At 39.7% G+C, this 72,089-nt stretch overlaps 1 protein-coding gene and 2 long non-coding RNA genes across 4 annotated transcripts; 1 reads left to right on the top strand and 2 right to left on the bottom strand.

Annotated features, from left to right (window-relative positions):
* Window positions 1-2,237: 2,237 nt before the first annotated feature.
* LOC139472550 (putative uncharacterized protein DDB_G0286901) lies at window positions 2,238-3,233 on the bottom strand. The gene has a single exon (XM_071255019.1). It carries the CDS (start codon window positions 3,231-3,233, stop codon window positions 2,238-2,240), a length of 996 nt encoding a protein of 331 aa, XP_071111120.1.
* A 26,358-nt stretch (window positions 3,234-29,591) lies between these two features.
* LOC139472446 (uncharacterized) lies at window positions 29,592-32,940 on the bottom strand. Of its 2 annotated transcripts, none has more exons than XR_011653885.1 (4): window positions 32,715-32,940; window positions 32,183-32,241; window positions 30,957-31,035; window positions 29,592-30,208 (listed from the first exon to the last, which is right to left on the bottom strand). It is a non-coding gene; the product is annotated as an uncharacterized lncRNA (long non-coding RNA). The 2 variants fall into 2 exon arrangements; XR_011653886.1 differs by having other exon boundaries at window positions 30,964-31,035.
* A 124-nt stretch (window positions 32,941-33,064) lies between these two features.
* LOC139472500 (uncharacterized) lies at window positions 33,065-41,860 on the top strand. Its single transcript, XR_011653890.1, has 3 exons — window positions 33,065-33,307; window positions 33,562-33,643; window positions 41,491-41,860. It is a non-coding gene; the product is annotated as an uncharacterized lncRNA (long non-coding RNA).
* Window positions 41,861-72,089: the final 30,229 nt, after the last annotated feature.

Genomic DNA, 72,089 nt, shown 5'->3' with positions numbered 1-72,089 from the left:
TTACAGTTGTACACAGGTGCAGTTGTACACACGTGTAGTTGTACATAGGTGTAGTTGTACACACGTGTAGTTGTACACAGGTGTAGTTGTACACAGGTGCAGTTGTACACACGTGTAGTTGTACACAGATGTAGTTGTACACACGTGTAGTTGTACACAGGTGTAGTTGTACACACGTGTAGTTGTACACAGATGTAGTTGTACATAGGTGCAGTTGTACATAAGTGCAGGTGTACACAGGTGCAGTTGTACACAGATGTAGTTGTACATAGGTGTAGTTGTACACAGATGTAGTTGTACATAGGTGCAGTTGTACATAAGTGCAGGTGTACACAGGTGTAGTTGTACACAGGTGTAGTTGTACATAGGTGTAGTTGTACACAGATGTAGTTGTACACAGATGTAGTTGTACATAGGTGTAGTTGTACACAGGTGCAGTTGTACACAGGTGCAGTTGTACACACGTGTAGTTGTACACAGGTGTTGTTGTACACAGGTGCAGTTGTACACAGATGTAGTTGTACACAGATGTAGTTGTACACAGGTGCAGTTGTGCACAGGTGCAGTTGTACACAGGTGTAGTTGTACACAGGCGTAGTTGTACACAGTTACAGTTGTACACAGGTGCAGTTGTACACACGTGTAGTTGTACACAGCTGTAGTTGTTGACAGGTGTAGTTGTACACAGGTGTAGTTGTACACAGGTGTAGTTGTTGACAGGTGTAGTTGTACACAGGTGTAGTTGTACACAGGTGCAGTTGTACACAGGTGTAGTTGTACATAGGTGTAGTTGTACACAGGTGCAGTTGTACATAGGTGTAGTTGTACACAGGTGTTGTTGTACATAGGTGTAGTTGTACACAGGTGTAGTTGTACATAGGTGTAGTTGTACATAGGTGCAGTTGTACACAGGTGTTGTTGTACATAGGTGTAGTTGTACATAGGTGTAGTTGTACACAGGTGCAGTTGTACACAGGTGTAGTTGTACATAGGTGTAGTTGTACACAGGTGCAGTTGTACATAGGTGTAGTTGTACACAGGTGTTGTTGTACATAGGTGTAGTTGTACACAGGTGTAGTTGTACATAGGTGTAGTTGTACATAGGTGCAGTTGTACACAGGTGTTGTTGTACATAGGTGTAGTTGTACATAGGTGTAGTTGTACACAGGTGCAGTTGTACATAGGTGCAGTTGTACACAGGTGCAGTTGTACATAGGTGTAGTTGTACACAGGTGCAGTTGTACATAGGTGTAGTTGTACACAGGTGTAGTTGTACACAGGTGCAGTTGTACACAGGTGTAGTTGTACATAGGTGCAGTTGTACACAGGTGCAGTTGTACATAGGTGTAGTTGTACACAGGTGCAGTTGTACATAGGTGTAGTTGTACACAGGTGCAGTTGTACACAGGTGCAGTTGTACACAGGTGCAGTTGTACATAGGTGTAGTTGTACACAGGTGTTGTTGTACATAGGTGTAGTTGTACGCAGGTGTAGTTGTACATAGGTGCAGTTGTACACAGGTGTAGTTGTACATAGGTGTAGTTGTACACAGGTGTAGTTGTACATAGGTGCAGTTGTACACAGGTGTAGTTGTACGTTCAATAGGTATGGTTTGGGGAAGAGCTATGTTCTCACCATTATTGATTAATATCACTGTTCCAGATCCCATCGCTTGTTTTGAACTTAGCGTTAAGTGTGAAACGGCGTTTGTTGGTTCGAATTCCGACATTAACCTAATCCCTGAGGGCCATCGTTGGACCATTATTGTACCATTGTTGTACCATTGTTAAACCATAGTTATACCATTGTAGGACTATTGTTGAACCATTGTTGGACCATTGTTATACCATTGTAGGACAATTGTTGGACCATTGTTGGACCATTGTTGTACCATTGTTGAGACCATTGTTGGACCATTGTTGGACCATTGTTGTACCATTGTTGGGCCATTGTTGTACCATTGTTGTACCATTGTTGGACTATTGTTGGACCATTGTTGTACCATTGTTAGGCCATTGTTGGACCATTGTTGGACCATTGTTGAGACCATTGTTGGACCATTGTTGAGATCATTGTTAGACCATTGTTGGACTATTGTTGGGCCATTGTTGGACCATTGTTGGACCATTGTTGAGACCATTGTTGGACCATTGTTCGACCTTTGTTGGACCTTTGCTTGACCATTGTCGAGACCATTGATGGACCATTGTTGGACCATTGTTGAGACCATTGTTGGACTATTGTTGGACCATTGTTGGACCATTGTTAAGACCATTGTTGTACCATTGTTGTACCATTGTTGGACCATTGTTGTACCATTGATGGACCATTGTTGGACCATTGTTGAGACCATTGTTGGACCATTGTTGAGACCATTGTTGTACCATTGTTGGACCATTGTTGTACCATTGTTGGACCATTGTTGAGACCATTGTTGGACCTTTGTTGGACCTTTGCTGCACCATTGTTTTACCATTGTTGGGCCATTGTTGGGCCATTGTTGGACCATTGTTGGACCATTGTTGGACCATTGTTGAGACCATTGTTGGACCATTGTTGGACCTTTGTTGGACCTTTGCTCGACCATTGTTGAGACCATTGTTGGACCATTGTTGAGACCATTGTTTGACCATTGTTGGACCATTGTTGTGCCATTGTTGTACCTTTGTTGTACCATTGTTGGACCATTGTTGTACCATTGTTGAGACCATTGTTGGACCATTGTTGAGACCATTGTTGAGACCATTGTTGGACCATTGTTGAGACCATTGTTGAGACCACTGTTGGACCATTGATGCACCATTGTTGAGACCATTGTTGGACCATTGTTGGACCATTGCTGGACCATTGTTGAGACCATTGTTGGACCATTGTTGAGACCATTGTTGGACCATTGTTGGACCTTTGTTGGACCTTTGCTCGACCATTGTTGAGACCATTGTTGGACCATTGTTGAGACCATTGTTTGACCATTGTTGGACCATTGTTGTGCCATTGTTGTACCTTTGTTGTACCATTGTTGGACCATTGTTGTACCATTGTTGAGACCATTGTTGGACCATTGTTGAGACCATTGTTGAGACCATTGTTGGACCATTGTTGAGACCATTGTTGAGACCACTGTTGGACCATTGATGCACCATTGTTGAGACCATTGTTGGACCATTGTTGGACCATTGCTGGACCATTGTTGAGACCATTGTTGGACCATTGTTGGACCATTGGTGGACCATTGTTGGACCATTGGTGGACCATTGTTGGACCACTGTTGTGTGGTATCTTCAAAACACAATGTCAGTGTACATAGAAGGGGTTTCTAGATGTCAAGATGTTGTTGCACTGTGTCCACAGAAGTCGCTTGTGCTACTTGAGCGTTTTATTCTTAAATAGTTTGATTCCACTGGAATTCTTTACCCATTATTGCGTGTGTGAGTAAGTAAGTTTTATTGCGCTTTTAGTAGTATGTCAGCAATATCACGGCGGGGACACCAGAAGTAGGCTTCAAGACTGTACCTAAGTTGAGTATCGCGTGACGCACGAACGCATTAAGCTACCACATCGTTATAGAACGTTTATTGTGCTAGCCCCTGGAGAAACCATGCGGCAGTTAAACATGAATACCCCACTCAGAAACACTTACTGGCTCCGAGCCGACCAGTCCTAGTTTTAGCCTCGAAACACATAGCGCTAGACAGGGTAATAACAAGTACCATCTATTAACGTATCTTGGCATGACGCGGCCGGGGATCAAACCCCGGAACTTCCACTCTCCAGGGTTACCACCAGACCACGGAGGCGGTCAAAGACTTGTAAATCATCTGCTACATCGAATACAATACACGTTAGGGGCGGTAGGGTAGTTTAGTTGTAAAAGTGTTTGCTAATGATGCCGAGGGCCCGTGTTCGATTCCCCAAATGGTGACAATGTGTGAATCCCATTTCTTGTGCCCCCCTGCGCGATAGTGCTAGAATATTGCTAAAAGCAGCGTAAAACCAAACTCACTCACTCTCCCAATATACCTAAAAATCTAATCCTATTCAAGTAAACAGATCACATTGTATACTCGTACAAAAAAAGATGATAAACCTTGCCGAATTGTTTTCGTTCTTCAAAATAACAAACGTTCATAAATTCGATATTAAACGACACGGCGACCAGCCTCTAATTCATATTATCTGTACTTCTTGCTGAATTAAAACAAAATCAGGACATTTTGTTCCTTTCAAACTAAAATCACAATGTGCGTGCCATGAATGAGTCAATATTCAATCGAATTGCCTGGCACGTCTCCATCAGATTAAGGCGTTTTTAGGGAAGGGGAAGAGTGGACGTGGATACGGATGTTCACGAAGTTCAATGCCTGGGGTGACTAGCAGGTGGTCTTGTGGGCGGGCGTATGTAGCTGCTTACAATGTTTCATCTTATGGTGACTCTGTTTACGGATGTGTCTCTAGGGTTGGGTCGGTGGTCGAATATATTCATAAACATAAACGACCAATGGAAGTTGTTTCGGCGGGTAGCGGAGACTTACGGTGGCCAATAAGGGACATGGAGTCTGTTTTTCCATATTTTGATATTTCACTTACATTTATCGTAACCTTTTGCAAATTAACACGATTTGTCTTACAAATATGTGATAAATCATGTGTAAAGAAGATATTGAATCGCTGAAAAACGAAACGAAAATGTCAAAAACTAAAATGAAATGTCAAAAACACAAAACGAAAATGTCAAAAACTAAAATGAAAATACAGAAAACTATTTCAACCGCGGTGTAAATATTATCAGCGCGGTGGAAATAGTTTTCTGTGTATTCATTTTAGTTTTTGACATTTTCGTTTTGTGTTTTTGACATTTTCATTTTAGTTTTTGACATTTTCACGTCACATTTCAGCGAGTCAAAAGCTACTTAAAAGTACATTTTCTATGTTTTCGGATGTTTTTATACGTGATTTATCACATGTTTGTATGGTAGATTGTGTTAATTTGCAAAAGGTTAAGATAAAATTAAGTTAAACATCAAAATATTGAAAAACAGACTCCATGTCCCTTATGGGCCACCGTAGAGACTTGTCATTCTATGGCGGAGACGTTTGATACTTATAATGTTAATACTTCTGACAATATTAGATCAAAGAGCAAATACAGAAGACACAATATAACTTACAATATCCTCTTTGTGGAAGTGTAAAATCTCTATCCAATCTGAAACCAGAATTTCCAGAACCGACGGTTGCAAAACACGATATAAGTACAGCTATTGGGACAAGTGTCATCTACGATTGATTGTTTAGTTTGTTTGTTTCTTGAACAATCAAGTGATTGACATCATGAGCATCATCTACACGGACAGGACACGATGACAAGCATCAACCAAGTCAGCGAGCCTGACCACCCGACCAATTCTAATCCGGATCTTATCAGGTATCAACTACGGTTGAGTGTATTACACTAGGTTTCAGTGTTAACGAATTAGTTATATTACCCCGTTTTTCCTTAACAATTCATGTGTGACAAAACAATTTCCATATTCAAAAGAAATCTCTGATAAAAGCAGTGTACGATTCGGACAATATCATGAATGGGAACAAGCTGACACATCGCAAATATATTCTGATATAACATTCAAGTAGAAGTCTAACAGTGTTGCAATTGTCAAATATTGTCTCAATGCACTGTCCGTAGACAGCAGGCTAATTCAGGATGTTCTGGGCCACCAGTAACAATTAAAGGTCCAGGGTAAAGGGTTTCATATTTCAGTCTGATGCATATTGTATACTACTGTATATAATGCTGTTTGGAAATGTAGGTCAACTATTTGATAAATCCGGGAATACGAAACACCTCCGTAAAATAATGATGACAAGAGTCAGTCATGTCAAGATGGTTCAGATATCGTGGATAAAAAGGGGAAAATATGAAACCCACTTTTTACATTTATAATAAGTCTGATTATAGGCACAGACCCTGATCTGTGCTGCTCTTTTGGTATTGACTTGTCGCTACGCAGATCCATGTTCTCTCCCATGGTGTTTTCCTGATGGATTTGGAACATACCCACTTTGCCGTAATTTACAAGAATCGTATTCCCACGAAAACTACAAAGCGATACGGATCATGTCTGATTTTACTGTCAGAACATTTTGAAAGCCTTTATGAGAGTAAATCTGAATAAAACTGAAAATACATAATTCTTTTCATGAAGACTAATCATGTGTTATCAAGGGTAATTAGTGCATGTTCACGGCCGCATGCATTGAAACCCACGTGTCTGTCACGTCCACATACAGAAGAATGTTAGAGGTGGTAACAGATATTTAAATTTTGTCCAATCCCAAAAAGCCGCTCCTCCAGCTCTCATTTGGTTGAAACATAAACCAGGATAAGGGAAGCGTACCTTCTCTAAATAGAGGCTTGTGTGGGGGACAATATTTGTTTTCTGTGCAGAACCAAGCAATGAGTAGTGTTTTGGTGTGGCATTGACGCTCTTTCGTCACTCACTCACACACTCACACACTCACACACTCACACACGCAGGCACGACATAACATGATCAAGTGTCGTGTAGGTGATAAAGGCGTGTTTTTAACCAACGTAGTACATGATAAAGAGGCAGTGGTTGAGACTTATGTTGATCTTTCGCGTTCTGTCTAATAACAAGACTACACACATGTTATATGCCGTGTAATGCTTTTCTTGATGTGAGTTTCTACATGATGTGTTGGCGTGGAATGAAGTGTGGTGTTGTTACAGCGTGTGCATCGCCTCATCGGACATGATCAAGTGTCGGGGCAGGGGCGTGTTTATGACCATCGCAGTCGCTGATAAAAAGGCGGGTTAAGCGACGGAAGTTAGACTAATGTTTATTTGTCGGGTACTGTCTGTCTGTATCCTATTGTCTGCAATTTTTACGGAAATGTTTTAGACATATGACATATGGAGATTTTTGAACAGAAGATCTAGGTTTTTGTATCTAACCCTTGAATCAGGGATACGGTATTGTAGAATGCCATCTCTCACCGAACAACACTAGTTTGTGAGGTATCTAGGTCATGCGTTACTTTAAGGCATTCATCATTTCAGACACAAACAAATACTGACAACAGTTGCCCAGTGAGATAAGCGAACAGATCCTTGTTCAGTCTGTCAGCAGTGGGACGGAAATATTCCTGTCCAAACAAGATAAATACGCCTTTGCTTTGACTGGAACACAACTATCAGTGAATCATCAAATTTAATGACAATCAAGCAAACAGATAATTTGATGTCGAAAAGTAATTTAGGTCACAAATAAATATCATACTGAGAATATTCCTGTCACAATACAAGCTACTACGTGAACATTGAAAACACACATATATATGCATTCTTACTGATTATCAGTCTGGATTCAGGAGTAAATGTTGATGCAAAGAATTTAACCATCGTAAATATATACTGCTAAAACAGTCAAGAAGGAAAAAGTCTAACATTGTAGGGACAATTTACAATTGTCAGTGTTGCTGTTGCCAAATATTGGCTTACGTCACAGATTGCAGACAGCAAATGTTTCAGAGTGACTTCATATATAGAATATTCATCTTCATCTTCAACCACTTGAGGTTCGAGGTGCAGCACATGTGCACCCAACTGCTACTTCTTTGTCCTCAGGTTGATAGGTGAAGTTACCATTTTCACAGCTGTATTTTAAAACACGGAAGCTAGCTTTCACTTGTTCACACTGGTTCTGGGTATTGTTGATACAGTCTCTACAATTACAGCTGGCACTCCGAAGCTGTTGTGGATAAATGTTGTCTCCAAGTCTGAGCGAGACGAAGCTCCAGGGGCAAATGGAACGTTCTCGAGTTGAGTCTTGCATGTTGTTTGGTGACACAGGTGAGTTCGAAGTATCAGGAATGTTGTTCAAGCTGTTGAAGATCTGTTGTATATGTGATGGTATCTGGCATTGTGTGGCATCCCTTCGTGCTCTCATCATGTTTCCCATATCGTCAGTCACTGGTGTGGCATTAGCTTTCATGATGACGACAAGTACGACAGATAACTGTGACAGCTGCATGTTCGTTGACAAAACCTTTGTAATCAACTTGAAATAGAAACTGCACTCAGTCGAGAATATCTGGTTTGACTGTTCATCGTGAAAGACCTCATTTTATAGCATGTCTTCACCTACACAGCCACGTAGAAACCCATGGGGGCAGAAACAGGTATTCAAATGATATCCAGTCCCAAAACTATAATGTTGAATTGGAGAATGACTGGGGGCAGAAATAACTATTCCGGGTGTGAATTGTTCGTCATATCCATCCCAGAAACCCTTCTGTACTCCCTACCCTTCCTACACCTTTACATTAGACAGGATGGTTCATATTAGGGGTATTAGTCTAGTTGCTCCCTAGCTTTTTCCGGTTGTAAGAGGAGATTGTTTTCGTGTTTTTCTTCTTGACTACCTCCGCGAACAGGACACATTTATTGTTTGAGAGACTTCGAGGAAGCCCACACTGGTTTGATATGATGATATGGAATTGTTCAATAGCAGAATTCTTTAAATACTACACAATTTCGAAAATATGTTCCATCGAAAGACAAAAAAGGAAGAAAAAAATATTTACTGTTGCTTACTTGAGATACTTATGCACTGTTGTTAATCTTTAACTCAGGAAATATCTTCTTTTGTGTGTGACATAATTCGTAATTTGACTTTAGTGAAGCATATGAAAATCTTTCGTTCGAATTTATAGTCTGCAGTAGTGAGTTAAATTCTTGGTAGTTGAAAATGACATGTGCACAAACAATATAAGGTTGCTCTCTCCTGTTATCCTCAATGTTCAACACCTGTACAAGTTTGTGGATGTGTTAATTTCAAAACCGGATGTTTTTACACACATCATATCATAGGCTCCTAAATCACTATTCCCATTTCGGCTGACGATATAACATCGAGTTCCCGATTACAGATCTTGCTTTAAAACATATGAGTAGATTAGTTCTCGGTAATTTCCACATTTTGCTAAGTATTTTCTCATCTTGGCAGAGATCCTTCGTTGTTGATTTTGTCAGAAAATCTATTTGTTTCTTATCACAGCTATATTGCCCTTTGTGCACCCGGTGTCAAGAAGTAATGTTGTTGCACTTGAAATGGAATCCTCACCTAGGAATGGGATTTCCAAATATTAAAATTCATTGAACACGAAACAGTGTACATTCTAAAGTTGATTATGTGTAGGATATACAATAAAGATAATGTCAAGCGATTGACAGACACAACAGTTAGGCTGGTTTGAAATAGAATGAAGCATCGTGAGTGAGTAGTGTTTTACGCCGCTTTAGATATATTCCAGCAATATCACCGCAGGGGACAGCGGAAAATGGTGGGGAATCGAACCCAGACTTTCGACATGAGGAGCCAACGCTTTAACTGCTAGCCTAACTTGCGTCGTGTCGCAAATCAGCGCAAGATACTGATATATAACATGGGATGACACAGTGTCCACAAACGTCCAGTTTGTAAAGTCCCATACACCCAGCTACTGAAACCTCAAAGGTAATCATCATCACATGTTCACAAGTACAGAGGCGTATTTTCAGAGTTGTTTGTTAGTGCAACCATCGGATCTGCCCTACGAAGTCAGTGGGTTCGGTGTGGCAAGTCCAAGTGTGAATAGGGTCATTGTGAGGTGAGAAACAAATGGTATCGATCCACGATTGCCCAAACAGATAGATGATTTTATTACTCTAAATGAGTGAGTGAGTATGTTTTTACGCCACTTTTATCAATATTCCAGTAAAAGAAATGGGCTTCACACATTGTTTCCAGGCAGGGAATCGAACCCGCGTCTTCGGCGTGACGAGGACGCTTTAACCACTAGGCTACCCCACCGCCAATTACTTTTAATAAGTATCTGTACAGATACATTTTTTGGTTTGGTTTGGGTTTTTTAACGCCGCACTCAGCAATATTCCAGCTATATGACGGCGGTCTGTAAATAATCGAGTCTGGAGCAGACAATCCAGTCATTTACATCATGAGCATCGATCACGCATCAACCAAGTCAGCGAGCCTGACCACCCGATCCCGTTAGTCGCCTTTTACGACAAGCAAAGGTACCTTTTACCACAAGCATGGGTTGCTGAAGACCTATTCTACCCCGGTTCTTCAAGGGCCGGACAGATACATAGTATTATGTAACCAACACACGCCTCACCTACCGAATAAGAACAGTGACGTCATTATTTGTGGTAGATGTGTGTTACGCGAATAGTACCCGCATGAGCCAAGGGTCCTGTCAGTGGTGGGTCCTGTCAGATAAAGAGGCTGGGGTAAACGTCGGAGGTGTGGATTAATGTGAACGTGACATACATTGTTATAGAGGTGTTTTAACATGTAACTGAAACAAGCTGTCAAACTCATTTGAATGTTATGACGGTATTCTATCTTTAAAGCCCTTGACATCAACAAATGATAGATTCTTCAACATCTTAACGTATTATACTATCTTCAGTAGCAGAACATGACACGCAATACCTTGCATGTGTCAACATTGAACGAATTATGTCAAGTTTACGGATATGTTTTGAACTTGTAACGGCTATATGAACTCCCGATAACTGTGACAGATGCACGATCGTTGACAAAACCCCTGTAATCAACTTGAAATAGGAACTTCTGAGCACCTCTCAGTCGAGATTTCCTGGTTTGGCTGTTCATTTTAAAATACCTCATTTAACCTACACTGCCACGTAGAACGCTGGGGGCTGAAATTGGTATTCACATTTTGTCCAATCCCAAAACTATTGTGTGGATATGAACAATGACTCTTACAAATGTCTGGGGGCAGAAATAACTTTTTTGGGAGTGGAATGTTCGTCATCTCCATCTCAAAAACCCATCTCTGCCTCCTACAATTTCACATTTGTCAGGATCTGTCATGTGATCTTCAAATGTATCGGGGGTATTGATCTATTTGCTATCTGGCTTGTTCCGGTTATAAGAGGACACTCGCTTGCCACGTTTTCTTTCTTGACTCTCTGCTTGAACAGGACACATATATTGCTGAAGTAAGTATGAGGAAGAACACAGAATGGTTTAATATCATGAGCACATAACGTTACGGTTCAGCGTTCAAACTATTGCTCAGTGTATTTTATTTTTCTGTTTCTGCAATTCTTGGTGGTGGTAAATGACACCTGTTGCACCCTACTGCAAATCCTCAATGTTCAACACCTGTATATGTTTTGTTGATTACTCACATAGGATCAATATAACCTCTTCATAACAGAATATTGTTAAAGTCGATTTCATTCTCGTCCGGAGATTCTCATTATAAAGAGTTTATCAGTCTCAACTATTGGAATGTGGTCATGTGAGCATAACGTTACGGTTCAGCGTTCAAACTATTGTTCAGCGTATTTTATTTTTCTGTTTAAGACAGCGTGGCTTCGTTTAGGAGATGACATGTGAGTCCGTTCAAAACAGGATGTTTACACACAACATGTCGTGGGCTGCTGAAAGTCCTTGTTTTTTTCCCTTTGATATGATATCGCCCAGCTCTCGTGTACAGATCCTGTTTTGAAAATATAAAATTAGATTTACAGTCCTGGACATTTCAAACCGAATCACAACACATCGCGATTATTAATAAATGAAGATAGCTGCATGTGTGTTAATACTTAGAAAGTGAAAACAAGCCATTCCGACAACAAGGAATATTTTATACAGTAATGATAAAAAAAAATCAAAAGTGTGCTTTTTCAAGAAATGTCCATTTTGCTAGTAACAAACATCACTGAGTCTTGATCACGTGGTTACTGTCCGGGCTATGATCAGCTAGTAACAATCAGTTATATTTAGAATTTAGTCTCATAGGACTTATATTCGTACCTGGAATCCACACAGGTTACATGATGACAACACGATATTCGAGGGTTCCGTATCGTAACGCAGTCTCCCGTACTTCAACACTGAGTGAGTGGCAGCGCTGCAGTCGCTTTGTGTCACAGATGGCAGGTGATTGTGTGGACAACGAAAATGTGACGTCTTTGCTTCAGTGTTTGTTGTTTGACGACGCATTCAGCAATATTCCAGCTATATGACGGCGGACTGTAAGTCGTCGAGTCTCTGCCAGACAACATAGTGATTGATGATGTGAATCACGATCCATGCTGTCAGGGTACGATGCCACGCTATCATGCAAGTCACCAAGTCCAAGACCACCCGATCCATAGCTTGCTGTGGACTATTCTGACCAGGAATCCATACCAGGGACACCTTTTACAACAGGTATAGCTTGCTGTGGACTATTCCGACCAGGAATCCATACCAGGGACACCTTTTACAACAGGTATAGCTTGCTGTGGACTATTCCGACCAGGAATCCATACCAGGGACACCTTTTACAACAGGTATAGCTTGCTGTGGACTATTCCGACCAGGAATCCATACCAGGGACATCTCTTACGACTGGTATAGGTTGCTGGGGGCTATTCTAACCAAGAATCCGCACAGGATCAATAAATAAATTATACAATACATTAATATAAGACAGAATATGCAGACAGTTAGAAAGTTATACCAATGTGTTGTAAGGGAGTGACCATTTCATTTTCGTGGTTATTTTCTGTATTTTAAAAAAAACCTAGGAACAAGAATATATATATATATACTTATTAGTGTGTTTTGAAGCAGTGACTGATAAAGTATGATCATGTCTCTAACAAAAAGTGGCTGACCCCTCTAGGTCTCTACCATATTCACAAACAATATCAGAACAAGGTGCCAAAGACCCGGGTTCGATTCCCGACATGGGTACATTGTGTGAAGCCCATTTCTGATGTCCCCCGCCGTGATATTGCTGGAATATTGCTAAAAGCGGCGTAAAACCATACTCACTCACTCACTCAGAACAAGGTGGTGCCACATGGATCTAATTCCAATAGCACACGATTTGATAATTAATTGTCAAATATAGCTGACACAAGATGGTAAATGTCTAAACAACTTAATAGTTGTCACTGTTCACCAAGCAGCCAGCTGAGTTGTATTCTCCCCAGGGAGCTGGGAATGCAATGTCCATACATACTGATCCATTGACAGGGCAAGTTCTGTGTAGCTAGAATGTATGGATACGATACACAATATGTGCGCTATTATTTCTATTGTTGAATATCGACTTGGTAAGATCCAACGTTTTGTGATTGTGCAACCTACTGCTAATGGTAAGTCCTTGGGTTGACATATGAAGATACTATTTTCACATCTGGTTTCCAAAATAATCATATAAACTAACAACTGTTAGTTAAACTTTGAAGGTGAAGGTTTGGTGAATATTTGAAGGTGGTTGACACTGTGTAAGATCACGTTGCCAATGTCGTCATCTACAGGCACAAGACGGTCATTTTCTGGCATAGCGTCGACATCAAGTCGTTCAACACCGTCATCTATAGGCACAACGCTGTCATCTACTGGCACAAACGTCGTCCTCTATGTAACAGCTCCGTCATCTACAGGTACAACGTTGCCATCTGATGATACAAAGCCTTCATCTACATGCACAACATCGTCCTCTACAGGCACAAAGGTATAATCTACTGGTACTATATATATAACTACCACGTCATCTACTGGTACTATATATATAACTACCACGTCATCTACTGGTACTATATATATAACTACCACGTCATCTACTGGAACAACGCTGTCATATACCAAGACAACACCTTCTGTCATCTACTGGCACAGCGTCGTCCTCTACAGTAACAGCGCCGTCATCTACAGGCACAACGCTGTCATCTGAACGTACAACACCTTCGTCTACAGGCACAACACTGTCATCTACTGGTACTACCCCATCATCTACTGTAACAACGCTGTCATATACCAGGACAACGCCTACTGTCATCTACTGGCACAACGTCGTCCTCTACAGTAACAGCACCGTCATCTACAGGTACAACGCTGTCATCTGAACGTACAACACCTTCGTCTACAGGCACAACGTCGTCATCTGAACGTACAAAACCTTCGTCTACAGGCACAACGTCGTCATCTACAGGTACACAGTCGTCATCAACAGGCACAACATCGTCCTCTGCATGACCAACGCTGTCTTCTACTGGTACTACCAACTCATCTACTAGAACAACGAACGAACATCAACACTACCGATAATCGCACACCTGCATGTTCCTCAATAGAACAAAGACATCTAACGCTGCATTATGTATTTTATAATCTTTCAGTGATAAATAATGTTGGGGAATTATAATTGCGTTAAACGTTTCGTTTTACTTGATAAATGAATTCATGATTGCATGACACTCATAGAAATATTTTATTGCAATATGCATTTGTACAACTCTGCTTTACATTATCGAATTCTCCACTATCAGATGTGATGGTAATTCTTAATGATAGAGTACCAGTGATAATGGCATTTCTATAACAGTTACATTGTACGTCCTTATGGAGGAGAAATTAGCCTGTGAATGTGTGGGTTTTATTCGGTATAACGCCTATTTGAACACTGTTAGAGAATTATTTGATCACTGATAGTCCGTGCACAAAGTGCCTTGCATCATTTCCACAGTAACTATTTCCTCTTGACAAAGAGTGAAATATCTTCGATAACAAATTATGTTTAAAAGAAGATAAATCATATGGTATATATGAACAGGCGCATTTGTGTGGTTATACACATGTGTAGTTGTACACAGGTGCAGTTGTACACAGGTGCAGTTGTACACAGGTGCAGTTGTACACAGGTGTAGTTGTACACAGGTGTAGTTGTACACACGTGTAGTTGTACACAGATGTAGTTGTACATAGGTGCAGTTGTACATAGGTGCAGTTGTACACAGGTGTAGTTGTACATAGGTGCAGTTGTACATAGGTGTAGTTGTACACAGGTGCAGTTGTACACAGGTGTAGTTGTACATAGGTGCAGTTGTACATAGGTGCAGTTGTACATAGGTGTAGTTGTACATAGGTGCAGTTGTACATAGGTGCAGTTGTACACACGTGTAGTTGTACACAGATGTAGTTGTACATAGATGTAGTTGTATACAGGTGCAGTTGTACATAGGTGCAGTTGTACATAGGTGTAGTTGTACATAGGTGTAGTTGTATACAGGTGCAGTTGTACATAGGTGCAGTTGTACATAGGTGCAGTTGTACATAGGTGCAGTTGTACATAGGTGTAGTTGTACACAGGTGTAGTTGTACACAGGTGTAGTTGTACATAGGTGTAGTTGTACACAGGTGTAGTTGTATACAGGTGCAGTTGTACACAGGTGTTGTTGTACATAGGTGTAGTTGTACATAGGTGTAGTTGTACATAGATGTAGTTGTACACAGGTGTAGTTGTACACAGATGTAGTTGTATACAGGTGCAGTTGTACACAGATGTAGTTGTACATAGGTGCAGTTGTACATAGGTGCAGTTGTACACAGATGTAGTTGTACACAGATGTAGTTGTACACAGGTGTAGTTGTACATAGATGTAGTTGTATACAGGTGCAGTTGTACACAGATGTAGTTGTACATAGGTGCAGTTGTACATAGGTGCAGTTGTACACAGATGTAGTTGTACACAGATGTAGTTGAACATAGGTGTAGTTGTACACAGGTGCAGTTGTACACAGGTGCAGTTGTACACACGTGTAGTTGTACACAGATGTAGTTGTACACAGGTGCAGTTGTACATAGGTGTAGTTGTACATAGATGTAGTTGTATACAGGTGCAGTTGTACATAGGTGTAGTTGTACACAGGTGCAGTTGTACACAGGTGCAGTTGTACATAGGTGTAGTTGTACACAGGTGTTGTTGTACATAGGTGTAGTTGTACACAGGTGCAGTTGTACACAGGTGCAGTTGTACACAGGTGCAGTTGTACACAGGTGCAGTTGTACACAGGTGCAGTTGTACATAGGTGTAGTTGTACACAGGTGCAGTTGTACATAGGTGTAGTTGTACACAGGTGTAGTTGTACATAGGTGCAGTTGTACACAGGTGTAGTTGTACACAGATGTAGTTGTACACAGGTGCAGTTGTACATAGGTGTAGTTGTACACAGGTGTTGTTGTACACAGGTGCAGTTGTACACAGGTGCAGTTGTACACAGGTGCAGTTGTACACAGATGTAGTTGTACACAGGTGTAGTTGTACACAGGTGTAGTTGTACATAGGTGCAGTTGTACACAGGTGTAGTTGTACGTTCAATAGGTATGGTTTGGGGAAGAGCTATGTTCTCACCATTATTGATTAATATCACTGTTCCAGATCCTATCGCTTGTTTTGAACTGAGCGTTAAGTGTGAAACGGCGTTTGTTGGTTCGAATTCCGACATTAACCTAATCCCTGAGGGCCATCGTTGGACCATTATTGTACCATTGTTGTACCATTGTTAAACCATAGTTATACCATTGTAGGACTATTGTTGAACCATTGTTGGACCATTGTTATACCATTGTAGGACAATTGTTGGACCATTGTTGGACCATTGTTGTACCATTGTTGAGACCATTGTTGGACCATTGTTGGACCATTGTTGTACCATTGTTGGGCCATTGTTGTACCATTGTTGTACCATTGTTGGACTATTGTTGGACCATTGTTGTACCATTGTTAGGCCATTGTTGGACCATTGTTGGACCATTGTTGAGACCATTGTTGGACCATTGTTGAGATCATTGTTAGACCATTGTTGGACTATTGTTGGGCCATTGTTGGACCATTGTTGGACCATTGTTGAGACCATTGTTGGACCATTGTTCGACCTTTGTTGGACCTTTGCTTGATCATTGTCGAGACCATTGATGGACCATTGTTGGACCATTGTTGAGACCATTGTTGGACTATTGTTGGACCATTGTTGGACCATTGTTAAGACCATTGTTGTACCATTGTTGTACCATTGTTGGACCATTGTTGTACCATTGATGGACCATTTTTGGACCATTGTTGAGACCATTGTTGGACCATTGTTGAGACCATTGTTGGACCATTGTTGGACCATTGTTGTACCATTGTTGGACCACTGTTGGACCATTGTTGAGACCATTGTTGGACCATTGTTGGACCATTGTTGAGACCATTGTTGGACCTTTGTTGGACCTTTGCTGGACCATTGTTTTACCATTGTTGGGCCATTGTTGGGCCATTGTTGGACCATTGTTGGACCATTGTTGGACCATTGTTGAGACCATTGTTTGACCATTGTTGGACCATTGTTGTGCCATTGTTGTACCTTTGTTGTACCATTGTTGGACCATTGTTGTACCATTGTTGAGACCATTGTTGGACCATTGTTGAGACCATTGTTGAGACCATTGTTGGACCATTGTTGAGACCATTGTTGAGACCATTGTTGGACCATTGATGCACCATTGTTGAGACCATTGTTGGACCATTGTTGGACCATTGCTGGACCATTGTTGAGACCATTGTTGGACCATTGTTGGACCATTGGTGGACCATTGTTGGACCATTGGTGGACCATTGTTGGACCACTGTTGTGTGGTATCTTCAAAACACAATGTCAGTTTACATAGAAGGGGTTTCTAGATGTCAAGATGTTGTTGCACTGTGTCCACAGAAGTCGCTTGTGCTACTTGAGCGTTTTATTCTTAAATAGTTTGATTCCACTGGAATTCTTTACCCATTATTGCGTGTGTGAGTAAGTAAGTTTTATTGCGCTTTTAGTAGTATGTCAGCAATATCACGGCGGGGACACCAGAAGTAGGCTTCAAGACTGTACCTAAGTTGAGTATCGCGTGACGCACGAACGCATTAAGCTACCACATCGTTATAGAACGTTTATTGTGCTAGCCCCTGGAGAAACCATGCGGCTGTTAAACATGAATACCCCACTCAGAAACACTTACTGGCTCCGAGCCGACCAGTCCTAGTTTTAGCCTCGAAACACATAGCGCTAGACAGGGTAATAACAAGTACCATCTATTAACGTATCTTGGCATGACGCGGCCGGGGATCAAACCCCGGAACTTCCACTCTCCAGGGTTACCACCAGACCACGGAGGCGGTCAAAGACTTGTAAATCATCTGCTACATCGAATACAATACACGTTAGGGGCGGTAGGGTAGTTTAGTTGTAAAAGTGTTTGCTAATGATGCCGAGGGCCCGTGTTCGATTCCCCAAATGGTGACAATGTGTGAATCCCATTTCTTGTGCCCCCCTGCGCGATAGTGCTAGAATATTGCTAAAAGCAGCGTAAAACCAAACTCACTCACTCTCCCAATATACCTAAAAATCTAATCCTATTCAAGTAAACAGATCACATTGTATACTCGTACAAAAAAAGATGATAAACCTTGCCGAATTGTTTTCGTTCTTCAAAATAACAAACGTTCATAAATTCGATATTAAACGACACGGCGACCAGCCTCTAATTCATATTATCTGTAATTCTTGCTGAATTAAAACAAAATCAGGACATTTTGTTCCTTTCAAACTAAAATCACAATGTGCGTGCCATGAATGAGTCAATATTCAATCGAATTGCCTGGCACGTCTCCATCAGATTAAGGCGTTTTTAGGGAAGGGGAAGAGTGGACGTGGATACGGATGTTCACGAAGTTCAATGCCTGGGGTGACTAGCAGGTGGTCTTGTGGGCGGGCGTATGTAGCTGCTTACAATGTTTCATCTTATGGTGACTCTGTTTACGGATGTGTCTCTAGGGTTGGGTCGGTGGTCGAATATATTCATAAACATAAACGACCAATGGAAGTTGTTTCGGCGGGTAGCGGAGACTTACGGTGGCCAATAAGGGACATGGAGTCTGTTTTTCCATATTTTGATATTTCACTTACATTTATCGTAACCTTTTGCAAATTAACACGATTTGTCTTACAAATATGTGATAAATCATGTGTAAAGAAGATATTGAATCGCTGAAAAACGAAACGAAAATGTCAAAAACTAAAATGAAATGTCAAAAACACAAAACGAAAATGTCAAAAACTAAAATGAAAATACAGAAAACTATTTCAACCGCGGTGTAAATATTATCAGCGCGGTGGAAATAGTTTTCTGTGTATTCATTTTAGTTTTTGACATTTTCGTTTTGTGTTTTTGACATTTTCATTTTAGTTTTTGACATTTTCACGTCACATTTCAGCGACTCAAAAGCTACTTAAAAGTACATTTTCTATGTTTTCGGATGTTTTTATACATGATTTATCACATATTTATATGGCAGATTGTGTTAATTTGCAAAAGGTTAAGATAAAATTAAGTTAAACATCAAAATATTGAAAAACAGACTCCATGTCCCTTATGGGCCACCGTAGAGACTTGTCATTCTATGGTGGAGACGTTTGATATTTATAATGTTAATACTTCTGACAATATTAGATCAAAGAGCAAATACAGAAGACACAATATAACTTACAATATCCTCTTTGTGGAAGTGTAAAATCTCTATCCAATCTGAAACCAGAATTTCCAGAACCGACGGTTGCAAAACACGATATAAGTACAGCTATTGGGACAAGTGTCATCTACGATTGATTGTTTAGTTTGTTTGTTTCTTGAACAATCAAGTGATTGACATCATGAGCATCATCTACACGGACAGGACACGATGACAAGCATCAACCAAGTCAGCGAGCCTGACCACCCGACCAATTCTAATCCGGATCTTATCAGGTATCAACTACGGTTGAGTGTATTACACTAGGTTTCAGTGTTAACGAATTAGTTATATTACCCCGTTTTTCCTTAACAATTCATGTGTGACAAAACAATTTCCATATTCAAAAGAAATCTCTGATAAAAGCAGTGTACGATTCGGACAATATCATGAATGGGAACAAGCTGACACATCGCAAATATATTCTGATATAACATTCAAGTAGAAGTCTAACAGTGTTGCAATTGTCAAATATTGTCTCAATGCACTGTCCGTAGACAGCAGGCTAATTCAGGATGTTCTGGGCCACCAGTAACAATTAAAGGTCCAGGGTAAAGGGTTTCATATTTCAGTCTGATGCATATTGTATACTACTGTATATAATGCTGTTTGGAAATGTAGGTCAACTATTTGATAAATCCGGGAATACGAAACACCTCCGTAAAATAATGATGACAAGAGTCAGTCATGTCAAGATGGTTCAGATATCGTGGATAAAAAGGGGAAAATATGAAACCCACTTTTTACATTTATAATAAGTCTGATTATAGGCACAGACCCTGATCTGTGCTGCTCTTTTGGTATTGACTTGTCGCTACGCAGATCCATGTTCTCTCCCATGGTGTTTTCCTGATGGATTTGGAACATACCCACTTTGCCGTAATTTACAAGAATCGTATTCCCACGAAAACTACAAAGCGATACGGATCATGTCTGATTTTACTGTCAGAACATTTTGAAAGCCTTTATGAGAGTAAATCTGAATAAAACTGAAAATACATAATTTTTTCATGAAGACTAATCATGTGTTGTCAAGGGTAATTAGTGCATGTTCACGGCCGCATGCATTGAAACCCACGTGTCTGTCACGTCCACATACAGAAGAATGTTAGAGGTGGTAACAGATATTTAAATTTTGTCCAATCCCAAAAAGCCGCTCCTCCAGCTCTCATTTGGTTGAAACATAAACCAGGATCAGGGAAGCGTACCTTCTGTAAATAGAGGCTTGTGTGGGGGACAATATTTGTTTTCTGTGCAGAACCAAGCAATGAGTAGTGTTTTGGTGTGGCATTGACGCTCTTTCGTCACTCACTCACACACTCACACACTCACACACTCACACACGCAGGCACGACATAACATGATCAAGTGTCGTGTAGGTGATAAAGGCGTGTTTTTAACCAACGTAGTACATGATAAAGAGGCAGTGGTTGAGACTTATGTTGATCTTTCGCGTTCTGTCTAATAACAAGACTACACACATGTTATATGCCGTGTAATGCTTTTCTTGATGTGAGTTTCTACATGATGTGTTGGCGTGGAATGAAGTGTGGTGTTGTTACAGCGTGTGCATCGCCTCATCGGACATGATCAAGTGTCGGGGCAGTGGCGTGTTTATGACCATCGCAGTCGCTGATAAAAAGGCGGGTTAAGCGACGGAAGTTAGACTAATGTTTATTTGTCGGGTACTGTCTGTCTGTATCCTATTGTCTGCAATTTTTACGGAAATGTTTTAGACATATGACATATGGAGATTTTTGAACAGAAGATCTAGGTTTTTGTATCTAACCCTTGAATCAGGGATACGGTATTGTAGAATGCCATCTCTCACCGAACAACACTAGTTTGTGAGGTATCTAGGTCATGCGTTACTTTAAGGCATTCATCATTTAATACACAAACAAATACTGACAACAGTTGCCCAGTGAGATAAGCGAACAGATCCTTGTTCAGTCTGTCAGCAGTGGGACGGAAATATTCCTGTCCGATCAAGATAAATACGCCTTTGCTTTGACTGGAACACAACTATCAGTGAATCATCAAATTTAATGACAATCAAGCAAACAGATAATTTGATGTCGAAAAGTAATTTAGGTCACAAATAAATATCATACTGAGAATATTCCTGTCACAATACAAGCTACTACGTGAACATTGAAAACACACATATATATGCATTCTTACTGATTATCAGTCTGGATTCAGGAGTAAATGTTGATGCAAAGAATTTAACCATCGTAAATATATACTGCTAAAACAGTCAAGAAGGAAAAAGTCTAACATTGTAGGGACAATTTACAATTGTCAGTGTTGCTGTTGCCAAATATTGGCTTACGTCACAGATTGCAGACAGCAAATGTTTCAGAGTGACTTCATATGTAGAATATTCATCTTCATCTTCAACCACTTGAGATTCGAGGTGCAGCACATGTGCACCCAACTGCTACTTCTTTGTCCTCAGGTTGATAGGTGAAGGTACCATTTTCACAGCTGTATTTTAAAACACGGAAGCTAGCTTTCACTTGTTCACACTGGTTCTGGGTATTGTTGATACAGTCTCTACAATTACAGCTGGCACTCCGAAGCTGTTGTGGATAAATGTTGTCTCCAAGTCTGAGCGAGACGAAGCTCCAAGGGCAAATGGAACGTTCTCGAGTGGAGTCTTGCATGTTGTTTGGTGACACAGGTGAGTTCGACGTTTCAGGAATGTTGTTCAAGCTGTTGAAGATCTGTTGTATATGTGATGGTATCTTGCATTGTGTGGCATCCCTTCGTGCTCTCATCATGTTTCCCATATCATCAGTCACTGGTGTGGCATTAGCATTCATGATGACGACAAGTACGACAGATAACTGTGACAGCTGCATGTTCGTTGACAAAACCTGTGTAATCAACTTGAAATGAGAAGCTGCACTCAGTCGAGAATATCTGGTTTGACTGTTCATCGTGAAAGACCTCATTTTATAGCATGTCTTCACCTACACAGCCACGTAGAAACACATGGGGGCAGAAACAGGTATTCAAATGATATCCAGTCCCAAAACTATAATGTTGAATTGGAGAATGACTGGGGGCAGAAATAACTATTTCGGGTGTGATTGCAGACAGCAAATGTTTCAGAGTGACTTCATATGTAGAATATTCATCTTCATCTTCAACCACTTGAGATTCGAGGTGCAGCACATGTGCACCCAACTGCTACTTCTTTGTCCTCAGGTTGATAGGTGAAGGTACCATTTTCACAGCTGTATTTTAAAACACGGAAGCTAGCTTTCACTTGTTCACACTGGTTCTGGGTATTGTTGATACAGTCTCTACAATTACAGCTGGCACTCCGAAGCTGTTGTGGATAAATGTTGTCTCCAAGTCTGAGCGAGACGAAGCTCCAAGGGCAAATGGAACGTTCTCGAGTGGAGTCTTGCATGTTGTTTGGTGACACAGGTGAGTTCGACGTTTCAGGAATGTTGTTCAAGCTGTTGAAGATCTGTTGTATATGTGATGGTATCTTGCATTGTGTGGCATCCCTTCGTGCTCTCATCATGTTTCCCATATCATCAGTCACTGGTGTGGCATTAGCATTCATGATGACGACAAGTACGACAGATAACTGTGACAGCTGCATGTTCGTTGACAAAACCTGTGTAATCAACTTGAAATGAGAAGCTGCACTCAGTCGAGAATATCTGGTTTGACTGTTCATCGTGAAAGACCTCATTTTATAGCATGTCTTCACCTACACAGCCACGTAGAAACACATGGGAGCAGAAACAGGTATTCAAATGATATCCAGTCCCAAAACTATAATGTTGAATTGGAGAATGACTGGGGGCAGAAATAACTATTTCGGGTGTGATTGCGGACAGCAAATGTTTCAGAGTGACTTCATATGTAGAATATTCATCTTCATCTTCAACCACTTGAGATTCGAGGTGCAGCACATGTGCACCCAACTGCTACTTCTTTGTCCTCAGGTTGATAGGTGAAGGTACCATTTTCACAGCTGTATTTTAAAACACGGAAGCTAGCTTTCACTTGTTCACACTGGTTCTGGGTATTGTTGATACAGTCTCTACAATTACAGCTGGCACTCCGAAGCTGTTGTGGATAAATGTTGTCTCCAAGTCTGAGCGAGACGAAGCTCCAAGGGCAAATGGAACGTTCTCAAGTGGAGTCTTGCATGTTGTTTGGTGACACAGGTGAGTTCGACGTTTCAGGAATGTTGTTCAAGCTGTTGAAGATCTGTTGTATATGTGATGGTATCTTGCATTGTGTGGCATCCCTTCGTGCTCTCATCATGTTTCCCATATCATCAGTCACTGGTGTGGCATTAGCATTCATGATGACGACAAGTACGACAGATAACTGTGACAGCTGCATGTTCGTTGACAAAACCTTTGTAATCAACTTAGATTAGTGACTTCTGAGCATCTGTCAGTCGAGATTTTCTGGTTTGACTGCTCATCACAAACGACCTCATTTTATAGCAAGCCGGGGGTACAGAGTACAGAGTACAGAGTACATGTCTGTCAGACAATTGTGGTCATGAGTGCATGTCGATACGGTGCAGGATTCCAACTATTGTTCAGCTATTGTTCAGCTATTGTTCAGCTAACTCTATTTTGGTGTTGACTGACAGCCTGGGTTCTTTCAAAACGTAGGTGACATTTGAGTCCTTTCAAAACCGACATGTGCACACACCAAATCATGGACTGCCGAAAATCATACCCACCCCCGCCCCCTTTGTCTCATGAGATAATTTCCACATTCTTTAAGTATCTTCTCAAAGCCATCTGGCAGAGTTAATCTTGTCAGAAAATCTTTTTATCGCTCAGTGCAACTAAATTGCCTGCGTGTGTCTGCTGTCTAAACATAAAGTTGAAATTAAATGTTTCTTAACCAAGAATGGGATTACACAATATCACAATTCACTAAACGCTGATCCTTCCGATGAGTGTACATCATAAAGTTGATTATTTGTGGAATAACGGGAATGTCAAGCGATCGAAAAACACAACAGTTAGGCTGGTCATAGATATCCTAGCCTCTAGAATCAGATTTCTGTGGGACGCCACGATATCAGGATGTCATGACGTAAATCAGCACAAGATACTGGCATTTAACACGTTGCTCAGCTCGTAACACCACGTACACGCGGCAACTGACACTTGTTAGGAATTTATCATTACACGTTCACAAGTACAGATACTTATTTTTAGCGTTAAATGTTGCAACAATATCAGATCCACCTTACGATTGCCAGTGGGTTCGGCAAATCAAAGTTTGAGCAGAGTCATTTATGACGTGATATGACGTATATGTTTTTGTAAAGAACGATAGTCTTTATAATCAAGATGAACGAATTTAGATCATATTTGCATTTCGGGTCAGAATAAGGGCAGCCATGAAAATTCAGACTCGGTATTTGGGGTTATAGTCTGTCTGACTAAAACGGACATGCGCAGTTGAACACTGCTCAGTAAGGGTTTTAGCATGTGGGTACATGGTCGATGAATACTTTTAAGATGACTTTTATCAAGGAAATATATAAGGTAGACATAATTTTATGGATAACAACTTCTTAAATATTGTAAAAAGCGACGTTTCGGTATAGATCCTTACACTTTTGTCACCCGTCCACTTCTCAGTAATGTCTATCAAACACGAAAATATATAGATTTGTAATTATTTATGAATGATATATGTCAGTGTTGCCACGTCTAAAAATTATTTGTACTGGTTACACGATCATTGGAAAATGGCAAATGTTCAAATTTGTGTTCGGGTTGTTCCTAACTCACAGGATGGACAGAAATTCGTTCATAATTGTCATAGATTTAGAATCGAGAACAGAAGAAAACCCACTGTACATTGCTGTAGAAACGACTGCCACCAAAGAGACGAAAATGTCGTACCCTCGACACAAATATCCTCAGTAAAAAAACATGAAACTGGCTAAGAAAAACTCTAATTGAGTTTGCCGATGCCATATCCCACTTTGTTGACCTGTAAACGTGTTTGGAGATGTTTGTGCATGTCTGTCATTAATATTCTTACTAGATCAATGTCATGTATATTTCAAACCATTTCGTATAATTGATTTCCTGAATGTAGGAAGATATACATCTAAGTAGACGTTAAATATGTTAATTTAATCAATAACCATATTCAAATAATTCATTTAATAGAGTATGTATCTTAATATGTTTCTTGCAATGTATCTTATCGTGTATTGTATCTGTATGTGAGGAATGGTATAAATGAATAAACGTATACTGATTTTCTGCAACAGACTATAGTTAATCCCCCTATTTTCTCCCCATTTACCGCCGCCTCCGTCGTCTAGTGGTAGAGCGTCCGCCCGGAGAGCGGAAGGTCCGGGGTTCGATCCCCGGCTGCGTCATACCAAAAGACGTTAAAAGATGGTACTTGTTGTTACCCTGTCTGGCGTTCGACATTAAGGGGCTAAAACAAGGACTGGTCGGCTTGGAGTCAGTATACTGTGTCTGAGTGGGGTATTCATGTTAAACTGCGGCATGGTATCTCAGTGAGCTAGCACTATAAATCGGCATCAGTCCAGACTAGTACAAGCAGCCACACACACACACGTGCATGCACGTCGCTATATAAGTGCAATAATCTTGGACGCGACGTTAAACCCAATTTCACCTCACCTCACCTCCCCATTTACCATGGCTGACTGCACTTTAACCCCATTATACAAACAATAACCTGACATGTCTGTGCGTGTACAATAGCATATTTTTTATTATCCTGCAGACGGAAGGGTAACGTGTGGTTAAAGCGCCGACCGTCACGCTGAAGGCCTGGGTTCGTTTCCATAAACGAGTTTAATTTGTGAAATCCTTTTCTGGTGTTCCTCACGCGAGGAATGTTGCTCAAAGTGGAGAAAGCAATACGCACTCTCTCTTCTTGTATCTTATTCCTAAAATAAGGACAGCTGAAAATGTAATGTAACCTGCTTCATTATGTTAAAAACGGGATCCCATTGTCTTAATATTACTATCCCGGTACCTCTGAAACATGTAATGCAATACACTAAATCGTATTTTACGAACACGAAGAATTAGCTCATTGTGCCAAGTTTCCCGACATCCCACTGTGTCAAACGGCCATTGCCTACCACAACACTTCCGTGACTTCAGTGAACTGTCTGCTCTCCGCTCACAACTCAAATCCTATCTCTTCAGACTTACTGTTTCCAAATGACTTCTTATTGAGATGTCCCTTGAGCATGCACTATGCATGGTCATGCGTCATACAAATAGACTATTACCATTATTATTATTTATGATGATTATAACCGGAATCTTTTATTGACCCTTTAGAATTGACACCTTTGACGCGTTATCACACACGAAACAGAAACATTCACAGGTGCCCGACAATAACGTTGCCATAACAGCGGGGTAAAGTTCCAATTAAGCTTTTGACAAGTTATCCCTTGCTAAGTTAAACAGGTGCTTTGACCACCTGTCTGCAGAAGTTCTTCCTTGGAAGTAGGCACAAAACCATCAGATTCAGCTGTAGCTTAGGAGATGTTTTCTTGTCCTTCAAGGGGGCACGGGTGGCCAAGTCGTCTAAGGCGCCGCGATTCGCTGTGCAGAGTTGCGTCCCTTGGGCACGCAAGAAACCTAGGATTGTGGGTTCGAATCCCGGTTCGCCACGATTATGTTTCTAGGTTTGTCAGCACCATACCCGTGCTCGTGGGTTTCACCGAAGTGGTAAACGTCTGAGACCTGCATCACTTCGGGCTTTCCTCCCACATTAAGCTGACACGCCGTGATATAACTGGAATAATGTTAAAAGCGGCGTTAAACCCAACTCACTCACTGACTTGTCCTTCAATAAAAAGGATTTACAATTCCATGGCTGAGGAAAGGTCTTCACGTGTTTAGTTCGACACGACATTACTAGGTCACAGCCACAGAGACATGATGATGTAGTTCGGGCACAGAATGGACAAATCTAGGTAGGTAATACAGCTGACAAATGAGCGTCCTGGACGAATGTTTTGAATCGTTAAGTTCAAGTGTCCAAGAAGATTGAAAAGCTTTTCTTGTGGTGATTTTCTCTTTGTCGTCAATTCCTTTCTGTGCAGAAACTCTGCATTGTTTCTGCTCCAGTGTTAATGGAATCATGTATTGTTTGAAAATCGTCTATCAGGTGAAATATATGCTTCACAATCCAGCATATTGATTCACACGGTTGGTCAAACAGTTTGGGGCTGGATCGGGATCCAGACATCAACCATGTGTAGTAAAAGAAGTGTCATTCCCAGTGACTTCCGTGAAGATGCCACATAGGGGATTGCATGGGAATTAGTTTGAAAGTGTCTGCGATGTCCAGTTCTCGTGATGATCTCGGTAGCATCATCTACATGTACCTTCACATACTCGTATGTAAGTGAATGGTCTTCCTTGCTGATTAACGAGTTAAGACTAGGATGTTGGTCATCGCTGTGTGGTGATGATAGGTTCACGATCAACCACTTCTTTCCTGAATAGCTTCCGGGCTTCCTTCTACCATGTCAATATTATTAATTGGGTTGACTCTGTGAGACGGAAATGGCGTCGTGTTCTTTCTGCAAAAGCGTATTTTTCACCTCTGAATTGTTTCGAGCTGACAGTAAATTCCGGCAAATCTTCGTGTGTGTTGATGGATTTACAATACTGGTTAGAAAACGATGTGTCAGTCCATGAATGAGAGTGTTAACTGATTGAAAGGTGTCACATATACAAAGTTCCTCAGGTAATCACAGCAAAAAAAGTGTAGGTTTCCGTCTTCCGGAAACCTTCCGGAAACCTTCCGGATACCTTCCCATTTTGGATCCGGCCCGGATACCTTCCGGAAACCTTCCCAAAAAAATGTCAAAATTTGGGGGGCGCATTTTGTTCACTTAAGTGTGAAACACATAAAAAAATTAACTTGAAAATACCAAGCAATTTGAAGGTTGTTGAAGGCATCTGGAAGGTTTCCGGAAGGTTTCCGGAAGGTTTCCGGCAGGTATCCGGATGCAAATTTTCTTCATGGCTTGCTTCTGGTAAATAATGCTAGCCTGTGCATTACAGGTACCTGTTGTAATATTCTGTGTTATTTTAATGGTAAATATCCTCCTAAAACATTTTTGGAGAAGAAAATTGTTCAATTTCATATTTTGTCCTTTTCGGATGTTAATGGTATTTAATGAACAAACATCAGTTCTTGTATAATGATATCCTTAAATTTCATGTCCAGACTTCCAGTTTGTACTGAGAAAAAGAAAAAGTCATTGACAATGTGCTCACTTGGGCCTTTGGTCCTAGTGAGATGATAATAAGACTATTTGTAACGGTACATGTACTTGTTATATCCAAAATACTAACTTCATTGACATTTGCCTCACCCTAGTTTTATGGTACTGCAGTAAGCTCTTCCTCAGTTACTGTGAATTATTTTATTAAAAGGGATTGACAGTTAATTTGACACTGGAGTTGTAACCACTGCACATGTATGTGTATTCAAATAATATAACAACGATGTGCTTAATACTTCACAAATATCTCCAGAAATAGGCATTTTAGTTATAATTGCAGAAATACTTTATGAATGACCCCTTCACTGTTGCCTTGATCTTACACTTCAACCCCTCATGAGTTATCACTTTTGAGTGTGAATTTGACCTTCAATATCAGTGATAAATATTTCAAAAACATTTCAAAGAGCTATCCAGCACATAAACCAAATATGCAGTCCTTTGGTAGAATTCAACATATCATTGACCAAAATATGGAAGTAATGTAACCAGTATATGTATAAGAGTTACTAAGACTTCTGTAGAAAAGGCAATTTAAGGGAAAATGTAGTATATATAGATCACACACGACCTTTTTCCAACTTCGACCCCTGCCCAAAGGAAGAGTTAGACCACAAACAAACTTTTTGTCTGGTTGTGACTTTAACCTTTGACATAACAGATCAATGTGTCATCAGACGTTTTCAGAGCAAAGGAAACATGTGTTATTTAACTTGAGATGCCCAAGCAATGCATGGTTTCATAAGATAAGTGTGGCTATTAAACTGAGGCATAATCATGAAACATCCCCATTTACACAGCTGACAAATGAAACATAAGCAACAATCAAATTATCAATTTCTTTTATTCATATGCCTATAGTATATCGCACATTGAACAGTGTTCACATGATGGTTCCTCATGCAGTATGCAATTTCATCCTATTCTTCAATACTCATAACAGAGTGTGATAACTGTTCGCTTGACAGTACCTACGGATTATGTTCACCAGTTCAGATAACTTACTTTCCCTCAATCCTCCTTTTCTTTCTATATTGCCATGGATGAACAGGAACCAGGATGAGGGGATACCAGTTAGACTCTATCTCTGCTGCATTATGTTAGTAGAATTATGAACTTTCCATTTGGTGTTTGGGTCCACATTTAAAGACAATAAGTCCCATTTATCATTCCTTTCAAGTGTTTACAAGAATTTCCTGAATGTCCTGGAAGAATTCCACTCCAGCTTGGCATTGGTTGGTCTTCTCACATTAGCCAGACCAGCCTTTGTGTGTCCCAGTACCATTTGGCATACAATTTCTCGGTCGGCCTCCATTGAAATAACAGGACCCTCATCATCGATGTCTGCAAATCACCTCTGATATCTGAAGGGGTGCAGCCTCTGTTTAGGACTCCCTTGTCTGGTCCTTCCAGACTGTCAACCTGGAGTACTCATCCAGGGATCTCAAGCAGGACTTCAGTTTCTGCAGCATTATGTAAAAAGATTTTAGCAATCAAAAAGAATTGTTGCCACATGTACTTACAGATAGAAGGCAGCAAAATCACTTAAGTTGTCATATGTGAGTCTTGTTATATGCTAAACATTTAAGATAATCACATCTCAAATCTCAACCAGACAAACCAGTGACTAATGTTATGAACTCGATCCAGACAAACCGATGATAACTATTATGGACACTATCCCACATCACTGTGGTATGATTACATGTGATCAATGAGCCTACTCAATCACAACCTTATCTATTAATTAGGCTTGGAATGCTGGGAACCTTTTTAAGAGATGTCATTTAGTGATTGTTTCAACTCATCAACATGGAAAAATATATATTCACAATCCTTGTCATATAGCCAAACTATTGCTGGATGCAGTGTTAAATAAATGATTTGGCTTTAACACTGCTTTGAACAGTATTCCAGATATATCACCGCATGTTAGTTTGATGTGGGAAGAAAGTCCTAAGTGATGCAGGTCTTTGATGAATCCCACGAGTATGTGTATAATGCTGACAAACCTAGCAACATAATCGGGGAGAACCAGGATTTGAACCCATGACCATATGTTTCTGCTAAGCCCAAGAGATGCAACTCTGCACAGAAAATTGTAGTGCCTTAGATAATAGGACATCCGTGCCTACAGCGATAAGGAACAAACTGAAGACATATTTGCAAAATAACCATATGAACCAAACAGAATAATTTCAAAATATTTACCACTCACTGTTGCTCTTCTATGGTCTTTCTTTGCATTGATGCTGCACGGATGACTGTCTCTTTTATTCATCCGGATATTCTACAAACATAAGTAGCATTCACATCACAGAAATGTCCAAACTGTACATGTTGTACATTTGATTCAAATGAAGAGACCCCGGTTGTGATTCCGACTTAGAACTACCCTAATCATAATAATTCATGTCAAACATTCAGAGATGACATTTATCCCCATATTTAACAAATGTTAAAACAATATTTTGACAACAAAGTCAGGGTCATTCAACACATACATTACATAGGAAATAACTTGTTCGACAATGCAGAGAGATCCTCACCGAGGTGAATATCATTCCATGAATTATTGCCACATTTTCTTGAAATGCAGATTAATGCAATGCAGTATTTACTTTTATTTCTAGGCTATTTGTTTGGCTTTTCCATGGCACTGTTTTGACAGAGATCTAGTCTTGATATGACACTTTGTTCAGAAATGATACAAATAAGAGAATACTTTATTATTCCAGAGAAAATTTGGGTTACATTGTAAAAGCACAGAGAAACAAGTATAAGATTCATGATTTAAGTTAAATACACTCGACCCGTGAAGATTCCGGGGTAGACTAGGTCTTCAGCAACCCATGCTTGCCGTAAAAGGTCATTATGCTTGTCGTAAAAGGCGACTAACAGGATCGGGTGGTCAGACTCTCTGACTTGGTTGATGCATGTCATTGATCTAAATTCCGTGGCTCGATGCTCATGATATGAATCACTGGGTTGTCTGGTCCAGACTCGAATATTTACAGACCGCCGTCATATAGCTGAGTGCGGCGTTAAACAACAAACCAACCTAAATACACTCACACATACACACACAAACACAACATCCAAACACCAGGGTTAGAAATTGGCACTAGTCATTTTGACATTTTAAAGGTTTTGCTATATGCTATCATTTTAGGACTAGTGGACTGAAAGTGTTAGTTTCTACCGCTGCAAACACTAATCAACTAATGAATTGAGTGGTCAGACTAGGTTGTCATCATACTCTGAGGGCATGGATCTTTGCTGAAAATAACAATCACTAGATTGCCTGGTCCATGTTCAATTATTTACAGGCTGCCATCACAGAGCTGGACTATTGTGAGTGTGATGTTTCACATTACATTGAAATATACCATGATGAATACATGTAGTTTGTATTTATCACAAACAAAAATACTCACTCAATACTTGGTATCCTCCCTGAGGATGTCTGTGAACCTGCCCACAAACCCTGAACATGCTGAAACAGAAAACAACTAACTTGTCTTTATCCTTTCAATGTTTCAGTGTGAATTTGTTAAAGATTGATAAGCTGTCATTATTCATTGTAATCCATATCTCACTTTCAGGTGGTTCAGGTGGCAACACATGATTGGAATTGAATGCCACGCTTTGTTTGACATGCACTTTGCCAGATTGATACCCTTGGTAACTAACCCTCATCATCAAATCCCAGCGTTATGTTGAGAATAAGGACACGACCCTTAAAAGTCCTGCACCTGTAGCTCTTATGCAATCCCAAATAGAAATACCATGTCACAACAAACACTTGATCATAATAATAACAAAGGGTTTCCGAAAACAACAAAACTAAAAGGCCCTTGACGTTTACAGTAGTAACATGGAGATCAGGAAAATATCTAAATCAATCCATTCCATAAGATCTCTGTATAGAAATCATGGAACATTATGTCTCGAAGCCCTGCTACGTACCTGGCATCTGCAAGCTGCTCTTCCTTCCTTCGGCTGTCAATCGCGTTTTCGAAATACTTGACGTCCTCGTTGTGGATGGCTCAGGTGGATTTCGACCGGGATTTCCGAGTTAGAGGTGATTGAGAACAATGTATCGATACACGAGGTAAGCATATCGCAATCAAGCATCACGGTGTACATCGATTACACGAGGTTTGAGTGTTTGTTTACATTTGTGTTCCAAAATGGCGCCCTCGGCCATACAGGGAATTATGGGTAGACTTGCTTGTCCCGGAATAACACGAGTTGGTCACGAATGACGAGCGGTCATTTCTGCAGCAGTTACGGAAAGAGACGAGGTTGGCCGATTACAGTTCATACAGGCCATATTGGGAGCCGCGGGGATTTCGACAGTGTGTATTAGGAAGTATACCTATGTGGTGTATGGAATATGCGTTTGCCTACCACGCCAGGCAGTGTGACAAGGGATATTCCAGCGGATGTAATATTCCTACAGCAGAAATGTTTCACAACCTCGATTGCAGGGAGCTGAAGATGTGACTTATTCAGACAGAGACCATAATACATAGACTGTTATATGGTCTCTGATTCAGGTAAGGAATATGTTAATAATATTGATCACGTATTAAAGTTATTTATCTTCTGTAAGCCACTTATTCTGTTTTATATATGTTAGTAAATGTGTGATTTAATTTTTGTAGGATAAGCAATCTACGTAACTTATGTTAATCCTTGCTAATGTATATGATGTAGAAATATGTTTGCTTGCTTATATTCCTTTATCTAGATACTCTATAGTGACTCATTTTTTTAGTTCATACCGTACCGACTAAACTTACTTTTGCAGGTGTGAATAATCAAGAACAAATTAAATGACAGGAGTTTTGCAACAGTGAACATTATGAAGTTGAAGATAAGACATTTGAAAGGTATGGATATTTTCACTTGAACTTGTTGAAGAATACCGTGATGACAACTTTATCATGTTGGGAATTTTGGCGGTGGGGTAGCCTAGTGTTTGAAGTGCTGAAGACCAAGGTTCGATTCTTGTCATGGGTACAATGTGTGAAGTCTATGTCAGGTGTCCCTTGCTGTGGTATTGCTAAAAACAGCGTAAAACCATACCCACTCATTTGGGGATTCCGGGTTGGAATTGGTCCCCATCAACCTATGCTAGTTGTAAGAGAGGGTTATACTATAAAGGGAAATAGCAACTTGCCTACTATTGCCTGGTGAAAACAGCACCTTGTTATTTTTTTTACCTTGGGTCTGAATATGCCCGAATACATGAAATTAAACTTGCATGGTCACTTGTAAACACAAATAACTGAGAAATGTTCAAAAAGGTTTACATTAAAAACTAGCATCTACTTGCCGACTCTGATTTGGAGATGCAACTAAACTTATTGTGAAAATATAATATGCTTTGATTTCTTTGAAGTAAAATAAATGCAATTAAACGTGCAAACACAAATAATTGTTAAATGTTAGTCACCTAAAAATAGTCTACATTAGAAATTAGCCTCTGCTCAAATTTACTCATGATTCTGATTGGGAGGTGCAACTAAACTTATCATTGAAAGATCACATGCTTTGAAGTTTTAAGTAGCTTTACTCAGATTAGCTCAATGTCAAGCTGAACCTGAGTCTGGCGAAAATGTCAAGAAACTGGACAACAGGTATACTATATATGTCATATTTATTTTAGTAAGTAGGAAATAAATAGTAATTTTATAGAAATTTCATTTATATATATTTCGGCCAGGAATCAACATGTCTCTCCAGATAACAGACAACAATTAGTAGCCCTTTTTGCCAAAACAAGGTGCTGTTTTCGTCCGAGAAATCAGTGACATTTTGCTGAGGTGCCGTTTTAGCCTCACCCATAAGAGATAACCTAATAGATCAGGTGATCAGGCTCGGTGACATGGTTCATGGCATCTGACAGTGACCATCTAACAGTGTGGATTGATGTTCACAATATCAATCACTGGATTGTCTAGAATTTTGGGCCTACCTTTAGAATACAGTACCTAACTTGCGATGTCTGGGGTCATTGGATGTGCATATATATGCTCTTTTCAGTGGTCTATCGTCTCCACACGCTATGTTGTTGCATGAGTTTAAATTATTTGTTTACTAAATATTGTTTTAAACATTTATATGTGAACTGGATGGGTAAACAAGCAAAAACTTATTTGAATACCGCTTCAGAATTAGAATACAATATGATATGACAAAAGTACAGTCAAGGAATACAATTATATACATGTTCTTATTATAGAAACTATGTTGTCGGCGCTGTCAGGTCGCATTTTTAGTAGTAATAGTGTACTGCAATATACGGCAAGGAATAGTATTATAAATTTAAGATGCTATGTACAATCACAAAACCTATTGGATAGCTGAATGTAGTCTTCTACTGATTTAAGAATTTCTAAGTTTATTTTTGACGTCCTTTCAGGATTACCTAATAGAATTGAATTTAGATCATATCCCTTAACATAATAGTACATATTCTGTCTTAAATCATTGTAATTTGGACATATGAGAAAGAAGTGAAGTGCATCTTCAGTGTGATGGCCACAGCTACATTCAGGATTATCATATAAATATTGCCTGCGGATGCACATTTTATAACAAGTGCTTGTTTATTTTCTATATACTTTTATTTCATTTTTTACTTATTACAGTGGTTAAAATGATTATAAATATAAACTGAAACTAATAATGTGCAATAAGCGGGTTATAGCTGAAATGACACCTTAGCAAAACAGCACTGACTGGCGAAATACTCGCCGAAAGCGAAAACGGTGATTATTACTTGACGAAAATGACACCTTATTTTTTTTTTTACCTTGGTAAAATAAATGAAATTAAACTAGGATTGATAACTTGCAAAGACCAATAATTGTGAAATGTTAAAACAAGTTTACAATAGAAATTAGCCTCTACTCCAACTTATCCTATACCCGACTCAATTTATTGTGATAACATGCTTTGAAGTAAAATATATGGAATGAAACACACATCGTCTCACACAAACACAAATGCATGTAGTTGTTAAACGTTGAAACAAGTTTACCTTCGAAATTAGTCCCCTACTCCAATTTACTCACCGACTCTGATTGGCAGACACAGCTCACTTGTTGTGAATGTATTTTTCACTTTAAAGTTTAATGTACTCAATGTCAAGCTGAAACTGTATTTAAGAATCCTAACATGGTGCAATTTTTCACAATGGCCTTTCGATGTGTCATTTGAACATGTTGAAAGGTTTTACAAGGGATATTTGTAACCCAATACTTTCCGTAACGGGCGACAATGCTCGTCTAAAGAGTTGACTAACGCCATCAGGTGGCGATCAGGCTCGGTGACTTGGTTGATGCATGTCATTGATCCCAATTGTGTGGGTCGATGCTCATGATGTCAATCACTGGACTGTCTGGTCCAGACTCGATTATTTACATATAGCCGGAATATTGCTTGAGTGCGGCATAAAACAGCAAACCAAATCATAAGTGTGGGATGGATGATTTGAAATTAGCAAGTTTAATGTGACCTTCAATCACTACAACCTGATCTGAGTCTTGAAAAGATATGACTTTGATTCAGTGAAAATTTGCCTCATGATAGTTTCAACTGTAGATACAGTTAATCTGTTTGTTGTACAGTTTCTGTATATCAATATATATGTTGTTCAAATAAGCTTTGCCTCTTCACCAACCCTATTCCTCTTTTGGAATAAATAGTGTCTAATAATTCAAACACCATCACCATCATCCTAGTGAACACAACAAAGAAATGCACATCAAAAACGTCATTATTATTAATTCTGATCTCTGATTAATTAGAAAAAATCTGTTATCCAGCAAGATACATTTCCTTGGTCCCAAGAAGCATGTTACATAGTAAACTGACTCGATAAGTTGAATAGCAGTTGTAAAGGCACAACTGACTAAGCCGTCACTACTCAATTAAGTAATTAACATACTTACTTACTTACTTACTAGGTAAGTAAGTAAGTAAGTAATTAACAGACAATTGCAAGTACTAATACCCACCCGACACTAATTGCCCTGTTAATCCCTAGTCCACAATGAGTTGACATTGAGTTCATTTTGCTAATTAGCTGTTTTTAGAGTAGCAAGGTAATAAACATCAAAGGTGGGGCAGGCTTTGATCATGTGTTCTGTAGAAGAGATGATGTCACTTGTTTTATGTTTAGGCAGCCCTTGAGATTATCAGACAGTTTGGCTTGACACAAACTGATGTCTCCCTTGTAGCACACTATGTGTCAGACACAGACTTTGACCACTCTGTGCAGATGCATATCAATGCATAAAGAACATTGGGTAGATGATTCAACAATGCCACACAAGTCAAAGTTGGGTTTCACTGTATTTAGAAACAGACGATGGATCCAAAACTTTATAACAGTAATTATGATTAATTTAAACTTTGCCAGGCCAATATTTTGGCAGATTTGCATGTTATTGTTAATCTTCATTTAGTTAATTTTCAAAAAAGATAGGATGAATGATACAGGTTACACACAACCAAATGTTTTCCCATAGACTTCTATAGTAACGTTATGATTTTTTTTTAAATAACTAAGCATTCAACAGCTATTACCTGTACGTGTGTGCACAGTTTGGCCTTAGAGCAGCAATAAAAAAAATAAAAATGACTAGCTTAGCCAGCTCCTTTTCCGAGTACCGGAAGCTAAACACACCACCCCCAGTTTCGCACCAAATGTCACCTACTTGAAAATAGCTGTGGTCACATTCAGCATAAGTCATCATGTTGAAAAAGACAGTACTAAATATAGAAAAACATGGTCAGTTTTAATAACTGGATGGATGTACATTTGAAAGACATAAAAATCTTACAGAATATCCTCCAATCACAGCCTGCAGATATCTCTCGATCTGCACTGAAGGCTCCCTACGAAAACCGCACTCTCCAAACTGGTACTGATTTGGTGTAGTAGAACCTGTAGACAAATCAGAATATATTTGCACTTGTCAAATCTGTGATTTATATGTTGTATATATATGTAGCTTCTCAGAAAAAAAATGGAAATTGGATTAAGCTTCACTACTTGTTCCTATCCAGCATGTCTATATGGCACCAGAATACATAGTTTTGATGCACAGAAAGAGTTGTGAGAGTTTAATGATGTACACTTCATCAATGTTTTACAAAAGGCATTTCTGTATTAATAAAGAAGATTTTACCTTCATGCACTGACCATGGAAGTTCATTTATATTTCATAAAAGATGGTGGTCAGGGGTCAATTCTATAAATGATTGAGGCTGCATAGATCATATCCCCCTCAAATATTTTTTCGACTAAAAAAATTGAACAAATCTTTAAACCTCAAAACCAGTTACAATACATATTTAAAATTGAGTAGTGGTCTGTTGTTTGCCTTCCTTTGCTGACATCATCAGAACATAGCAGAGTCTGCTACATTCATGGAATATGGTTTTGACACTCATGACATGATGCGATTGATATTGTTTGAGATTGCTCGAACTTACACCATCCATTGTTTATATAATTAAACACTCAAATGGCTGTCAGCATTTGGTAAATCATCTATGGAGGGGCTATCACAAATGTTTGTGCTTTCATATACTCCAAAAATCAAAAGTATAATCCTCTATGATATAGGCTGATGACATAAGTACACATGGAAAGGAATCAGAAAAAAAAATCTCAAAATTGGACAGAGAGCATGGAATTCAGGCCAACAATAAGCAAGGGACACATTAAGCAGCTTTAAAGTCATCATATATGTAAGGCTGGATAATGAACTTTACCAGAAAATAGGAAATAAAGGGGTGCATTGTTAACAGCAATCTCACACACTGACCAGTGAACCATACCGCCTATTAAAGCCGAGAAATTGAAATGGACCCTCAAGTAGTAAAAAGCTTTTTGAAACCACAACATGGAAGGAAATTACACTTAACTCTATTGATTTATTTAGTTAAGACTTTAAAATACTCACAGGACATCAAACATTCTTACTGTTTAATGTTTCAAGGTGGCTAAACTTGCTTATTTCAGTTATTTGCCAGTTTCAATGAAACAAAGTTAAAATTCCATATAATTTTGAAAATGTACAGCTTATTCTGACATAAATGTAATTCTTTTTATTCACAATTAACAGTGTCATGCAATACCAGCTTAAAATAGTGTTTCTCTCCAATAATTTATGGGTTTATAGGGGAATGAAAGATACAATGCATTTTACAAAACAGGGGAGATAATTTAGTTTTGTCGAACACTATCACATTCTTTACAGATGATTTCAGAACCATAATGTTACATTCCAAAAGAGCCAGTGGGTATTATTTTCATCTAAGCAGGTTCTGGGACTGGTGTATAGCCCTTACTTCATGTTTGCAAACTAAAAAACTGCACAGTGAGGCATTAAGGGAGCACTGTCAGAAATGTCTAGTGCATGAGGGTCATCTTATTATGGCACTTGATAGTGAGCAACAGAGGGGCCTCAAGTGGACTGGGGTTCTTAAATGTACTTACTGTACCTACATGTCCAAGTTCCACAACTTCTACACGGTAATAAAGCGCAGCGAGGCAAAACAAGGGTTGTCGATCACACACTGCCAACACCGGACTTCGGATCAGCTTCTCCAAATGCCAAATTCGATGTCGAAACTCCTACTTCCTCTACATGAGTGCACATATACCTCCCCAGTCAACATCAGGCATGTGAAAAGCTGAAAAAAGTGTTCAGACAATATCAAATGGCAAACCAGTTTGGATATAACAGCCAGGAGTCAGTTCTTGAGGGGACAAAATAATTATTTGAAAGTTATATGAGTGAAAAATAAGTCTGTTTTAAGAAACTTAATACAAAAAATAGCATCATTCATTCACACAAGAGCACCTAACAGAAAGACATATTGGTATGCTACATTGTTTACTATAAATAAGGGGATGTTTGACATATTCTGCTGTCAGCAGTGTACATGCTTCATATTCAAGATAACGGCATCGCGTAACTTGACTGGCAAGCGATTGACACAAGGCAGAAATTGTTGTGACAGTGGTGACTTTATCCTAATTTGTTGTCAAATTCATCAGTTTCAACAAATTCAGAAGGCAGGAGGAGGGTTTGTTGGACAGAGGTACCCTGGGGGGTTCATGCTGAGATCGACCACAATGCGAAGCAACATTCATTTCCAGCCCATCCAAATGCTCCATTCAACCCAAAATGTCCCCAACTTCACTGTCATTATTTTTAAATTTGCCTCCATGGTGTATCCATGGTGAAATATAAACAGAAAAGCATGTAAAGTATGAATTACTGAAATGTGCACTCACCCTACAGGTTACACACAACCAAATGTTTTCCCATAGACTTCTATAGTAACGTTATGATTTTTTTTTAAATAACTAAGCATTCAACAGCTATTACCTGTACGTGTGTGCACAGTTTGGCCTTAGAGCAGCAATAAAAAAAATAAAAATGACTAGCTTAGCCAGCTCCTTTTCCGAGTACCGGAAGCTAAACACACCACCCCCAGTTTCGCACCAAATGTCACCTACTTGAAAATAGCTGTGGTCACATTCAGCATAAGTCATCATGTTGAAAAAGACAGTACTAAATATAGAAAAACATGGTCAGTTTTAATAACTGGATGGATGTACATTTGAAAGACATAAAAATCTCCAATCACAGCCTGCAGATATCTCTCGATCTGCACTGAAGGCTCCCTACGAAAACCGCACTCTCCAAACTGGTACTGATTTGGTGTAGTAGAACCTAAAATATGATAATGAGTCATGAATATTTGAATTCAGATCAGAACAAACAGGGAGGGTCACCCCAAAATGTGAGAGTCTCTAAGGGGAGACTTTTGACAAAATGGACAATAAAATATAAAGTGCTTTGCATTTTCTTTCAGGGAGGGTTGTGTCAAAAATGAATGAGAACAAACCGGTAATACATGACCGGCCCCTTTAATGTAATATACATAGTTTTTAGTTGATGGTTCAGGTTGTACTTTTCAGTTGAATTTCTTATCACTGTCTATGATGGACTACCAATTAACGGTAGATATTTAATATCCATAATAACTTAGATAAATACTTCCACAGTCTCATCCTAATTTGTCAAAATTTGAATTTCAATATAGCTTCCATTAATGGATTAATGAATTTGGTGAGAATATCTATTGTCTGAATTCCTAATATACTTTCTTTTGTATTTGGTGTGCAAGGGTAGCCTAGTGGGTGAAACAGTCTCTGAAACCCGGGTTCAATTCACCACATGGGTACAATGTGTGAAGCCCATAGCTGGAATATTGCTAACAAGCTGCATGAAACTATACCAACTCACTCGCTCATTATGTTGTATTTTGAGATCACTTACATGACATGTGTTTTGATAATTATGAATAGTTGCATTTATGTATTTATGTATAAGAACCTATGTAACTTAGTTTTGCATAGTCTTGTTTACCCTTCCTTACATTTTGATGTAATGCAAACATTCAAGCAAAATTCAGGTGAACCTTGTGGTATTGTTTTAGAAGACCGGATACATTTTTGTATTTTCTGAACACTTTTCTGTTTGCAATGGCTTATTTACATGTTCAAAGATTGGTTAAATATCAGTTGCAAGATAAATTGTCAATACCTCACTGTTTGAGAAAACAACTTTAAACATTTGTAAATATGTGTGTGTTTCATAACTTTTGACTAACAAGTTTCTAAAGATGTTATGAAATGTTTCAGGTACCTGGATTTCACAATCTGACACCAGCTACATTTAAGAAGATCTTGCTCACACAATTCAGACAAGGGACTCGCCGGAAGATGAACAGTACTCCTGATAACAACCAACAGATTCACCTCAGAAAGTGATGATTCTGAATGAATAATGCCACATCAGTGTGACTGTAGGTGGTTTTATTATGACACTAATCAAGTCTGAATGAATTTATGCCAAAGCACTGTGACTATGTCCAGGTTGTGTACACCGATGCTGACCATACAAATCTGAATGACTTTTGTGGTTTACTGCAGAAACATAATTGACTTTAGATATTCTTCTTCAATAAAATTCTTCTGAGATTTGACTAATTTGTTTATTTAGAAAATGGCATTGAAGCGTCTGTTCTGTAAGGCCTTGCAAACACCACTGGTTACTTTATGCTAGTTCCTCTTCTTGCTTGATCAAATTTCAATTTGTGATATGTACCAATGAAATGCCATATAATCAATAAATAAGTTTTTTTTCCAAAAACATGATTTGTTTTGCTTCATTAGCATAAAGATATATAATACTGATCAGCCATAACATAGGTGCTGAACAAATATGAAATGTACTAATGCCCTGAATGTTTTCCTACTATAAATACTTAACAAAAGTTATAGTTCCACCTTAGTAGACAAATGACAATGATATTTTTTCTGTACTTTATTTAGGTGTTTTCTATGGATGCCATTAGTCTTATGCACCAATTTGGGACAATTGTATTCTGTTTTATATTCCCATGAAACTACACTGTCCCGATATAACAAGTACTGATACCGTTCGAAACTAATCTGTTAATCTCACCAGGGCCAAATGCCAAAGCACATAGCCAATGACTTTCCATTTTTTTCTGAGTGAGAATGCTGTTTTGCCACTTTTAGCAATATTGCAACAATATCATGGTGGCGGACACCAGCAATAAGCTTCACACATTGGAACCATGTCGCAAAACAACTTGAGAACAATGCATGCCCACATATCTCAGTTTGAGGAGGATATTTACCATTAAAATAACACAGAATATTACAACAGGTACCTGTAACTTTTTCTTTTTCTCAGTACAAACTGGAAGTCTGGACATGAAATTTAAGGATATCATTATACAAGAACTGATGTTTGTTCATTAAATACCATTAACATCCGAAAAGGACAAAATATGAAATTGAACAATTTTCTTCTCCAAAAATGTTTTAGGAGGATATTTACCATTAAAATAACACAGAATATTACAACAGGTACCTGTAATGCACAGGCTAGCATTATTTACCAGAAGCAAGCCATGAAGAAAATTTGCATCCGGATACCTGCCGGAAACCTTCCGGAAACCTTCCAGATGCCTTCAACAACCTTCAAATTGCTTGGTATTTTCAAGTTAATTTTTTTATGTGTTTCACACTTAAGTGAACAAAATGCACCCCCCAAATTTTGACATTTTTTTTTGAGGGTTTCCGGAAGGTTTCCGGAAGGTATCCGGGCCGGATCCAAAATGGGAAGGTATCCGGAAGGTTTCCGGAAGACGGAAACCTACACTTTTTTTGCTGTGAATACCCCTACGTTGATTGGGAATGGAGTGCATCGCAGTCAATTCTCACGCTTGGATCACGATGTTCTTGACTTCCTTTTTTATCTGAAATGCTTCCAAATGGAAATTTAATATGTAAACTATAGATGGGTTGGATATGCTAAGGTATAAGATCTATATACAAAAAAATTATTAACAGGTTTCATAAAATCAAATATCATTCCATGTATAACACAAAGAAATAATGAATATGCACAAATGCAGTTGACATCAGATTTACGATGTATTATTCTGTTCTGCAAGTGTATACGCTGTGTGAGTGTAGCATGAAGTGTAGTGTTGGTGTAGCGTGTGTATCATCCGCTTTGGAAATGACTGAGGGTCGGGTAAGTGGTGATGGCGTGTTTGTGTTCCACCTAGGAAATGATAAAGAGGCTGGAGTAAGCGTCCGAAATGTGGATTAAATGGTGAACATGGCATACATTATTTACAGAGAATGTTTATTTAAAAAAAATATGCCCTAGTCATCAACAAATAAAAGCATTCTGGAAACATCTTCATGTGTTATTATATCTGCTGTATCAGGACGTGAAGTACAATGCGTAGCATGTGTAAACATTGAACGATTCATGTTATGTTTACGGAAATGTCCTTAACGTACAACGGAGAGAGGCTATATCAAGCTAACTCTCGAGGTTAAGGGATCCATGTTCGTACAGAAAAATGTCAAGCTTGGTTGTTCAAAATATTATCTTCCTAGCTTATGATCGATCTGACATAAGCAACAATGCCCACGGTTGTTTTCAGATATTGGAAACCGGTTTTTAAGAGGGAAGCCAGGCGTCCCACGTCCTCGACAAATGTCCAAATATACTCGTCACTACTATTATCATAATGATCCGCGAATGCATTAAGTTCATTATTTACAGATCAGCTATCTCTAAAGCCTTGTGTCTCGTGAAGATTCGGGAAGGATATTAAGTCTTCAGCAACCCATGCTTGCTCTAAAAGACGACTATATATGCTTGTCGTAAGAGGCGACTAACGGGAACGGATGGTCAGGTGATGCATGTCATCGTATCCAAGTTGCGTGGATCGATGCTCACGATGTCAATCACTGGATTGTCTGGTCAAGACTCATTCACTGGACAGTTCCATGTTAGCATACAAATCAAAGTTTCAAGTGACGCTGACCATCGGAATGTGTAAGAAGTCGGGTGAGGTGGTGTCGGCGAGTTGGGTTATATGTCTCTTCGAACATTATTGTCGCTGGATCACAATGGGTCATCTTGTTATGGGTGGAAGGCCCAATGCGTTGCGGGTCTTAGATTTTCCCCTAAAATGGTGAAACTCACGAGTACCGTGCTGACAATCCTCGAAACTAATCAGAGCCAATCTAAGATTCGAAGCCACAATAATTGGTTTCTGGCACGCCTGAAGGACCCAACTCAACAACGAATCGTGGCACCCTCGACGCCTGGGCCATCCGTGACCGCTACCAGGACGTTGAAAACATACAGGCGGGCCTTCCAGGCATTATCATTTGAAACTTATCGAACCTCACAGTCGTATAGAATGTATTGATGTTGTAACGGATAAACCATCCCGTCATATGTCCCAGAGTTCATGACAATATTAAAATCTGGTTTACTCACTCCTTCCGCACTCCCCACCACCATTGGAGCCAAGCTACAACATCAGCTACAGCCCAAATACCGACAATAAAGAGCTGGTTTAACCTGAAGTAGGAATGGACTGAAATTCATGTATTCATTTCAATTGGTATGTTGGTATATGGTGCACAGCTTTCTTTTGTGTTTTAAATATAAACGGAACGAACGTTGACAGTCCACTAAATAAATAGAGGTAATCACGCGAGTGTGTTTTGGGATGGTAAATATCCTGTAATTGGAATAAACGTTGTATTTAGTAAGCCTTGGCAAGTCGGACATTGACAACACAGGCGTGATAGTTCAAACAGAAAGTCGTTTTTAGACACTGATTTTCAGTATCTTAGACTATTATTTTTCATAATGATAACAAACAAGTGTTTATGACTTAATAAAATGCTTCAACAAACGTTTGACAAATATCTACAAAGGTCTGTTTTGGTTCAAATTTGCATGTATGTAGTATATTCAACGGGTCGTCAGTTCAGCAGGGAAACGATATCATGTCTCTGGCTACAGTCTGAGTCAGTTGCCAGACGCCAGTATTTATGGGGTAGTGAGGTTTCTTCGCAGGAACAACATTCACAGTGATATTTCCTCCCATGACACGACCCGCGAACAAAGTGTTGACATCGCCTGTCACATTCGCAGACATTTCATTTTGTGACCTGCTTGTAGCAGTGGCAAGTGGCGAGGCCAACCGAAGGTGCCAGTCGCCGGCGCAGGGTAGCGCAAGGCAGGGTTGAAGAAACTGAAGCTGGGTCTAGTTGTATCTGACAGAACTCAGGGGATGTCACGATGTTGCTGTTCATTTAGTTTACTGTAATTGTTTATTGATTGTATGTTTTTTGTTCCCTTAGAGCTGCATTATTGAATTGGGAGGAACGTTACGATCTGACAGTTTCTAACAACACACCTGTCAGTATTGTCAACATTTTCCCACATTTTGACATTCCGGATATTCAGTGGATTTGTACCTGGACGTGTTTTACTTTGTTTTAATTGAAAGAGAGAAACTCCTACCCGTTTGAAACATTTATTAGCAACACATCTCCCCAAGATTTGGATCGATGTTTGTCTCAACCCCGAAGGCCAAATTGTACAGTGTTGTAAAATCACAGTGTGTTAAAAACTGTACGGGAAGAGTGTGCGCCAAACTGACCCGTTTCCCCAAATATACTCACACGCAGAAGAAACGCAAGTGGTTTTAAGCAAATAGTTAACAAACACGGAACCATAACTTGATACGAGTTTTAGCATGTAGTGAAGCCTGATGGTGTCAATATTTTGGTTGCATTTTGGAAGCCCCGACTAAAAACGCAACATAAAAAACGAATCGCCAAAACGCACCATTTCAATGAATATATGGTAATCATGCACCTATTTCTCGCGAAATCGAAAATGCACGAACTGTAGTGAGTATAAAACTGTGGCCGATTCTTAGACCTACCACTCCTTGGTCAACAATGCCACGCCTAACTTAAATTCAGAGAAACCAGGTTATCGGACGTTTGGAAGCTGGAGAGTCTGTCCAAGATGTTGCCCGTCATTTCAACGTTAACATCATTCGTCACCACTCGCCCCTTTCCGTAACCTGTAAGAAGACTCGTCCCCCTATCGATGAATGTTATGTGCGAAAATACGACAAACCAATCAGAATGCGCGTTTGATTTAAGTTCTTCGTCAAAGAATCCCTCAGAAATAATTTTTGATTTTACATATGTCTTGCATCTTAAAATATACCCAAGACACAGTTAAATGTGTTCAATCATACTCTATAAGTCCGCACGTCCCAATGTGCTTTAAATTGCATCTGAAATATATATAATACATGGGGAAATAATATGTGAACAATTACGCAACGAATTGGCAATTGTTTTAGGTATGCCCGTTTGCGCTAAGACGGAACCCGGTCGCAAAAATTGCCATGAGAGGGGCACGAGTCGCTATTCGGCTTGTCCTGGAATAACACGAGTTGGTCACGAATGCGTTAACATAACCACAATTTACCGTCTCCTACATCGATAAAATGCTATACAGACCACAGATGACCTTCCTCGGAGCGGTCGTCCTAGGGTCACCACACCTCTACAAGATCGACAGATTACCCGTCAACACCAGCGACATCCATTCCTAACTGCAAGTGTAAGTGCTCGACAGACCACAGGAACACATAATCGACACATTAGCCGGGACACTGTGATCAGACGTCTCCGTTCCAACAACCTCAGATGTCGCCGACTTCAGTTGGCACAGGGTCATCACAACTGGCGTCATCGTGAGAGGAGGCGTGTCATCTCTGATGAAAGTCGCTTTTGTGTCTCCCATGCAGACGGAAGAGTCAGAATTAGGCGGCGTCGAGGTGATCGTTTAGCTGACAGAAACGTCGTTGTGGAAAGGGATCCATGAGGTGGACCTAGCGTCATGATATGGGCAGGGATTGGACTCAATGCACATGCGAGACCATGTGCTTTCTGAATGTTGGTCAAGGTCGGGGACACGGCGTCACTGCTCAGCGGTATACCGACCAAGCGATCAGACCCACTGTTGTTCCATTTTTTGCAGAACATTAACAACATATTTCCAGGAGGACAACGCTCGTCCCCAGGTTGCCAGAACTACCATGGCCTTTCTGCAACAAAACAACATCCGTGTTCTACCGTGGCCAGCCCTCAGCCCTGATCTGAACCCCATCGAACACTTGTGGTATGAGGTTCAAAGGCGTCTGCACAATGTGCGCCCAGTCCCTACAACTGCCGATGAACTACGCACAACTGCTCTGGATGTGTGCAGGACGATCCCTAGATCCCTTCACAAATCTTCTGATCCACTCAATGTACAGGAGATGTGTGGCAGTGATCAATGCTAATGGTGGTGGCACCAGGTATTGACTGACAAAATGGGTATTTACCCGAAACTGTGTATGCCCTTAACATTTGAAAAAAACAATTATGTCATCTGCCTTTTAATCCAGTCAATTTTTTGTCAATCTTGCCCTATTAGTATTTCTTGTCTTTACTGTTGAAAATAAATAACATGTATACTGCATACTCGACTTGCATTTCTTTTGCGTGTGGGTATATATTGACATCGTCGAAGGTTAACTGGTCTGATCTGTTGGGTAACTTGCCTTTTCCTTTTGAGATCAATCTGTCGAGATTCTAGAGCTTTTCACACTCGTATTCTTTCTTTTAAGGAACCTGTCAGTGCCTAATATGTGAGATGAAGGGTCAAAGCCTCGTGGTCAGAACCGTATTTCTTTGTGATGCCAACGAGAAATTTGCATACACCTGCCAATGTTTTTTGTATTGACCCCGTCGGGACTCCTGGTTAGAATGGCCCCAGCAACCTTGGCTGGTCATAAGGTGCCACAACATGGACCCGGTGGTCAGACTTAGTTGATAGGTGTCATCGAACCCTGACAGCGTGGATCATGGTTCACAATATCAATCACTAGATTGTCTGGGCCAGACGCGACTGTTTACAGTGCCCCGTCATATAGCTGGAATATTGCTGAGTGCGACGTCAACAACAAACATTGAAACAAAGACGTCACATATTCGTCTTTCACACAATCACCTGCCATCTGTGACACAAAGCGACTGCAGCGCTGCCACTAACTCAGTGTGAAAGTACGGGAGACTGCGTTACGATACGGAACCCTCGAATATCTTGTTGTCATCATGTAACCTGTGTGGATTCCAGGTATGAATATAAGTCCTATGAGACTAAATTCTAATGTACCCGCTTGCAGTAACCTGACTGCCAAACATAGCCCGGATTGTAACCTCGAGCTCAGAACACAGTTATGTTTATCAAAATGGATATTTATTTAAAGGCGCACTTTATATTTTTTATCATTACTGTATAAAATATTCCTTGTGGTCGGAATGGCTTGTTTTCACTTTCTAAGTATTAACACACATGCAGCTATCTTCATTTATTAATAATAGTGATGTATCGTGATTCCGTTTCAAATGTCCAGGACTGTAAATCTAATATATATTTTCAAAACAGGATCTCCACAGAGCGCCGGATGATAGCATATTAAAGGAAGAAAATATAATGACTTTCAGCAGCCCACGACCTGATGCTTGTGAACATCCTGTTTTGAACAGACTCAAAGAAGCCACGCTGTCTCAAACAGAAAATACACTGAACAATAGTTTGAACGCTGAACCGTAACGTTATGCTCACATGACCACACTCCAATAGTTGAGACTGATAAACTCTTTATAATGAGAATCTCCGGACGAGAATGAAATCGACTTTAACAATATTCTGTTATGAAGAGGTTATATTGATCCTATGTGAGTAATCAACAAAACATATACAGGTGTTGAACATTGAGGATTTGCAGTAGGGTGCAATAGGTGTCATTTACCACCACCAAGAATTGCAGAAACAGGAGAATAAAATACACTGAGCAATAGTTTGAACGCAGAACCGTAACTTTATGCTCACGTGATAGCAAGTAGATAAATAACGCCGATACATTTGAAGATCACCTGACAAATCTTAACAAATGTAGAATTGTAGGAGGAGAGATGGGTTTTTGAGATGGAGATGACGAACATTCCACTCCCCAAATAGTTATTTCTGCCCCCAGACATTTGTAAGAGTCATTGTTCATATACACACAATAGTTTTTGGATTGGACAAAATGTGAATACCCATTTCAGCCCCCGAGCTTTCCACGTGGCAGTGTAAGGTGAAACATACTATAAAACCAGGAAATCTCGAGTGAGCGCTGCTAAGAACTTCCTATTTCAAGTTGATTACAGAGGCTTTTCTGTGTACTTCCTCAAAGTTACTTCAGCAATATATGTGTCCTGTTCAAGCAGAGAGTCAAGAAAAAAACGCGGCAAGCGAGTGTCCTCTTACAACCGGAACAAGCTAGATAGAAAAGAAATAACTACCCATGAATATTTAAAGATCACCCGACGAAGGTGTAGGAAGGGTAGGAGGAAGGGAAGGGTTTCTGAGATGGAGATGACGAACATTTCACACCCTGAAATGTATTTATGCCCCCAGACAGTTTTAGTCATTCTCAAACTCAACATAATAGTTTTTGGATTGGACAAAATGTGAATACCCATTTAAGCCCCCGACCGTTCGTCGTGGCAGTGTAGGTTCACACTTGCTATAAAATGAGGTGGTTTGTGATGAGCAGTCAAACCAGAAATTCTCGACTTATTACAGAGGTTTTGTCAACGAACATGCAGCTTTTACAGGTATCCGTCCTGCTCGTCGTCATCATGAAAGCGAATGCCACACCAGTGACTGACGATATGGGAAACATGATGAGAGCACGAAGGGATGCCACACAATGCCAGATACCATCACATATACAACAGATCTTCAACAGCTTGAACAACATTCCTGAAACGTCGAACTCACCCGTGTCACAAAACAACATGCAAGACTCCACTCGAGAACGTTCCATTTGCCCCTGGAGCTTCGTCTCGCTCAGACTTGGAGACATCATTTATCCACAACAGCTTCAGAGCGCCAGCTGTAATTGTAGAGACTGTATCAACAATACCCAGAACCAGTGTGAACAAGTGAAAGCTAGCTTCCGTGTTTTAAAATACAGCTGTGAAAATGGTACCTTCACCTATCAACCTGAGGACAAAGAAGTAGCAGTTGGGTGCACATGTGCTGCACCTCGAATCTCAAGTGGTTGAAGATGAATATTCTACATATGAAGTCACTCTGAAACATTTGTTGTCTGCAAACTGTGACGTAAGCCAATATTTGGCAACAGCAACACTGACAATTGTAAATAGTCCTTACAATAATAGACTTTGTCCTTCTTGACTGTTTTAGCAGTATATATTTACGATGGTTAAATTCTTTGCATCAACATTTACTCCTGAATCAAGACTGATAATCAGTAGGAATGCCTATATATGTGTGTTTTTAATGTTCACGTAGTAGCTTGTGTTATGACAGCAATATTCCCAGTGTAATATTTATTTGTGACCTAAATTACTTTTCAGCTTCGAATTATTTGTTTGCTTGATTGTCATTAAATTTGATGATTCACAAATAGTTGTGTTCTCTTTTGTGTTCCATTCAAAGCAAAGGCGTATTTTTTTGATCGGCCAGGAATATCTCCGTCCCAATGCTGACAGACTGAACAAGGATCTGTTCGCTTATCTCACTGGACAACTGTTGTAAGTATTTGTTTGTGTATTAAATGATGAATGCCTTAAAGTAACGCATGACCTAGATACCTCACAAACTAGTGTTGTTCGGTGAGAGATGGCATTCTACAATACCGTATCCCTGATTCAAGGGTTAGATACATTAACCTAGATCTTCTGTTCAAAAGTATCCACGATAACATTCATGTCATTTTGACAGCTAGTCAGTGTCATATTTCCGTAATAATTGCAGGCATTGGATAAAGACAGTACCCGACAAATAAACATTAGTCTAACTTCCGTCGCTTAACCCCGCCTTTTTATCATCGACTGCGATGGTCATAAACACGCCCCTGCCCCGACACTAGATCATGTCCGATGAGGCGATGTACACGCTGTACCCACACCGCCCTTCATTCCACGCCACTCTTCATTCCACGCCTCTCTTCATTCCACGCCACTCTTCATTCCACGCCACACTTCATTCCACGCCACACTTCATTCCACGCCACTCTTCATTCCACGCCACTCTTCATTCCACGCCACTCTTCATTCCACGCCACACTTCATTCCACGCCACTCTTCATTCCACGCCACTCTTGATTCCACGCCACACTTCATTCCACGCCACACTTCATTCCACGCCACACTTCATTCCACGCCTCTCTTGATTCCACGCCGCTCTTCATTCCACGCCACACTTCATTCCACGCCACTTTTCATTCCACGCCACTCTTCATTCCACGCCACTCTTCATTCCACGCCGCTCTTCATTCCACGCCACTCTTCATTCCACGCCAAACTTCATTCCACGCCACACTTCATTCCACGCCACTCTTCATTCCACGCCACTCTTCATTCCACGCCTCTCCTCATTCCACACCACTCTTCATTCCACGCCTCTCCTCATTCCACGCCACACTTCATTCCACGCCACTCTTGATTCCACGCCCCTCTTCATTCCACGCCACACTTCATTCCACGCCCCTCTTCATTCCACGCCACTCTTCATTCCACGCCACTTTTCATTCCACGCCACACTTCATTCCACGCCACTCTTCATTCCACGCCAAACTTCATTCCACGCCACACTTCATTCCACGCCAACACGTCATGTAGAATCTCACATCAATAAAATCATTACACGGCATAAAACATGTTTGTAGTCTTGTTATTATTTATATTTTGTCATTTCAGGATGTCATATATGTTAAATGATACATACCTTATTACAAAGCTTGTTTTCAACAGTAGTTTTGAGAGAAAAATCAATGTTATACATATTCTGCTAATAGCTTATGAATAGTGTTGAGATGTTTTTTATGCAAATTGTGTGAGTGTTGGGTGCCGGTTGAGCCGGACACCTGGTGGCATCACTAAGTTTTTCAATCATAAAATGTTCACCACTATATTGCCTTTTACACCCATGTAAGCCGTTTAGGTAGATACTCGCGACTGGTCATTCCTGCTGTTGAGGCAATTTATTTGAAGTCTTGCATGACAATGTCACACTATCAATTCAATTCTATATTTTTCTACTTGAGGCTAGTGGCCTATACTATACTATACTATACTATACTATACTATACTATACTATACTATACTATACTATACTATACTATACTATACTATACTATACTATACTATACTATACTATACTAAACTATACTATACTATACTAGCAATGGTTGTTGTTGCCTCATATTTAGGGCGTTATGGACAAATAATTGGGACTTAAACTTAAAAGACGAATATAAACCATACCATGAGATAACAGATTGGTCCACGTGTAGGATATTAATAGTCCTAATATACTGATTGCTTTAACGGAGGAAAGGCCATTGTTTATACAAATGACCTATTGGGACAGGTGTTGTTACCTTAAGGGTTTTACGGACAAATATCGGAACGTTTCAATGATAGACTTCTTTTGTGAAGACATTGAATTTACATTGACATTGAATGGACTGTAAAGAACGTTGATCGAAATACTTTACAAAAAGATCTGTTCTCTCAGACGTGTAGAAACTGGACAAATCATGACTAAATGAAACCCATCCTCTGGTGAATGTATATCACACAGGACACACAACAGCTGTCTTTTAATTACACCGAAATATCGTCCTTGTTCCATCCAACTTGAAAATGCATGTATGGAATATTGACGACATAAAGCAAACGGATGATCCATAATCTATAACTCAGGCTCTAACTTCAACTTAAATGCCAAGTGTAAATCATATTTACTACTAGGTTGTGGGGGCGGTCGGGTAGCCTAGTGGTTAAAGCGTTAGCTCGTCACGCCGAAGACCCGGTTTCGATTCCCGACATGGGTACAATGTGTGAAGCCTATTTCTGGTGTTCCCCGCCGTGATATTGCTGGAATATTGCTTAAAGCGGCGTAAAACCTTACTCACTCACTCACTTCTAGGTTGTGGACTGCTTACCACTCTTGAGTTGACATGTCTCTTCCTCTTTCTTTGAAACCCATCAGAAATATTTGAAGCACACTTCCGGGCAGGTCCAAGCAAAACCAAAACCAATTTGGTGTAGTCTTACTTAAAACCATTGCAAGCAATATAATGTACCCTCTCTATGCACTCCTGTGTTTGGTAGCCCCCGTATTTCTGAAGAGTAGAGTAAAACTGACTATATTTGCGAATAAAATCACTTAATGTGAACATTGTATGGAAACTGGTCATAACAATGCACTGTCCTTATCACTTGAAGTAATGTTCTCTGGGAGTGTATTGTAACAGTCCTATATGCAACTTTGATATAAACTTTATTAACATGTGAGTACTATACCAAAATATTAATATTGGTTAACAACTTCCACATCACTGTCACCATAAAACCATTTTTCTGTTTCTGACATATTAACTGTCAATGACCAAGATTTGCAATAGCTGTGTAATACATTAAGCCGTTTCTGTAGTCCTTATACACTATCTAATAATTGGACCACTTCGTCGTAAATAGTTATTGAACTAACTTCAATAAATCTTGTGATAACTGAACACCCTTGTCACATGTGTTATGTGGCAGTGTATTTTATTCTTGAACAACGATTTTAAGTTCATAACGTTGTTTCTGTTGAAGTTCGGTACAAGGTCATTGCATTGTATTTGGACAGTGATTAGTTGTCAGGAATGTAGTAGTGTTTAATATAAGTAGTTTTGATGAGCTCACTATATTTAGGTGCTCGTGTCATGTATAAACTTCCGGAATACCGTTGACTCTGACAGGGTGTTATTGAAACATGTGGAATATTCTATGTGCTGATGGCACTGTTTAGAAATTAGAAAGGGGATAAGAGTGAGCCTCTCGTATCTCTTACACATTTCATTGTATCAAGACCAGCTTTCCTGTGAGGATCAATAATCACCCCGGATTCCCTGCCTAGACCCATCTCGGAAGCTTGACCACTATCACCGCTGGGTGAATATATTATTATCACTGACTTTTGCTGTCACCAGTGTATTTTTGTATTTGATTCTGACCACTGTTATCATATTATCTATTGCCAAGGAATATTGTACTGCTACTCGGTTGTGCACTGCCATTGTACTTGCTGTGCAACAATTTGTATTGATTCGTAAACCTAGTGAATTTTGTAATACATTTGTTGATTGTATACTGCCTTTTGGTTGTTTGTTTGTTATTTTACTTACAGATTTCTGTGTTAACATATTGTTTCAATTTGGAAATCGACAAGCAATATATGAACCAACAATATCTGTAGCTAATTCGTTTATAAAAACAAAATTTAAGTGAGTGAGTATTGTTTTATGCCCTTTTAACAATATTCGAGCAACATCACGGCGAGGAACATCAGAAATGAACTACACACATTGTATCAAGGTGGGGAATCGAACCCAGGTCTTCGGAGTGACGAGCGAACCCTTAATCACAAGGCTACCCCACCGGCCGATATGTTCTTTAGACACCCCCTTGTCTCAATCCAAGATAGACACAATTTTATGGATAACAACTTCTTTAATACTGTAAAAGGCGACGTTTCGGTATAGATCCTTATACCGTTGTCAAGCAAGACTGAAAAATTGTGTCTATCTTGCCATCCGTCAACTTCTAAGTAATGCCTATCAAACAATTTGTCTCAATCCCACAGGAAAATCATAGAACCGGGTCGTCAGGCTCGGTGAATTAGTTAATTGCATGTCACCGCATCCCAAAGGCGTGGGTCGTTGCTTCCACAAACACGGGTTTATCTGGTCTGACTCGAGTATTTACAGACCGCTGTCATCCAGCTTTATTAACGTGTGGCGTTAAGCAACAAACGTACAAACAAACAAACAAACAAACAAACATAGAGACGAACAAGGTGTCATGTTAATAAACCACAGGCTATGGGTTGTGAGGTATATACCACTACAAGCGACGCAAAACAATATTCACTCACTCACTAAATAACAGATAAAGAATTCCAATGGAAAACCATATTTAAGAGTAAATCGCTCCAGTGGCACAATTGACTTCTGTACACCCAGTGCAACAACATCGTAATACTAGTCAGGCGATTTCTGAAATCTATTCTCTGTAAACTGACTTTGTGTCTTGTAGAGACCACACAACAGTCATCCAGCTTTATTAACGTGTGGCGTTAAGCAACAAACGTACAAACAAACTAACAAACAAACATAGAGACGAACAAATGTTGCAGTCATGAGATAGTGGAGTTGGGTGTCATGTTTATAAACCACAGGCTATGGGTTGTGAGGTGATATCGGTTTATTCCATGGTAGTGGAAGAAGACACTCTGCAATAATAATAAATAAACATATATATACATAAAATAAAATAACAAGAAGTGAACATGTCATCACGATGAACTAAGTACATAAATGTGCCTGTCTTTAATCATATACAGGTATAGCACAATAATAAATTACACAAGTGACTTTATATGATCACATGCTCACACGTGATGAACTAAAGGTTTGTTGACATAAAGACTAAAAACATAGCAGTGATAGTGTAACTAGTTAGTAACATTGTGGATGACATGTATGTTTGAAACAGGACCAATCAAGTGAGAAGCTAGGCCTTGGCTATTTTGACGACACCAAAGACAAAGACATGGAAATAGAACAACCCAAATGCCCTTATACCTAAAATGAACCAGCCCTGTGACACGTACAGAACTGTGAAGAAAACATAAAAGCAAGAGACAGACGGACTGACAACTAATTGCAACCATCAACGAAATCAACACCGACATTGAGATTATGTCCCACATCCTTGGCTCGTTTTAGAAAACTGTGGAATGCCTTGTTTTCATCATGTATCTTGACATGCTTCTCAAGAGGATCATCAGACAAATAAATGTGTGCAAAAGTACACAAAAAAATTCTATCATGAAGAGCCTCAACGTTAATAATGATTGGTAAATATAAGCGATTGAGGGAAGAGCGACGAGGGTGGGATCTATATTGTCTGACATGATTCTTCGTTTGAGGGTGTCAATATCCTGAATTGTTTCTTCTTCTTCTTCTTCTTCTTCTTCTTCTTCTTCTTCTTCTTCTGTATGTATTATGTATTCAGGTGCGTGCATCCAAGTCGAACATGAGTAAAAGATTGAGCGAATTATCACAGTTGTGTCATTTCGTATGAACCAATGAGTGTAACGACATGTCCTGCTTCAACCCTGTGTTGACTTCCCCACACAAAGTCAACACAGCATCCTGTTTGTTAATTTCAGCAATATGAAATATCGAGGAAATATTATTTCGTTATCTACCTAGTGAAAAGAATTCTACTGATAGGTTATACAACAGGCTACGCCAGGGAATTCTACTTCACAACGATGTCACGAAATTTGTGCCTGAGCTTTCCAACATAATGCTTCGCAGTTATTCTTCATCTGATTAGTGAGTGTCGGCGTTTGGACATCCTACGCCCCATGATATCAATACATCCTCAGACACTTCCTCGTTACTGTAGTAACGGCAATGCATGCGATTCACAATGGACACTATGCCGCCTAATAGTGTTTCTTGAGGACGTAATTTAATAAGTAAAATCAATCTTCGTTATGATGCGCCACGTTGATAACAGGCTTGCTAGTTCATTTACGGCTGATGACCGATCGCTCTGTAAGCTTAAGTGTTTTGACAAGATATTCATTTCAGTTATAAAATTCATTATCCAATTTAAGTGCAATGAGACATTTATAATCCTTGTAACCACAGACTGATGTTTTTGTGTGGAATGTTTCCACTTCAGTACAAAAGGCAAGTATGAAACAATGGCCAAATTAGGGGATGACATGCCTGAAACACAATAATGATTTAGGCGGGGTATCATATTTTCACAGCAGACGCACTCTTTCAAAAGTGTTTGTCTCGTCGTAAAAACACTACATACAGCTTTTGTTTGTGAAAGTAAAGCGTCCAGCAGAGAATATATCTAAGTAACCATTTGCACTTTGACGTCTGTGTGGGTTATGTCGATGTACTCAATATTAGACAATGAATACGTCATGTCGATTTACCTCGATATTAACCCATGTATACGTTATGTCTACGTACTTCAATATTGACCTATGTACTAGTATACGTTATCTACTCCAATATTAACTGATGTATACGTTATGTACTCCAATATTAACTGATGTATACGTTATGTACTCCAATATTAACTGATGTATACGTTATGTACTCCAATATTAACTGATGTATACTTTATCTACTCCAATATTAACTCATGTATACGCTATGTAACAAATGTATGCGTCATGTACTCCAATATTGACCCGTGTATACGTTATCTACTCCAGTATTACTCATGTATACGTTATACACTCCAATATTGACCCATGTATACATTATGTATTTTTATGTAAAGTTTGGTTTTCAATATTGTAGTGCATGTATGGAATCAAGTCACAAAAAGCATGCATTCCATGCAAAAGGTGACTTTTATGCAAGCCCCATGCATTTCACTACCCAAGAATGGGTAAAAAACATGTGCGTTAACGGGATTCCATATGCATTGTTTAGCATCGTGCTGACAACAACTACTCAGAAAAACAACAAACTTACGCAACTATTCAACATTACGATATGCCACGCCTGTCCGAAAATGAGCGTCTGCGAGCCATTGGTATGCTTGAAGCAGGATCGAGTCAACGTGGTGTTTATGGTTACGTTGGCAACAGACCATCCTCGGAGTGGCAGGCCATGCGTAACAAATAATCGACAAGACAACTGGATTCAAACAATACAGTGACTGCAAGAAGAATGCCTCGCCTTCGACGAATATCTTCCCAAACTGTACGTCGTCGCCTCAGATGTGCAGAGATTGTCGCCAGAAGACCCACCAGACGTCCCATTTAGACAGGAAACCACCGTCAAGCACGTCTACAGTGGTGCAGACAGCGTCTACCGCCATGCAGTGGGGACAAGTTCTATTCACTGACGAGTCTCGTTTTCACCTCAGCCACAGCGATGGACGAATTCGAGTGTACCGACGTCGAGGTGAACGTTACGTCAATCATTGTGTCATGGAAGAAGATCGGTTCGGGCTCGGCAGCGTTATGGTATAGGTTGGGATTACAGCAAGACAGAGGACCCGTTTGATAGTGGTAGAGGGAAGGAAATCTCAATGGACAGCGCTACCGCGACGAGATCATCGGCCCTGTTGTTCTACCGTTTTGCGTCGTCATGGCCCAGACATAACCTTTCAACATGACAACGCCCGGCCTCATGTTGCTCGACTTGTTCAGGATTCTCGTCAACAAAACAACGTGAAAGTCACCCCTGGCCGGCTCACTCACTCTCACCAATCGAGCACAAGTAGAATGAGATGGATCGGCGCCTTCGACATCAACCACGTGTTCCACAGACACTCCAGGAACTTCGAAACATGCTCCAGCAGATATGGACAGATATCCCACAGGACTTTGTGCGATGCCTGGTCCATTCCATAAGACGAAGATGTGTTGCTTGCATCGCAACCAGAGGTGGACACACACGCTATTGATTTGTAAATTGACATTTTGGCATGTTCATGTTTTTTTTATTTGAAATCACGCATATTCTGAAGTCAGTATGGCAAATTAAACCATTTGAACACTTACAGGAGTCTTTTACCTGTTGCAAACCGAAATTGTTTCAGATTAGGTAAAAAGCATAACTTTGCATTAAATCTTATTCAATGTCACAGGAACCTTTGTTGTTCAGTATACCATTACAAGCGACGCAAAACAATATTCACTCACTCACTAAATAACGGGTAAAGAAGTCCAATATGGAAACCCATATTTAAGAGTAAATCGCTCCAGTGGCACAATTGACTTCTGTACACCCAGTGCAACAACATCGTAATACTAGTCAGGCGATTTCTGAAATCTATTCTCTGTAAACTGACATTGTGTCTTGAAGAGACCACGCAACAGTGGTCATACAATGGTTCAACAATAGCTCTAAGGCATTGTGTTAATGTTGGAATTCGAACCAGGAAACGCCTCGCAAAACTTAACTCTAAGTTCAACACAAGCGGTGGGTCCTGGAATAGTGATATTAATCCTTAATGACGATTCTTACCCAAGCCATACGTATTGAAAATACCACACTACCTCGACTGTTGAAGCATGGGTCCTCTAAAATCATTGTCCCGATGGCTATATATCGCATTATAGCATAATGTAGAATGATAATTTTTAAATTGTTTCGTCAATAATGATCCAATATCAACGATAATATCACATGGGAGTGCATCATTAACACGAATCAGACAGGGCTGTGCATTAACTTCGGATCGGATCGTTCAACGCCTCCAGATCAATCACCGTGATCCGGGATCTGAAATTACGCGTACCGTCACTCCCTGGTAACCAGTGTAACAAGTAATATTTCTGAATGAACTACAACATGTCAAGGTGAAGAAACAAGAGCCAGATTTTATTCATACATTCCGACGCTCCAAGGACACGTGACGTGAGGTGGTTTAAAATGTTCAACATTCAAACAAATGGCAAATACTAAAGAACATTGACCTTTCTCCCGACAAAGGAGATTAATATATGCTGTGAAAACACAGCTAGAGGCATGGAAATAGAACACGGCTATATCTATTTCCATGACGGATAGCTGTACCCCGCTAAGGGACTCCTGTAGACAACAACTTCTGTTTATGTATACTTATAGCTGTACCCCGCTAGGGACCCCTGTAGACAAAAACGTCTGTTCATTTATACCTATAGCTGTACCCCACTAGGGACTCCTGTAGACAACAACGTCTCTTCATATATACTTATAGCTGTACCCCGCTAGGGACCCCTGTAGACAACAATGTCTGTTCGTGTATACCTATAGCTGTACCCCGCTAGGGACTCCTGTAGACAACAACGTCTCTTTATATAAACTTATAGCTGTACCCCGCTAGGGACCCCTGCAGTCAACAACGTCTGTTCATATAAACTTATAGCTGTACCCCGCTAGGGACCCCTGCAGACAACAACGTCTCTTCATATAATCTGATAGCTGTACCCGGCTAGGGACCCCTGTAGACAACAACGTCTGTTCATATAAACTTATAGCTGTACCCCGCTAGAGACCCCTGTAGACAACAACGTCTGTTCATATAAACTTATAGCTGTATCCCGCTAGGGACCCCTGTAGACAACAACGTCTGTTCATATAAACTTATAGCTGTACCCCGCTAGGGACCCCTGTAGACAACAACGTCTGTTCATATAAACTTATAGCTGTATCCCGCTAGGGACCCCTGTAGACAACAACGTCTGTTCATATAAACTTATAGCTGTACCCCGCTAGGGACCCCTGTAGACAACAACGTCTGTTTATATAAACTTATAGCTGTACCCCGCTAGGGACCCCTGTAGACAACAACGTCTGTTCATATAATCTTATAGCTGTAACCCGCTAGGGACCCCTGTAGACAACAACGTCTCTTTATATATACTTATAGCTGTACCCCGCTAGGGACCCCTGTAGACAACAACGTCTGTTCATATAAACTTATAGCTGTATCCCGCTAGGGACCCCTGTAGACAAAAACGTCTGTTCATATAAACTTATAGCTGTATCCCGCTAGGGACTCCTGTAGACAACAACATCTGTTCATATAATCTTATAGCTGTATCCCGCTAGGGACTCCTGTAGACAACAACGTCTGTTCATATAAACTTATAGCTGTATCCCGCTAGGGACTCCTGTAGACAAAAACGTCTGTTCATTTATACCTATAGCTGTACCCAGCTAGGGACCCCTGTAGACAACAACGTCTGTTCATATAATCTTATAGCTGTATCCCGCTAGGGACTCCTGTAGACAACAACGTCTGTTCATATAATCTTATAGCTGTATCCCGCTAGGGACTCCTGTAGACAACAACGTCTGTTCATATAAACTTATGGCTGTACCCCACTAGGGACTCCTGTAGACAACAACGTCTGTTCATATAAACTTATAGCTGTACCCGGCTAGGGACCCCTGTAGACAACAACGTCTCTTCATATAAACTTATAGCTGTACCCCGCTAGGGACCCCTGCAGACAACAACGTCTCTTCATATATACTTATAGCTGTACCCCGCTAGGGACCCCTGTAGACAACAATGTCTGTTCGTGTATACCTATAGCTGTACCCCGCTAGGGACTCCTGTAGACAACAACGTCTCTTTATATAAACTTATAGCTGTACCCCGCTAGGTACCCCTGCAGTCAACAACATCTGTTCATATAAACTTATAGCTGTACCCCGCTAGGGACCCCTGCAGACAACAACGTCTGTTCATATAAACTTATAGCTGTATCCCGCTAGGGACCCCTGTAGACAACAACGTCTGTTCATATAATCTTATAGCTGTATCCCGCTAGGGACCCCTGTAGACAACAACGTCTGTTCATATAAACTTATAGCTGTACCCCGCTAGGGACCCCTGTAGACAACAACGTCTCTTTATATATACTTATAGCTGTACCCCGCTAGGGACTCCTGTAGACAACAACGTCTGTTCATTTATACCTATAGCTGTACCCCGCTAGGGACCCCTGTAGACAACAACATCTGTTCATATAAACTTATAGCTGTACCCCGCTAGGGACCCCTGTAGACAACAACGTCTGTTCATATAAACTTATAGCTGTACCCCGCTAGAGACCCCTGTAGACAACAACGTCTGTTCATATAAACTTATAGCTGTCCCTCGCTAGGGACCCCTGTAGACAAGAACGTTTGTTCATATATACTTATAGCTGTACCCCGCTAGGGACCCCTGTAGACAACAACGTCTGTTCATGTATACCTATAGCTGTACCCCGCTAGGGACCCCTGTAGACAAGAACGTTTGTTCATATATACTTATAGCTGTACCCCGCTAGGGACCCCTGTAGACAACAACGTCTGTTCATGTATACCTATAGCTGTACCCCGCTAGGGACTCCTGTAGACAAGAACGTTTGTTCATATATACTTATAGCTGTACCCCGCTAGGGACTCCTGTAGACAACAACGTCTGTTCATGTATACCTATAGCTGTACCCCGCTAGGGACCCCTGTAGACAACAACGTCTGTTCATATAAACTTATAGCTGTACCCCGCTAGGGACCCCTGTAGACAACAACGTCTCTTTATATATTCTTATAGCTGTATCCCGCTAGGGACCCCTGTAGACAACAACGTCTGTTCATATAAATTTATAGCTGTACCCCGCTAGGGACCCCCGTAGACAACAACGTCTCTTTATATATTCTTATAGCTGTACCCCGCTAGGGACCCCTGTAGACCACAACGTCTCTTCATATATACTTATAGCTGTACCCCGCTAGGGACCCCTGTAGACATCAACGTCTGTTCATATAAACTTATAGCTGTACCCCGCTAGGGACCCCTGTAGACAACAATGTCTGTTCATGTATACCTATAGCTGTACCCCGCTAGGGACCCCTGTAGACAACAACGTCTGTTCATATAAACTTATAGCTGTACCCCGCTAGGGACCCCTGTAGACAACAACGTCTGTTCATGTATACCTATAGCTGTACCCCGCTAGGGACCCCTGTAGACAACAACGTCTGTTCATATAAACTTATAGCTGTACCCCGCTAGGGACCCCTGTAGACAACAATGTCTGTTCATGTATACCTATAGCTGTACCTCGCTAGGGACCCCTGTAGACAACAACGTCTGTTCATATAAACTTATAGCTGTACCCCGCTAGGGACCCCTGTAGACAACAACGTCTGTTCATATAAACTTATAGCTGTACCCCGCTAGGGACCCCTGTAGACAACAACGTCTGTTATATATACTTATAGCTGTACCCCGCTAGGGACTCCTGTAGACAACAACGTCTGTTCATGTATACCTATAGCTGTACCCGGCTAGGGACTCCTGTAGACAACAACGTCTGTTATATATACTTATAGCTGAAAGAATCACAGTCAATCATGTCCTTTAATTCTTGGATTTTTTAAAAGAAAATGAGTTAATTGATACATTTTTAATATATTTATTGTGATTTTAATTTGGTAGAATGATAATATAAGTCCCACTTCATTCAAAGTACAGTAAACTACGGTTATAACGAACTCAAAGGGACCAATAGTTTTAGTTTGTTATAACCGTAGTTCGTTATATGCACATATACAACATCTATACAGCAAATGGCCGGGGCCAAAATTTAAGTTCGTAATATCCGTCAGTTCGTTATAAGCGTTAATGCTTTGGCTTAAAGTTACTAACACTCAACAGTAGCCAGAGGGATGGAGTTAATCCTGCTGGGGTACGACGCAGGAAGCAGATGTACTGTAAGTCCCCGTGGTCCCTAGTACGGTAGCTCAACTTCAGTTGCTGGTGATCTCTAGCCAATTGTTATAATGTATTGTCATGAATAGTCAAGATTTTATGGTTACTTACTAGTTTTATTTTTATAGCTGTGATACTTCAGTTCTTTTACTGTCCCTTGTCGACAGGTTTTATAGTCTATATTTATACATTATTCTTTTATAACTTGAGTTAGTCACGAAATGGCTGAAATGTGACTATAAATCTTAACTCACTCACTCACTGTGACCAGAAAAGAAAGAAAAAAACTAAATAGAAAACAGACAACCAGGAACTCCTCATCTTCAGAGATAGTTATCCACAACTACTTTGATGCTCTGGACATGGATGTAATAACCCCAGTGTTGCAGAGCAGTAGGAATCCTTCCTCTATACGTGTACGTGAGCGTTCATCGATTGAGCAACCATGACTCAATCGTCCAACATAATTCAATGGATGATTTACAGCTTTTTCTTCAAGATTTTAAACCATCAGCAATATGTTTGCAAGAAACATATTTTATAAACATAGCTAAGTCTGATATCAGGTAATATAATATGTAAAATCTATTCTCACCTCCAGGTGCAGAAGCCACTGGAGGTTCTTCCATCTTGGTGAGACATGACATAACTCATAGTGCTTATTCCTCTTACCACCAATCTTCAAGCTGCTGCAGTCCGGCTCACATTTCACTTTGCCTTCACACTTTGCACTTTGTGCAGGAGAAACCATGTCTCCTCGAGATTACTAGAGATTGTAAACCCTCACATTGGGGAACGTCCCTCGGCCCCCTCGCGGTCTCGAGGAGACATGTTTGTCCCACTTATAAACCGACTCATCACATAGACAACGTTTTTAATTAAATAACTGTAATAAAAGCTCTCAAATGTATAACCTGTATCGGAGATGAAATATCGCCTGCAGTCGTGAACTCGGTTCAATGAAACCGGTGACCTCAGCACGTGGGTTTCGCAACGGTGCGAAATCTACACGTGCGTCTCGCAATGGCACGAAATCTGCACGTGCGTCTCGTAGGCTGTTCGTAGTTTTTGTTCTGTCAAGGGTTTACGATGATTGTAAGCCTTCCTGCGAGGTGTAACAATCGTTGTAATAGTTCCTGCGAGGTGTTACCACAATTTCAAAACATCCATATCGAGTTACACAAACAGCCAGTAGAAGTATATTCCACCATCTTCTACCCTTCAGAAGGCTGATCTTCAGTCTTTATTTGAACAACTCCCTCAACCCTGTGTCATTATGGGTGACCTAACTTGACATAACCCTCTCTTGGGAAGTGTTGATACCAACGCTGAGGGCACGGTCCTTGAAGATTTTATTACAAACAATATTTCATGTTTATCTAATGATGGCTCAAATACGTACTTACATCCTGCAACAGGAACTTATTCAGCATTAGCGCTGTCACTCATAAATGCTAATGTACTAAACGAATTTGACTGGTCTGTCCATGATGACCTGTGTGGAAGTGACCATTTCCCCACAGTACCAAAATCTATTCTCCCAACTAATGAGCCACCTTCAGCAAGGTGGAATTTTGATATAGCAAACTGGCCCTTATTTCAAACTCATTGTTTTGAAACACTGCAACCTGAAACTTTCCGAAACAAGACCCTATTCAGGTGTTCTCCGAACAACTGAAAAAACACAGCTGATGAAGCCATTCCTGAATCTTCAGTGAACCCCCACATTCGTTAACCAAGGTTAAGATATGAATGCAAACAGGCTAGAAAGCATATGAAAAAGGCAGAACAGTTTTTTTCCGCCGACACCCTACAGTCCATAATTTAAATATTGTAAATATAAACAGAGCAAAGGCTGGACAAACATTCAAACAAAATAAACGTCAGTCTTGCAGAAATTATGTTTCCAGAATCAATTCACGCACACCTATATCAAAGGTAAGAAATAAAGGCAAGGATTCTAAATTCAGCATTAAACATCTCAAACATGGTAATGATATATTAACAGATAAATCTGACATCGCAAATAAATTAGGTGCAACTTTAGCCAAGCATTCTTCATCATCCAACTATGATCCTAAATTTCAGAAATTTCAGAAATTTCAGCAACAGGAAAAGAAAAAGGTTAATTTTAATTTTGATAGTGGTGAAAATTACAATGAAATATTTTCACAACATGAGCTCAATACTGCCCTTGGGCAAGCTCATGATACTGCAACTGGAGCTGATAATTGTCACTATCAGCTTTTCAAATAATTGCCTGAATCATGTCTCCAGACACTTTTGGACATCAGGGATTTTTCCTCCTTCGTGGCGCGATGTGTGTTGTCCCTATACCAAAACTTGGACGTGATCATTCAGATCAATCCAATTACCTATATCTCTCAAAAGCTGCGTTTGCAAAACTATGGAGTTTGGTATTTGGAAACCAATCATCTCATTACAGATATACAATGTGCTTTCCAGAAGAACAGAAGTACCACCAATAGTCTGGTATGTTTAGAATCGTTCATTAAAACATCCATCATAAACAAACAAGATGCTGTATTCATCTGTTTTTATTTAGGCAAAGCGTACGATACAACTTGGAAGCATGGCATTTTAAAAGATCTTCATGATTTTGGGTTGCGAGATCATTTGCTTCCGTTTATATCCATTTTTTAACCAATAGACAATTTCAAGTCCTTGTGGGTTCAACCCCGTCTGACAATTACAGTCAGGATTAGGGTGTCCCAAGGCAGTATCTTGTCTATTACATTATTCAGCATTAACATTAACAGTCTCTCCAAGGTACTGAATGACTCAATTGATGGGTTACTATTTGTAGTCAACATGTCTTGTCGTGGCCAAAACACGCACACAATAGAAAGGCAACTGCAGCTTTGCCTAATTAAAATCCAAAAGTGTTCGCTTGAGCATGGTTTTAGATTTTCTTAAGCAAAGTCAAATTGTATCCATTTTTGTAGAAATTATAGAGGGACTGTTTCACAATAAGCCAAAGCTTGTACCACCACTTGCCATTTGGATCAAACCTCATATTGCAGATGCTAATATTGACTTACATATAATATCTCCATGACGGCGTTTGTCTAATCCTCCTTGGCAGTTAGTCAGGCCTGAGGTAGACCTTTCTCTCACTAATTTTAAGAAATCTCTGGAACAAATCAGCCTATTTATCTACAAGAATGTAATCAATTACGATCCACATACATCCTCATTGGATCCAGGACTATATCAAACCGAATGCCAAATAACTGTTCCATTTTTACGGCAGAGCCAAAGGCCACATTAACAACATTGGAATATATAAATAAACAAGTATTTGTCACAAAGTGACGAAATGTCCCCCGCCGCCTTATGCGATATGTGTTTTTTTTTCCAAATATTTAGATATATCGAGGCAACACCCGTTTTCCAACTCCAAAAGCCAATATCATCAAACATGAAGGAATCCAGAAATTAGCTCTTGAGATACCGCAGCAACACTGTTTTCCATCTCGAATAACAGATTTCCCTGCTGTTACCTTGAAAATTAAGTTAAGGTCACCAAAATCGACTGGTGTCTGCGGAGTGTGTATATACACCATAGTACCAAATGTGAAGACAATCCAGCGATTAGTTCTTGAAATATTGCGGCAACACCGTTTTCCAACCCCAAAAGCAGATTTACCTGCTGTGACCTTGAAAATGGGGTCAAGGTCACTAAAACCGACTGGTGTCTGCGGTGTCTGTATATACACCATAGTTCCAAATAGGAAGACAATCCAGTGTTTAGTTCTTGAGATATCGCGGCAACAAACAGGTGGGACGTACCTACGGACGTACGGACGGTCGTGAATACTGTGAATACTGTGAATACTGTGAATACTCGGCGGGGGACAACAATCAAAACATAAACAATTTATTATATTTTCAGACTTACTTTCTTGCCTTCAAGCTATTAAAAATCTATCTTGTACACATCCACTTTTAATCAAAATTGTTGAAATGTTTAATGGTCTTGCTGCTGGCCATTACGACATCGTTTTTTGCTGGTTACCGAGCCATATTGGTACCATTGGTAACTCAGTGGCTAATTCTGCAGCTAAAGTAGCACTCAACAAATCTGTGAAACTATTTCTGATTCCATACAGCGATTATAAATCTGTGATCAGATGTTAAATCAGAGATCTCCTGAAAAAGAAGTGGGACACCCAAGCAGGTGTAAATAAATTACATGAAATTAAACCAGCTATTGGGTACACCTACATGGGTTGTCAGTCCAGATTTGAAGAGGTCATTTTGCAGCGATGTCGTATTGGCCATTCGGGATATACACACGGATATTAATTGAAGGTGAAGATCCTCCATTCAGTATCCCTTGTGATGAAAGAATCACGGTCAAGCATGTCCTGCTTGACTGTATTGATTTTTCCATCACAAGGGATAAGTATTTCAAGGTTTCAGCCATCAATGAGTTTTTTAATCTGTCTGTCGATCTTCAGCAACCCGTGCTTGCCCTTAAAGGCGACTAGGCTTGTCGTTAGAGGCGACTAACGGGATCGGGTGCTCAGGTTCGCTCACTTGGCTGATGCATGTCACCGTATCCCAATTGCGTGGACCTATGCGCAAAATATTAGTCACTGGATTGTCTGGTCCAGACTCGATTATTTACAGACCGCTGTCATATAGCTGGAATATTACTGAGTGCGGCGTTAAACATTAAAAAACAAACATCAAGCTACATATCAGTATTTGCAGCCGAACTACAGGATGGGCAAATGAATATCACCATGAGGTTCTATAAATATTCACTGACTCAACGTCAGCTGTATAAATGAATGGATCACAAAATGGGTTCTCTGAAACTGCTGTACTAGCGCCAAGCTTCGTTGATGAAATGTTTACATTGCATTGTTCATGGCTCTTTGCATCAATTTCGTTGGATCTTTAACAAGTATTTTAACAATCGATTGGTCGTTTAGAAAATATGTTGACGGGGATTTCAGGAAATTCATACTCATGAACAGTGATATAGAGGTTTTGTTTGTTTGTTTGTTTGTTGTTTAACGCTGCACTCAACGATATTTCAGCAAAGGGAATACGGTCTAAATATAATCGAATCTGGACCAGACGGGATTGACATCCAGAGCATCGAACCATGCAATTGGAAAACGATGACATGCATCCACCAGGTCAGCGAGCCTCACCCCATGATCCCGTTAGTGGCCTATTACAACAAGAGCGGGTGTCTGCGATCAATTCTCACCCTGGTCTTCATGGAAAACGATGACATGCGTCTTTCGAGGCGACTTTCAGATATTGATTTTCTTGATCATGTAAAATCTTTTGATATGATTGGTTTAACTGAAACCTGGATAGATAACTTAGAGTTATGCAATGTATTTAGAGATTTTGATTATTTACTAAGACAGCTAATAAACTTGCTAAGTTTGGCAGGCTCTCTGGTGGTATTGCAGTGTTGGTAAGAAGAGATTTGAGTAAATATATCATTTGGACAAAAGTATTAGACAATGCAATTTATATATTGTTTGATAAAGACATATTTAATTTAGACTCTGACATACTGTACACGTGCGTGTATGTACACCCAGAGGGCTCATCCTGGTATGCCAAGGTCTGTACACAATGTAAAAATGGTATTGATTTGTTACGAGAAACACTGTGTGATATTTTATCTAAACATCATTGTAAATATTTGTTACAAGGTGGTGATTTTAATTCTAGAACTGGTATAAAACCTGACTATGTAGCACACGACATATTTGAACACACCGAGGGAGATACGTCATGGGATTTTATGTTTGACTCTTTCAATAAAGAGCGATTTTCTTTAGATAAGTGTTTTAATACCCTCGGTAAAAGTCTACTAGATCTTTGCTCAGTCTTAGATATTATTTTTTTAAATGGAAGTTGTGGAAAAGATACATATATTGGAGACTTTACATACATTGGAGAAATGGGTGCAAGTGTAATTGATTATGTAATTGCTTCGCCTCGCCTATTTGGTAATATAGATCATTTTGAAATTCAGTCTAGAACCGAATCTGACCACCTACCCCTTTGCATTAATAGAACCCGAACTTCACCTTATAATAGCACAAGCGCAAATAATAGCTATAAGTTTGTTTGGGATGATAATATGTTAAACACATTCAGAGAGAATTTACTTACTGACGATATCCAAAAGCTTCTTGATAAATGTGTCGATTTTGTATTTTCTGATATAATTAAAGGTGTTAATGCTATTGCATATGCTCTATGTGTAGCCGCTAATGATATGAAACGAAAAGTAAGTCGAGTTAGAGAAGGGTGAAAAGAAATCCATGGTTTGATAACGAGTGTTAAATGCTTAAAAAAGAAAGATGTAAATATTTAATTAGATTTAGAAATTGCAAAAATGAAAGTAACCTAAAAGAATATCATACCGCTAGAAACGAATATAGAAAATATAAAGAAATGAATATCTAATGGAGAGGAAACAAAGGTTAAGAGAAAAATATAAATAATTCAAAACTGTTTTGGTCAGAATATTAAAAAGCATGAATAAAAAACAAAAAAACATGTCTAACATAAGTATTGATGACTGGTATTGTCATTCTAGAAATACGTAGGATATGTCAAACCACTGATGAAATTGTAGCTGATATTCTTGATTCCCCAATTACGAGAGAAGAATTTTTAGAAAGCATCCAACAACTTAAGTGCAATAAAATCATCTGGCATTGATAATTTAATGCCTGAATGTTTCAAACATTCAGCAGACATGTTAGTACCATATCTTGAACTCATATTTAATGTTATTTTAGAAAACGGAAAATTTCCGAATTCATGGTCGGTGGGAATAATTGTACCTCTCCATACTAGCGGGGATATAAACAACACTAATAATTATAGGGGTATAACTCTTTTGGGCATTTTTAGCAAGATATTTACTTTTGTTTTTAATAAAAGATTAGCGTATTGGGCTAGTACAATGAACAGAATATATGAGTCACAAGCTGGATTCAGAGAAGGATATAGTACCGTGGACAACATATTCATATTACATTGTTTAATACAAAGATACCTTAATAAAAAGGGTGGAAAGTTTTATGTAGTTTTTGTAGATTTTTCTGAAGCATTTGACTCTGTGCAAAGAAATAAACTTTGGAATCTTTTTAAGACCCGTGGATTAAGTTCTAAAATGAATAAATTGTTATGTAGCATTTATGAAACTATAAATGTCTGTGTTAGAAATAACAAAGTTATTTTTCCTACATTTTCAAGTCATTTAGGAGTAAGATAGGGTTGTATCTTAAGCCCGTTCCTGTTTTCGTTTTTCATCAATGGATTTGCAATGCAAATATATGATAATTGTTCCAATGCAAATCATCTACACCCAGAAGAAATACAATTGTTTTTACTTTTGTTTGCAGACGATATTACACTATTTTCATGTACTATTAAAGTCACAAATTAATGAGTTTGAAAAGTAATGTAAATAGAAATAAAACAAAAATTGTTGTATTTAAACACGGCGGTAATTTATCAAAATATGTAAAATGGTACTATAAAGGTAACCAATTGGAGATAACAAGTTTATATAAATATTTAAGAGTGTATTTTACTAACCGTCTTTTATGGACATATGTAAGCCAAGCATCCTTACAAGCTCAAAAGGTATTCATTGGTATACAACGAAATGCATGTGGTCTAAACTTTGATTATAATACACTTTTAAAAAAAATGATGTAAAAATAAGTCCAATTTTATTGTATGGTGTAGAGATTTGGGGACTCTCAAAAGTAGATGCTATAGAAAAGATTCACTTGTATGCATGTAAGAACTATTTGGATGTAAAAGAAAATATTCCCGGGGTTATGGTTTATGGTGATTGTGGTCGCTATCCACTGTATATTTTTGCATATATAAGTTTTTAAATATCGGTTAAGAATTTTAAATATGCCTTTGTATAGATTTCCAAAAGAATGTAATCATATATTATTGTTGTTTGATTCAAATGGTAAAAGAAACTGGGCAACTGGTGTTAGATAACTCTTATTTGAATCTCAACGAGTCCATAATACTGCTGAGTTTATCCAGTCACTGAAAGTCTCTCTCTGTCTCCCTCTGTCTCTCTCTGTCTCTCTCTGTGTCTCTCTGTCTGTGTGTCTCTCTCTCTGTGTGTCTCTCTGTCTCCGTGTCTCTCTGTCTCTCTGTCTCTCTCTCTCTGTCCCTCTCTCTCTCTCGCGTTCAGAAAAAATCACAATGCATATGAGTCGGGTTCAAAAGGTTTATTGAATACAGATTTGACTCAATGCCTTCTACACATTTTATTGCTTGCTTTTCACGGCTCAAGGAGTTCCCTGTTGGAATAAGAAGTATATGATAAAGTCAATATCATAACTATCCGGTTACTTCCTGTACAGACTGTTTAGTCCCCTTAGTTTCACTGTAAC

The sequence above is a fragment of the Haliotis cracherodii genome, unplaced genomic scaffold (genome assembly GCF_022045235.1).
Source record: "Haliotis cracherodii isolate W230 unplaced genomic scaffold, xgHalCrac1.p SCAF_24, whole genome shotgun sequence".
Taxonomy (NCBI): Eukaryota; Metazoa; Mollusca; class Gastropoda; order Lepetellida; family Haliotidae; genus Haliotis; species Haliotis cracherodii.
The sequence above is the reverse complement of the archived record's forward strand: the minus strand, read 5'-3'. Positions and strand labels throughout refer to the sequence as shown.

Coding starts and splice junctions, on each gene's coding strand:
- LOC139472550 (XM_071255019.1), bottom strand. CDS start 3,233: ATGGTCCACCAATGGTCCAACAATGGTCCAACAATGGTCTCAACAATG.